Below are 72089 nucleotides of genomic sequence, written 5' to 3'. Positions count from 1 at the left end.
CATTAAGTATTTCAACATTCAGTATATATTTATATCAAAAAAATTTGGTATAACTTGGCCATCGCCAAAACTATGAGGGTCACAGATTTGAAAATTTCACCAAATATATCAATTAACAAACCAATATACCCACCGAATATCATTAAGATATCTCAATATTTACTATATATATATATATATATATATATATATATATATATATATCAAAAAAATGTTAAAAGTTTGGTATGACTTTGCCAAAACCATAACTATGAGAGCCAACAACTTAAAAAATTTCACCAAATATATCAATCAACACCTCCAATATATCCACCAAATTCGACTGAGATATCTCAATATTTACTATATATCTATATCAAAACATTGTTAAAATTTTGGTAGGCCACCGCTAAAACTATGTAGGCAACCTACTTGAATTTTTTACCAAATATAATAATCACCACCCCAAATATATCCACAAACATACATTCAGATATCTCAATATTTTCTATATATCTATATCAAAAAATTGTTAACATTTTGGTATAACTTGGCGACCGCTAAAACTATGAGGGTCACCAACTTCAAAAAATCACCAAATGTAATAATCTACACCCTCAATATATCCATAAACTTTCATTGAGATATCTCAATATTTACTATATACTTATCAAAAAAATTGTCAACATCTTGTTATAAATAGACCACCGCCAAAACTATAAGGAAAAAAAACTTGAACTTTTCACCAAATATAATCGTCAACAGCCGAAATATATCCACAAACCTTCATTGAGATATCTAAATATTTAGTATATATCTATATCAAAAAATAGTTAACATTTTGGTATCACTTGGCATCTGCTAAATCTATGAATGTCACCAACTTAAAAAGTTCACCAAATATATTATCGACACCTCCAATATACCAGCAAACTTTCATTGAGATATCTAAATATTTACTATATATCTATATCAAAAAATTGTAGAATTTTGATATAACTTGACAACCGCAACAACTATGAGGGCCACCAACTTCAAATTTTCACCAAATATACCACTAAACAATACCAATAAATCCACTAAACATCATTAAATATCTCAACATTCACTGTATATCTATATCAAAAAATTGTTAAAATTTTGGTATAACTTGGCTATCGCCACAACTATGAGGGCCACCAATTTGAAAATTTCCACCAAAATATCTATCAACACCCCCAATATATCCACCGAATGACACGAAATTTGCTTTTTAGATTTTGCACTTAAAATAATTAAAGAGCTGATTCAGTGTTTTCCTTTTTTTTCCTTAGATGCGGAGATAAAAGGCGGAAAGGAAAATCGAACTGGGTTCCAGTTGTTGAAATAAGGTGCCCATATTGCGAATGTAAAATAAATAAAGACAACTTTAAGCGTTTTTTAAATGTTTCTCTTAGACGCAAATCAAAGACAGGAAGGAAAAAGGGTAGGGCTTGCTATTGTTAAAAAAAGATTACCATATATCCAAAATCTCTTAAGATTAGAGACATGCTGAATAAAGACGTGTTTCAGCATTTTTCGGTGTTTTCCTTAGAAGGGAAGAAAAAAGGATTAGGGCTATAATTCTTATAACAAGATGGCCATATCTCGGATTCCCTTAAGATTAGAGATATACAGGGTGAGGTAAAATAAGTGTTACAAGCCAATATCTCGCGAACTATCCATCGAATAACAAAAATGTTAAGAGTCAATGTACAATACGAAGATGCCTAAAAAATGAGTCTAACACGAGGTTTCCCCGCCCAACATTTTTGGGGGAGTAACATTTGTAACATTTTCAAATGTGAACTTAGGTCGAGTGATACCTCGGTCGAAGATCTTGGAGGATTGAAAAATTTTTGTAGGAAACAATTTTTGATATGGGACACCGTTTTCAAGATGGCCCCCAAAAATGGTCCTGTATCAGATAAAATTTCCGGTATTTATAAATCCGAAACACTGAGTAGAAAAAGATGAAACAAAAAATGAAAAAGGAAAGCGCCATAGGCAACGCGGAATGGTGATGTTGCACTGTCCCCAGGGCCCTCGTCATGGGTCCCCGGGACAAACTTGAAAATTTCAAATAGAAATATATATTGAGTGATATCTTCTTTGGTAGATTGTGGAAAACCAAATAGCTTAGTACAAAATTTGTTTAGATTTTGGGCAAGTATGTTCCAAAATGGCCGCTGAAATTGGTTCCACATTGAGAAACAAAGCACAGTGTTCAAACTGAGTGTTACAAGCCAATATCCAGCGAACTATGCATCTAATCGGAAATATGTTAAAGGTCAATGTACAATATAGACAGGCCTAAAAAATGTGTCAACCACGAGGTCCTAATTTTGTACTAAGCTGTTTCGTATTTCATGATCTATCAAAGAAAGTATCACTCGCCCTATATTGAAATTTAAAAATTCTACGTACACCTCTCCCTCCATATTTTAGGCCGCCTGTATTGTACATTAACTTTAAATACTTTCCATATTTCATGCATATTTCGTGAGATATTGGCGTGTAACACTCAATTTGAACGCTGCGCTTTATATATGAATATGGAACCATTTTCGGCGGCCATTTTTAAGCAGACTTGCCCGAAATCAAAACAAATTTTGTACTAAGCTGTTTAGCTTTCCACTATCCATCAACAAATTATAATTTTCCAATTAGCTTTCGGGAACCGGAAAATTTTCTAATATTTCAAGTTTGGAAGTAAAATTTTACAAAGTGTTTCTTTCTCTCTCTTCATCTGCGAGCTCCTTCCTTGCTAAGCGGTTAGCATACGCGCATTTGGCCTGGAAGACCTCGCTTCGATTCCCAGCAGGAGCTCATGTAGTTCGGATTTCACGTTAATCAATTGGTCTCGTCTTATGTAGTCTCGCTGCTGAAACGGACGATAAACTGAAAATAAACTCAACTCCTCTCTCTCTCTCTCTTTCTCTCTCTCTCTCTCTGTGTGTGTGTGTATGCAAAGTGCAGAGAACATACATTGAGTTCGAAGAGTACAAATATCCCATTCTATTATCTAAAATTTAAATTTATTGAATGTGCCTCTTATCCACTACCCACAATGCGCAAACTGAAACACGCCGAAAGAAGAATAAGGATGTTACAAAGCCTACTGCTGTATTCGATTACAATAATACGATGGTGGGGTGTAGAGAAAGTGGATCAACACATAGCAAACAATCCTCTGTCCCGCAAGGGAGGTAAGAAGTACTACAAAAAATATTCTTCCATCTTCTGGAACTCAAAATTTGGAATGCGTTTGTCCTATACAAGAAACACTAAGGAGAGAAGAATTCACTCGAATTTGTCATGGAAAATGTTCAGAAAATGATTGAAGACCATCACAAGCGCGAATATTCTCTGAAGGCAGCTGGTCGTCCGTCCGTCCTTTTTATACATGCTTTCAGCCAATTTTATGAATACTGAGGAACTGTTACTTGAACACTTATATTTGTTAAGAACGGAAAATGACATTCAGTCAGTTCTTACATACGTATGAGAGTATACTCTACAGGCATCTCGTATGTCAACAGTACAGAAAGGAAAACCGATCATTCAGAATAGCGCTGCCAAATCTCAATGAGCGTTTGCCTTTTTCCCTGTATTATTGACGTTTTCCCCTTTTCTGCACTGTTGAGATACGAGGTAGGTGCAGAGTACCGTCACTGACGTAACATGCTTTTACAGAATACAGGATACTCTGTAGCTACCTCGTATCTCAACAGTACAAAAGAAGGGTAAAATGCTCATTTAGATTTGGCAGCGCTGGTATTGAAGTATCGTTTTTCCCTTTCATTACATAGGCAGGCCTACATGGGAAAAAGTAGTGGAATTTTCTCTTTCTGAAATTGATAATTGAAATTCACAAATGTCTCTTTTCAATTTCTTGTTACATTTTAAGTATTGGAATGGAATATTTGTTCTCTACGAACTCCATGTATGTTCCCTGCACATTACACACACACACACACACACACACACACACACACACACACACACTCACAAACACACACAGAGAGAGAGAGAACCACTGTGTATTTTTACTTCCCAACTTGAAATATTAGAAAATTTTCTGGTTTCCGAAAGCTAATTGGAAAATGATAATTTGTTGCTAACTTTCCTCAACAGGAATTGAATTTTATAGCTGAATTTGCTGGTAAATATAGTGGACAATTTTCCAAAAAACATCACTATACATAATATCCAAAATTGTCCGGATTATGAAAAAGTGTTTTCACTTGTTTCTACGTTATGATGAAAATTTTCCGATTCGTGAAAATGCCTTTCATTTGTTTCTACAGAGCAATAAAACAGTTCCCGATTCACAAAAAAGTTGTTTTACTTTTTCCTTCAAAACGAAAATCTTCCGACTCATAAAAATTCTTCAATTTTTCCATACAAGACAAAAAAAAAATTCGACTCATGAAAAATTCTTTCAATGTTCCTACATAGTACTGAAAATTGCCTCAGCCATGAAAATTTCCAGATTCTTTAAACGATCTTTCACTTTTCTTAACATTTCTATACATGATTTCAATAAATTTTATGAATACTGAGGAACTGTTACTTGACCACTGATATTTGTTAAGAACGGAATTTTTTCCGGAAAAATATAGAATTAAATTTTCCACATCACATCATGGCTAAACAACGATGTAGGAATAAGTGGAGTATGTTTCTATGAATTTTAAAATTTTTCGTTTCACAATTTTTGGAAAATTTTCATCACTGTACAGGACAGACAATTCTTTGATTCATGAAAAATTGTTTCACTTGTTTCTGCATAGTACTGAAAATTTTCTCAGCTATGAAAATTTTCAGATTCATTAAACGATCCTTCACTTTTTAACTTTTTATACATGCTTTCAACCAATTTTATGAATAATGAGGAACTGTTACTTGATCACTTATATTTGTTTAGAACGGAACATTTTCCGGCAAAATATAGAAGAAAATTTTCCACCTCACATCACGGCTAAACAACGATGTGGAGTATGTTTTTATGAATCGGAAAATTTTCATCACTGTCGATGTGTCTGTCTTGCATCTGCTCTGCAATGCGACAATTTTGTATTTCAAAGTTTTGTAAGCGTTGATAATCATTTAAGTGAAAAGTCTATACAAAATGGTATTAGTTGCCAAAATTATGAATTGTTAACTTCACTCAAGAAAAGAAAAACTTTTGGTGTTCCGAAATCCTCTGCTAATGAGATAAACATTTAATTCAACAAAGATGGTTTCTTTGTATTATTGTCGGCGCCGGTCTGTCTACAGAACACATGTGTGCAAGAAAAGAAGTAATTTCTCACCTGCTCCAGAGCGTTCAGGGCAATGCAACAAAGTAACTTTTTCGTTCACTTGAATACAATATTAATTTTGCATGATGGTATGAAGAAGCGCGAAAATATAGAGTTTGTCCAATAAATGAGTTGTTATGGCTGACCTGGTGGTAATACATGTTTAAAATATATGCCCTTCACACAACAGATAAGAAATCACTACCACTATAATGTGTGCTAACGTTATATAATTCAAAATGTTCCATACATTAGAATCGGTTATATTTCTAAGTGTGCATTATATATTTTTTTTACAGGAATGTGCAAATGTAAGTCTATTTTAATCTTATTCTAATTTGATATCCTGGCTATACTACTTAGGAAATCGTTTTCTTTAATTGTATACACGTTATAATTTTACGTTTGAAACTGGAATGTTCTCAAGTCAGTAATTAATTGTAATTTAAGTTATTATAGCAGTTATGAAAATAAGCACTCTCCCACTCGCCCGAGGAGAGTGGTTCATCGGTGAAGGCGAGTACTTGATATCATACCGAAGGTACGTAAATCATTTCTATTGTGGGATGTGGGCTAGTACTTTAGCTTTTTTTGGGGGGCGAGTAAAACTTTGTTGCTTATTTGCATCCCTGTATTATAGCAATCAATTCAAATATTACAAGACTACATTTACAGTATTTTCTAAAAGTTATTTATCCATTTTTCTTTTTAATATTAACATTTTATTGTTATTTCATTGTGTAGCTTGTCACTATATTATTATATTTAGATTTCAACGAATATACAGGTAATGGACATTTAATTTTCTGTTGTATTTTACGTGCCCTGTATAACACACCAAAAATGCGAAAGCGATTCCTGGGTGGCAGTTGCGTAGAAAAGTGGAAGTGAAGACTACTTGCACTTTTAGTACTCCCATTTTTTACGTTTCTTTTCTTTGGAACATTATGTTTGATATTTTATAAAGTGGAGTAAAAATAGTAATAACATATAGTTCAGAAATAAGGTATATATATATAACATGTTTATAAATGCACGCCACTAAGGTAAGTAATTCCTTGCTAGGAGGTAAAGTTTGTTTGTTAGACAATTAGCATTAAATCCAGCAATTTACACACATTTTGTTGTATTTTTATGATATTCTACAAAGCTTTTTCTGTTTTACACCTATTCCTATTAACAAGCAATCACTTCTAGCAAAAGGAAGTTAGGAATATGTTTCTTCGTTGCCTTGGGTTTTTTTCCGTAGTGATAATTGTTGCTTGCTGCGATATATAATTGGGTGACTCATATAAATGCTAGAAATTCAGTGCTCTTGCTTAAACTTCCGCTGTGTGCTAAGTTGTAATGGATGCACTGAAGGTATGTAGTGCAATTTCTTCATACGAACTCTCTGAGCACCAATAATTCAAACTATTCTCTCAACATCTCAATAATCATACTGTATTTAGCAATGCATTCTTGTTGATCTGAATTAATTTTCTCGTTAGTGGTTCACTGCACGACTGTGATTCCCGTAATCGAGATACATCAACCATATTTGGAGCAACAATAGCAACACTATTATCTCCGTATCTTACAATTGTTACACATAATACTACAGTTGTGACCTGATTACAGAAGTCATACAGTAGCTTGTTAATTTCTTATAGCGGTTTCAGAGTTGTCCATTTCCTGTAGTTGGCACATTAGCTCGCGCAGTTGCAGTTCCATCATGGTTGCTGGTGCGTTCTTCCAATATCTTCGCAGAAGTGACAAATATATTCATATAAACACTATAGCCTTTACGTACTGGATGTTTTCCTTGAGGTTCAGATTGAGCGAACACCCCACTTCATCGTCAGCATTTGTATTCAGTGTAGATGTCATTGATGGGCTTCTGCTGTAATATTTGAGATGTGTATACATAAACAAAATTTTAATCCAAATTTGATAAGTTTCCTTTGCAAATCTTGTTTGCTTCCGTGATGTCCGAATTAAGTGATAATGGACTATGAAAGAACACAACGTATGAACAGTACTGAATGCGTCATTGGAATGTAGATGCGAATTATCGCAAACATTAATACAGCGTATTAGATAACCAAATCTATTTTTGAAAATAGTATTAGCCACACTATAATTTTTAGTATCTGTTCCCATAACCTTAGTAGTTCTGATAGCGTGAACATTGTCAGAAGTAATATAGAAAAAGTAAAATTCAGTTATATTTAATTGTGAGTATTCTTCAAAATTTGACCATATTTTCATAGGGGTTAACGTTCAGAGAAGTTATCGAAGAAGGAAATGATATCGTCGTCAAAAAACGAATACAAAATATTAACTGGTGGTAAATGCTGTTCAATTCTTGGGTCTTTAAATTTGGTCTTTCCTTTGTGTATCGAGTTTAGGTAGGGATGTCGTTATTCTTCCAATGCCTGGACGGAATCGGAGTTCTCTTTATTTTATTTCAAGATTCCTCCGAATAATTGACAACACTTACTACTTCCTTATTTTTGAGTACTACTTCTATTCCTCTTGCCTCTTCACCAGTCCCACTCTGTGTGATAGTCTTGTTTTTAAATTCTACTGCACTTAGCTGAGATATTATTAATGTTTCCAAACTCACATTGCTCGTCCCTTCTATCTTCATCGCGTATTGAAGGTTCACAGGAGTTAAATTGAAGTAGCAACAAGAAGAATTCCTCCTGCTTAAAAAATTGCAGCGATTTCCTAAATAGTAATTCTGGAAGTAAATACTAAAAATATATGTTCATTCTTGTATAATAAAGTTTCTAGAACTATATATAGAAATCAGTTAAATTAAGTATATAAAATAACGAAATAAGTCGCCGGAAAGTAAAGTTATAAATATAAAGATCCCTGGGCATAGAGGTTTCAGATATCAAAGCTCTCTGATAATAAGAAAATACATAGTTCTGTTGTAAAATGTTAGGAAAGTTTGCTGATCGAAACACAATGCAATAAACGCAAGCAGTAATTAATTTATAACTGGGTTATCGACTGAAGGAAACTAAAATGAAAAATTTACGTTGTGTTGACTCAAATGTTGCAGCTTGAGGTCTACACAACATACAGAACAGAATAAATTATAATCCTGCATTTTTCAACTTAATTTTGTTTGACTCCTTGTACACAAAATTTATCATTGTGTTGCCATTGCCCATTTCGATCTTTATATATATTGCAATTCATTTTATACACGACTTAAGAGCTCGTTCTTTACAACACATAGGAGGTGATTCTAGACATGAATACAATGAAAAGTTTATATGTAACAAAAAGTCAAACACTATTTCTATCCGTTTTTACGGGAATCCGAAAGTGTGAAGAAAGGAACGTCCACTTGGAATTGTGGCAAAATAATGGGTCTTAGAACTTCGCTCAAACGTGGTTCAGAATGAAACAGTATGCATAAAATTCAAAGGAGCATTTATCGGTTAGCACACTGAGAAATCAAGGGATTTCCCAAAGAAAGGGAAATTCCCAGCAATTTTCTTACGCATACACGGCCAATATAGGCGAAATGTAACGCTTTGCATACGACATGCTTTAATACATGTTTGTAGGTTTTGCTGGTTGGAAACAATTACAGAACACAGAAAAGCACGGAGAGAGAACACTACATACCAAATAGGCTATGGAATATCAATGTGCATAATGATCTCAGGAAGTGGACACATAATTCAAATACTGCTAAGCAGTAAAGACTGGACACGATGACATCGTAGACGGTGTTTAAACTGTCCCTCATTTTATACATAAATTATAGCAACGAAGCATTTTTTCCGATGAAGCAGGCGGTCTGAATGCATCTGGCGAGTTTGAAATAAGCGCTGGCGTTGACACCACTCGGGCAATCAAATCCTGAGCTGTTGGGGCAGTAGTTTCTTACATAAGTTATTTCATCTCTCCCACAGAACAAACTCACGCGATATGAAGTCATGCGAGCGAGATGCCATGGCACATTTCCACCCATTCCAAACCACCGCGCGGGATACTTTCCATTTAGGGAAGGCCCTGACATAACGATCAAAATGCGCAGTGGCAGTGTCGTGTTGGAATCGCATTCGACTGCAATGACATATGTTTTAACAATTGCAGTAAGAGGACACGGAGAAACGTGAGATATGTATCACCAACAAGGTGGTTCAAGAAGACGTAAGACCCAATTAGCCGCCACACATTATTCACCATAAATGCAGACAAATATGGACTACAAATCTGTCTGATGATCTTGCACCAAAGTACATGTGAATTTTACATTTCCCACACATGACTGTTGCACACACTCGTCTTGGTAAGTATATCTTCTTACGTACAAAATGTCGCAGTTAAAAGGTGGGAATTTGAGAGGTTTGACGTAGGTATCATTAGCAAAAATCAACACGTCGGGGAAAGTATTTTGGGAATATCTTATATACTTTCTGCAACTTGAATGTGTGCTTAGCTTCCTCATGGAGGACGTGTCATACACTAATATAACTGGTGGGTAGTGTCTGGGCAATACCAAGTGTACTGGATTGTGGGTGGGCATGAATTGCCACAACAACTCCAGTTCAAAACTAACAGTTCACACATCTCGAATTCTTTCAATATAAACTTAGTGTCTCAGAGATAATGTTCATCGAATATGAAGATCTAGCAGTTGAAAAAAACAAGTGCGATAGAACTCGTCGATTAAGGAACTTATCACTAAACAACTGCCCTTGGCTCTCGGTTTTTACTCCTCGACTCCCTATATACGACATGTATGTCAGCGACCTCGGATAATGAGAAATGTGTTATCCTTGACAGAAAATGATATCACATACACACAACTACTTCCATTAACACCAGAGCACTGTCTTCTTCCTGTATTCTTTCAAACAGCACGTACAAAAAGTGGACATTTTAGTTCAGCAACGTAATTTGATGTAAGGGGAAATATACCGTACATATACTCCCTACAAAGTGAAGCAGTGCAAGGGTAACGCAAAACTAGCTTCTAAGACCTCCAGCTGATTGCTTAGAAATCTCTGTACCTATGTTGTACTTATTCAAATGAGAAACAAAACACTTCACTTTGTCTTTTTGGGTTGGTGCTTGTCTGAAGCAGACTTACTCATGAGAAATACTGGAAAACCTTGTTCATTTCGGCTGCTGTAAGATTTTGAAATCCAGTATAGCAACTGGGAAAATGGTTTTATCCAACTGATAATGTTCTTAGTACTGCTATTGCCATCATAGCAAGTGTGTCTAATTACATGCCCTTTGTACGCACGTACTTCTTCCTGCATGTGGGTAAGCAATCTAGCACAAGATGTTTCGTCTGCCTTCTTGAATCAACTTCCTCTATAAACATCCAGCAAAGTGTTAAATTTCGACTATTTTGTTCCTTGTATCCATCGAAAAATTGTTGGGGATCTTTCTTCTTTGTAGAATCCCTTGCGCTCCAAGTCTAGACAAACAATTACAGCGCTTTTGTATTGTCTGTGTACTGTTTCTTTCTGTGCAATTCCAAGTGGACGTGCATTTCTTTACACTTACGGATTTCAGTATTTCCGGATTGATGCGGTATTACACTTTGTATTAAATAGAAACTTTCATTTGTTTTCATTTCTAGGATCACCTCCCGAATATTGGAAAAAAAGAAGCTATTACACTGTGCGTATAATGAATTGGAATATATCTCAATATCGAAATAGACAACGTCAAAATAATACTGAAGTTTGTTTAGAAGAAGTCAAACTAAATGAGTTAGAATTTGAAAAAATCAGGATAATAACGGCATAAAGCACAATGGAATATATTGATAGTCATTTCTGACCGGTTTGCGTTGAAGCGACGCAAAATTCGCGTATTAGGGATTAGGGGGATTATTAATTAGAGTTCTGGGCTATCGTCATCTATAGCCAGTCACGTATACAAGGGATACGTTCCTCGTCGAGCACACTTTCCGGTGAAAGGTAAGAGAGGAAGAATGGAGAAGCAAGGAAGCGGCCTTGGGCCATTATGTTAGATGCGATTCCAGCATTTTCCTGGAGTGTATGACAGAAACCCAGGAAATGCCTCAGTCAAGATGGAGGCTTGAAAAAATGATACATTGTTTGGATTGAATGACCAAACTGGGAACCGAAACTGTGACTGCTAGTACTAAAGGTGAGATCTTTAACAACTACGCTACGCGGTTCCGATTATTTTATACTATTTTGCATTCGTACTGTAATTGTTTCTGATCACCCCTAATCACATCTAATAACACACTTCCATATCTCCTGCTATTACATATGATAAACCGGAAACGTTACTTCATAACGTTTTCATTTGTTTTTCAATACAATCTTCTGTTTTAGAATTCGAAGAAATTTTTGCTGTAAGTATCATGAAACCAGTAGTTCAATAATCCTTACATCTGTGTGGGATGAGTATTTAGCCATCGGGATCGAGATTCTCTTCAGAAGGTATTTCAGTCACTCTCTTGTTTCATATATTTCATTACGCAGTTGGAGAAATTCTTTCTTGCTTTTCTCCCCAAAATTCTTAATAATTTCGATTGTTATACTATCTATCCTGTTTGACTTTCTAAACTTAATCTCCGATACTTCTTTTACAAATCATCGCGAAGAATAATAATCCTTGTGTACTTTATTTTCTACTCAACATCTAGGACACATGTATCCTTATTCTCATATAATTTTTCTACACTTTTTCCATATTGCAAAGACATCACGTCTCTCTCTGACTATTTTAAAATTCTCATTTTCTACTCCCACCATAATGTTTCTTTTTTCTTTCGATGTTCTATAGATTACACCTTTTACATTTCCTCATATTTCCCAACTTTTTCTAATAATCTTTTGTCCTTGCATTTTCTCTTGTAGAGCTCTTCCCTTAAAGTGTATGTTTTCCTTTGTAACTCATTGTTTAACTTTTTTTTACAGAATTCTCCTCTCTTCGGTATCAATCTCTTTCTGTTTCCCTCTTCTTTTTATTCTGCAACATCTGTTCTGTAAGCCTTGGTTTCTTAGACGTTTTGTGTTTACGGTAAGTTTATACTTCTTCTTCAGGCTATTGTGTGCATTTTTTTTATTTGTATCCACCTTCTGTTACTACCCGCATTTATCTTTCCTAGTTTGAGTATTTCTCTCCGAATTTTTCAACAAAAAGGTTTCTTACTTCTAAGTTCTCTATGTTTTGAGTATTCAACATATTCTTGCATACTTTAAAATCGAATATCCATTTCTGCCAACACAAGGTTATGATCGGAGAAAATGTCAGCCCCTGGAAGGATATTCGCGGTCTTCAAGCTTTCCCGTATCTATTCTGAGTCATAACATAGTCTGTTTTGTATCTTCGTCCTTCTATACAGCATTTCCGTGTATACCTTCTTCTCATTTGCAGATTGAACCATTTGTTTCCAATTTTTAGTAAATGTTTCTACATAAATTAAACAGTCCCTTTAACTTTTCATTTCTTTCGTTTAAACCATATTTGCCTTCGATACTGTCTTCCCAATGTTTTTATACAATTGCATCAAAATTTCCCATTACAATTACGCATGCATACTTCTTCCTCCTGTCTATAATTTCTTCTACTGTTTCGTAATTTTGCCCTACTTCTTCAGTGATTGGTCTAAGTGCAGTTTGTTCGGTGCATGTGTCTATATCAGTATTGGATAATTCTTTTTAGCTTTAAGTCTTAACACCATAAACCCATCATCTCTTCCTTCTATTTTCAATACATTCTGTTTTAAGGGCTTACCAAGAATTGTTCCTATAGCATTATGACCGTCCTTTTCATTACTTGAGTAATCCATTCTGAATCCTATACGTCTCTACCCGAAGAAATGGTTAGCAGGGAATCTGATGCTACAGAGAAGAATTCGTCCCACCAATATCGTTAATTGAAAGCTAATATTCAAAATTCGTACGTGCACAACTATATTGCGAGCTGTTTAAAGTGAAGTGTCAAATTATACTCTTATTTCGAGCAACATAACGAAGTATCAACATACAAGCACTCTGATGCAACAGTACTAAAATAGTGTTTGCCTCTGTCATCTATTTTTCTATTTTATTAAATATTTTTTTGGTACAACACCCGTTCGTCATGCTCATTTATTTTAACCACATGTTATTGAGATAGGGAGGGAGTAACTAAACACTACCCCTTCATATCTACTCCGGAGGAAGTTGAAATAAATTCCACGTCCTCCCAGTCGTATCACGTGTAGTTTTGTTTCACGTGTCGTGTCATGTGTAGTAGATGCAAATAAATGCAATGAATATATGTCCATGTAGCTTCGTGTTTTCATTAGGCATTAGCAGTTGTCACTTTTTCATGTCAATCCCATCCACTTTGTTTTCTTTTCCCACCATGCTCTTTTTAGTTTAATGTACTTTTTTCTACCGGATCTCTAAACGTATTATTCGTTTGATAATTTCTTTTGATGAGTATTTCCCCCACTGTATCAGTTCATCTTTCAAATTACAGATATTTGCAACATACCTTACATAAATTACATGTTTTAGATACTCTTACTTTCTTATATTTATTTTCTATTTATGATATTCCAACTTCTTTTGCCTCCCTCCCACGTAAAATTCTGTATTCTCAATAACAAGATACTAAACTTTAGTTTACCATTTCTTCTAAATTTCCCTTGCATGGTCGCAGCAATTTTTTAAATCATAATCATTAGCGTTTCCAACATTTTTTCCCAATAAATACGGTGTCTGACATCTTGTGAATTACTTTTTTTTCATTTTTCAAACCTTAACTTAAGGGTGCATTATTCTCTCACCCATCCCAGATTTCCACTCTTACCCTGATTTCGAGCATTTTAGCCCTGCTGTCGGTTTAATGTTGATCTATTTACCGGAGCTCTTTCGTCACATGTTATTTTAAAACCGGACTTCTTTGAAGCGATGCCTTTCAGATGCGGGCGACTTTTGACTCATACATTTTGTAGTTGATTGCTTTTGACCCTACTCTTCTAATGCAGGACTCTTTTGACAAGAACCCTTTTCGTCTGTGGCGCATATGAAATGGAATCTAATGAAACAAGAGCTTCTGAAAGTATTGAAGCATTTTAACAATCAACACCAAGAAAGTTGTGTACACCAAAGAAGAAAGTGAAGTAAAATTACCACAGGGGTGGACTAGAATTAGTTTAGGAATCTTGTAACATTTCTTCACGTACATGATGATGTTTCGTCATCAGCGGAATTGTATATTCTTCTTGTTACTTGTTTGATTGGCTAGAGTTCACGAAATTCGAAACGCCATGTATTATACAAGGTTGGCCCCAACCGTATTAAGTAAGAAATGAATGTCGTTAAGTAATCAGGGTGAAATTCCCAGAGTGCGATTATGTGCTTGTGAACTCAGATTAAGGTGATTGCAAACGTTTCGTCAGTGTTGAACGAAAGAATTGAGTCAAATGTGTTGCAACAGGAACTAAAATCTGTTTATCCTAGAAATAATTCTTAATACCACTATCTTGATAATGATGTCTTGCTCGAAAATAACAAATAAAAAGGTGCCTATGAAAACAACAACGATTCTCTAAACCAACAAAAATGTTGAAATAATTAAGAAATGTTTCATGCAGGAACTTATAACAATCATAGGTTTTAACGAGCAATTATTCTATTTTAGGCGTTACTAAATTTGATCTGTTGCTTCGTTACTAATGAAATGTTCAAGTTACTTGCTACTTGCAAAATATGCTGAAAGAAAAAAGTTTCAAGATAAAATCCAGTACGTAGTAATATGTAATTAGTTATATTGATTAACTAAAAAGTAGGGAAGCATTCTGTGGTTAAGTGAGTCAATTACTTGGTTCAATTGACTTTAGTTAGTTTCTGCCTCTACAGTGCTATAGCCACGAGAAATAAAGAATAAGATCTTAAAAGCTTAAATCTCTTATTATACTTCAGGTACTGTAGAGATTTAAATTGAAGATGTATATTTCAGTTATTCTCACGCATCTGTTCAGCGGATTTCTGTTTTAGCATTTAAGGTATTTTTTCTTTCTAAGCTTCAATATGTAACACTTCATTACAGTATGTTTTAGTATAAACAAAATTTAATTTTTAGAGATCTCTTCCACACTGTAAATAAGGTTATCTTCTTAATTTTCAATTTAATAATCTACATTCCCTATTTTATTTCTAAAGATGATCCTAATAATTATTACTTGAAAACTTGGCTCAAACCAAGGTACACACCACATACAGAAAAACTGAACTTCATCTCGTTGATCACACTTTCTTGTTACATGGATAAAAGACAAAATAATTTTCAGCTTTAATTATATTATCTTTTATTAACATAAAAGGTTCAACTATTATTTTGCTTAATCATCTTTACTTGACATAAGACAAAATGGCGCAGTCAATGGAAATGTCAATGGAAAATCTCTTGACAGGTAAACTTGTAATAATAATCAGTGAAAAAAGCAATGTAAAACGATGAATCGAACACTCGTACGAATAAAACAAACAGAGCTTTGTAGCAAATAAAATGTTGCTAACAGCCGTTAATTTCAAGTTGTCATATAACTTAAATTTTCTGGTTTTAAAAAATGCTGTAGGACTTTTATAATGCAGTGAGTGAGTTGAAAAGATTAAAATAGTTTATTAATGAATTTGTTACATAATGGGTAGTGCGAAGGTATGTATGGAAATGTGATTCAAATGTCTGCGAAAACACACATTTTTATTCTGAAAGATAATAGTGTTAGACAAGAATAACGTAGCATCGATTGCATTTATTAAAAATGATTTTATTCAACAAGTGCACACTATACAAGATATATTGTCAAACCGTAAACCTATAATATTTCAACTTTATAATATATTGCTCGCAGATACGTGTGGTAAGTACATATTATTGTAATTTATTGACGGGTAACATCCTGTTATGATATATTTTAACCAGGTTAGTGTTACTGGTGATATTCAAAGTAGTTTGGTAATGCAATTCTGGAATTTCATAGTAAGTTCCAGCTGTCAATTTTGATTGTTACACAACCCTACAGAAGTAATAAGTTTTCTTATTTATGGTTCATACATATCTTTGAGAAATGAATTCAAATTTACCATTTGCATCACAAGTGTTCCAAGTCTAAAATTGAATATCTTTAAGGTAGAAATTTGAACTCTAATATCTCATGTAGATCACATAAATATATCTGATCCACAATCGAATTAGCAAAAATAAGCTTTATAATTATGTTTTGTTTTAAATGAGGAATGAATTAATCTTTTTAATGAGATTTTGAACTTCAAAGTTCTGAAGAACATGCAATTACAGAATTCGAAAAATAAAAGAACAGTATATGTTTTCTTTCTTATTTTTTTATTTATGCATCAAGGATACTGTAAGAGGCATTTGATTAAGTGCATTTATTTAGTGTACAATCTGCTAGTATTCCTATGGATATACGAGCGGGAGTCAAATAAAAACCTTAAAAGTAGAAATAAAAATCCGCATATGGCGCCAGTGAGCTGTAAGTTGGCATGCCTGTTTACGATAGTATGCCGGATGTCTCCTAGGTGGCAGCAGCCGGCAGATGCAAAAACACCGGCGCAACAACAGTTCCAAAATAGCAGCCCCACTAGCCACATGCACCAGCGAGGAGCAGCGTTCTGTGATTCGGTTTTTGCGAAGTGAAGGTGTGAAACCGATTGACATTTTTAGGCGAATGAAGGTTCAGTATGGAGATGCGTGTTTGTCACAGCCACAAATCTATGAGTGATGCCGGAAATTTGCAAATGGTATTACGTCTGTGGCTTCAACGGCAGCAATGGTCTCTGGAGTCACTACGGGCCGAGCCTGGCCGGGGCGAGGAGCATCGGCCACAGAAGTTCGGAGCATCTCCATACTGAACCTTCATTCGCCTAAAAATGTCAATCGGTTTAACACCTTCACTTCGCAAAAACCGAATCATAGAACGCTGCTCCTGCCTGGTGCATGTGGCTAGTGGGGCTGCCATTTTGGAACTATTGTTGCGGCGGTGTTTGTGCATCTGCCGGCTGCTGCCACCTAGGAGACATCCGGCATACTATCGTAAACAGGCATGCCAACTTACAGCTCACTGGCGCCATATGCGGATTTTTATTTCTACTTTTAAGGTTTTTATTTGACTCCTGCTCGTATATCCATAGGAATACTAGCAGATTGTACACTAAATAAATGCACTTAATCAGATGCCTCTTACAGTATCCTTGATGCATGATGCATATATATATATATATATATATATATAAACTTTACACATGGCTTATATTTGTAAACACTAAACCCCGAGGTTTATAGTTATAAGAGACACATATTTTCAAATTATAAATGCTACAACCAAGCTGGACCACAATTTTATATTGTTGTTAAATAATGCAACAAAAATTACTAAGGCTATTGTTTTCTAAAGTTACAAACGTACAGCTGTACCAATATTGATTTTAGTTGGTGAAGTTCTCGTTTTATCACACCTAAAGAGCTAAGAATTTTAATATAACTCAAACATTTTATAATATTTTTAAAAAAATGTTTTTCTTTTGTTTACATAGCTTATCTTGAGAGCTGTAAAAATATAATCCTTGTTTTAGTTCGCCAAGAAATTTTAGCTGCCACCACTCAGTTTACCTAAAACGTTGGGATACCTCTTGTGTTATTTTGCTTGCTTAGCTCATCTTGAGATCAGCTTTAAGTAACGTCATTATTTGGGTTGCATGGTCCGTTGAAAATTCTTAAATCACTACAATTGATTTTTCTTTGAGCTTCATAGTATATGTTGGCCTGCTATATTTCGGGGTACATATTTTCTTCAAACATTATAAAAGATGTTATAAGGGTACTTCGATGAGATAAGATTGCATTGTATGAGAAAAACAAACTGTATTCCAAATTTATGTGTTATTAATTCATCTACTATTACCTTATTAAGGTAATTTTACAAGATAAAAGAATCAAACTAAATTCAAAATGATTGTATTGAACACTCTCCTACCACATGCTTTGTTTAGTAACCAAAATACAGATAAAACTATTTAATGCATGCTATAGATTTTGCAGTTTTTTCCTTACACATCAAAACGAAATTGACTTATTGAAATTTATGCTCCACACTAAAACAAGCAAACACTTTTTAGACAATGCACCCAAGGCAAAAATCATCTTCGCTTAATTAAGGGCGACGCAAATCAATACAAAAGTACTTAAAACTGTAAAGAGAAATTTACGCGTATTAACTTCAACCTGATAAAACTCTAGCGATATCTATTAATAATTCATATACAGTTGCAGCTATCTTGTCTTTACCTATGTAGTGCGAAAAACCAAAAACTAATAATGTCTCTAATCATTCTCGAAATAAGCAAAATTTACAAGTCATACAAAATTATTAACAAACAACCTTAGAAAATGCTCCCTTACTCAACTCACCTAGAAGATGTTTCCAGAATGAAAATAACAATGTTCCCCTATGCGAATGCAATTGCCACAATGTCCATCCCAGCATACCTACTCCAAGAAATATCCGGCAAAATATGGTCTAATATTAGCCAAACTGCCAACGTAATGACTATCTGTTATATAATATCTTAACAAAATGAGAAAGGTAACTTATCAAAAGAAGCGTCCTTTTTATGGTCAACAAAAGTTTAAATAGTAAAACAGAAAATAAACACACTGCTGAACAAGATTGCACTTATTAAAAAACATGTTTACACGTGACGTTTCGATCTAGCCAAGATACTCATTAGACGTACACTGCGTGATACAAAAACTACTCAAGTATATATACACAAACCATCTCCCTATTTGCTCTCTCATTGACCCGTTCAAACAGCCAATCAGAAGCGTGGAAATCTATCTGAACTGACCAATTCGAAAACATAACATTCTACCAAAGGAAACAACAAGGAGCAAACAGTAATGCACATATAACCCTTGAATACAGTAATACACATATATTTTTCTGTATTTATCAATAATATTTCTCCATTCTTTATTAATGCTGATGCCTTTGGTTCAATTTATTAAGTTTATCTTCCCTTCTTTTTCTATCCAACATGCCTCTTTCCACATTCTCAGCCATAACCTTTTTCCCGTTCCAACACAAAAACTTATTCCCAGTTCACATCATATCCTTTTTCTTTTAAGTGTTAAAAGATTGCGTAAGTTTATATGCCATATTTCGCATCACTTTTATGTTGTTCAATTCTTTCTTTCAATAATTTTCCAATCTCCCCGATATATTTCATATCACAATTCTTACAATTTATTCAATAAATGAGCTGCATGATATATTTTTATTTTCTCTTCCATTTGATTTTGACCATGTCCAACAAAGTTCTGCTACCTTCTCTATACACCTTGAGATCTAGGAAAGGTAAAAGTAGGGAGGACAATGAGGGGGTATGGAAAGAAATTGTACGGCTAGCAGAAGATACTGAGATTTTAAAAAAAGATCTTAAGAAAGCAAGGGGTAAAGTTGTATGGACAAGGTAGCATAATAATTCATATTCATCTTTTTTTACTTATATTTAAAAAGAAAAAACTCAATCGTACTGTCTTATATTTACAAACGTTCAATTCATTTGCTAAATTCATTATCACGCTTTTCCAATACACTAAACCAATCTTCACATATTAAACTTCTTATTTGATCTATCATAATTAAATAAACCTACTTCCAAATTTTGTTTCATGACTGAAGATCGAAATATGGAACTTCAAATATGAACCACTCAAAACATCATACTTAATTATATGCTATATCGTAAGTCATAAAACATTAGCACAAATTTTACTTTGTAGCAATTTATTTGCTTCTGATAAAACATATCAAAATACTTTAGATCATTTGCTAATAAGAATAATACATCTAAAACGTAGTAAGAACAACTTTTAAATTTAATATTTGGTTTTCAAACTCTAAAAGACAATTCAAACATATACTAAAAAGATATCTATTATACAACAAAGACAACATACTTAAATTTCAAATATCCAAGAAATGTATATAAAACGTTTCAAAACACTTAATATTCACATTTAAAAATTAAAAAGGGCAAAAAATTTCCTTGAAATGGTTCCTAAATGAATTCTGATATTCACATAGTCACATTAAAATGCTTTGGAGAAGAATATTCCAAATACCTCTTACCAAAGTGTAAGGTGCAAATGTTTCTCAAAAAACAAAAATTTCTTCAAAAAGGAAAACGGAAAATACTAAATGGGCTATCACTACCTCATTTTAACAATAATATAAAATATCGTGCTCACGGTTATATACCAAAAATTAAAATCAAACAATTCCTCATAATAAAGCGCAAAATATATGATAAGTAATATATCCATCAATTAACTAAAAAAAAAGACTTATACTTACCGATATAAATACAATGCATTAATGTATGAGATAGAAAGTTTCATTATTTCTTACTAAACAAATAATCTAAACCTTGATAAGGAACAAAACTATTTACTTCTGAAAAAAACGAAAAGTGGAAAAGAGAAAAGTTGCAGAATTGTTCCAATCAATTATGACTTTAGTGTGCCACGCAAAAAATAACAGAAGAGATTCAATCGCCCCAAACAAAACTCTTTAAAAAAGATTTTTAAAAATCGCACCACTAAGGATAGTTTGCCCTAGCTGCTTAAACATTTCCTACTTCAAAGAGAAGCATCCTACACAACTAAACTACTTGGAGTAAATGAAACTAAGAACATAAATCAAGTATTTACGCTGCTTTCACTTAAATACGTTTGACCCCAAAATGCCTTACTGTACCACTCGTACCAATATTGATCATTACATATAGTATATCTTTACTTTTCAAATCTATTTACTAATAAATAATTCAAATTTATTGATAAACATTCTACAAACCTACTATTCAAATCAAGAGAAAACTTTACTCTAAAATCAAGCGACTATAAAAATATACCACTTTCTAAACTGAACATGTAGCTCAAAAAAGTAAGACTTGTATTAAATATCCTCTATTATAAATACACAAAAAATTAAACAGCAAATTATTACATTACCCAATTAATTCTATATTTTCGAGTTTAACTTTAACATTTTAAAGCCTTTTCCAGTAACAAACATACAACGAAAAAACAAAACACCATTCTCGCATTCAAATTCTTACCATGTTGTTTGTCAACAATGATATCGCGTTTTTCGTTATGGCTTTACATTTTCATTGTCACGTATAAACAACTTGTTTCTTCTTTTTTCTGTATATCAATCTCTCGTTTTACTAGCTCTGAACGAAACAACAAAAACCGATTCCACCATACTTATACTCAATCTCCACCAAAGCTGGGGGACGTCGGATGTGAATATAAGTCCGTTAAAAGTTTGAACAAGTATACAAATAAACTCGATATAATCAAGAAACTAAGAACATTACTTTGCAAGAAAATAAAATTCTACACATCAATTGTGCCTATAAATCGAGGTATATGTGACTCACGTTCATCGTATAGATAAGTAAAGCGTACTATTTTTTTATTACACGAAATAATAAAGATCCCTTTTGATGAGCTCTACCTTTTGTATATTATTAATGATCTGTACGTGGCTTTTCTTTTCTATCAATATGCTTCTCGTGCTCACAATAACCTTTGACAGGTCAAATCCCCTTGAGGGCGTCGCTGTCTTGGCGTTGAGATGGAAGCTGTTGCAAGGATCTCTGACTGGCGTTCTCACATCTGATCCTCCTGAATTTTCCTTTAGGTATCATAAACAGCACACTGGTACTGGATATATGGAGGTACGAAAGAATGTTGAAACTTGTGTAAATCCAAAAAAATGATTCACTGTTTGTTGTGCTCGACCCACCAAAACACTAGCGACAGGCTGGGGAGCACGCTTCGACACGCTGAGTTAACGCAGTTAAATATATGTAAATATAGTTTCCGCATAGATTAGTTTACTAATCTTAATGCTCAACTCACCCCTCCTTATTAATAAGGAAGGGACGCGTTTCAACACAACCATGCTGATCTGCTCGGGCTATTTAAAATTTCAGCATTCGTCTTGCCGAATCTACTAAAAGTAAAACATGCTAAACATTTCAGACAAATCTAAAATCACATGCCAACTCACAAAATATTTTTTTCAAACGTGCCATTATTTAAAGTCAATATAACAGAAGCATTTTCTTTCCTTTTCTCTTCGAATTGTTAGTTGCTACAACAATGTGAATTTATATTTTCACTAAATCATTAATATTCACTGGAATGATACGAGGTATTAACATCAGTGCACGGATTTCTACAAATTTATTGAACAAGTAATCAATTACTGAAACAAGCACTCATAACATTATCTTCAATAAGACATTTTATTGCTGTGCCAAAGTTACTTCTTATTTATGTTAGAACATTTACGGTTATAAACAGCACACGTTTATTATATGAAGGAAACACAAACCACCTGTACAAATTACCAAACATTTACAATAAACGTTATCCTTTTATCTATCATTGACAAAAGAGGTATTCGAGAAGTGGCAAGGAGTAACCACTCTAGAACGTGTGCTGCCCTTTGTGGCCTTTTGCATCATGTTAACATACACATACATAATATAGATAACACCACATAGAGATGGTGCTCCCTAATAGCCTTTTAAATTGCCCTAAGTTACTGTTTCCGCTCAACTGCCATTCAATTAAACCCAATTACATTCAGCGTAAAACTGCTCCCGATAAAATCCTTTTGTTCACTCGATGAATACTACCAATATCCACGTACCTAATTATTTTACTAACACATTCTTCATGGATGGGACAATTATTACATAATCAGATGTTAGACTTATGCATTAGGGCGTGTCATTTTTGAGGGTGAAATATAGTTTTTGCAATTTTTCATGATGGGGGGGGTCTTAAAAATACGTTTTTAAGCATGAGAAATTCAAATCCGCTATTAGTTTTGTAATTAAACAAATTCTAGCTAGGTAAATCGAGATTTGAATATGGCACAAGATCTGATTTCGGAATTTCATATCAAAATACTTTCGAAAAATGCCACGTGCTATAAAATAACTTATTTTTCCGTTTAAAGACTTTATTAGCCACCAAACATGTTGATAGAAGCTACAAGTACAATAAGAAGGAATATATAATTAATACTTAAAAAACATTCGATGAAGTTTCTGCACATTCTTATGTACTAAAATACTGTATTTAGACGTTACATTATTGCATTACATTTACTACGAACAGTAAGAGAGTATTATTTTGATTTGTAACGATCTCGTTACGATGGGTATGGAGAGAGGATAAAATGAAGAAAACAAAAGAAAATAATCAATTGTTAATGTAAAGTATACTCTCCTCATGAAAAGAGAATGTTTAAAATTATGTATCAGTTTTCCTTACTTTCTCATTGCTTTTTTTAAGAAAAAAAGAAAGAAGAAAGAGTGAATGAATGTAAGAAGTTTCGATCAGCTGAGTTTGTACATAAGGAGAGAGAGGGGAGGAGGTGTCTCACCTGACGCGATGGTAGCGCCGATTGGTTTCCTCGGTTCGCTCGTCCCTCGTGGCAGCGAACTGATCGTTGAGTGTTAGGGGAAGGAGGATGTCTTGGACTTGTTGTTCGGAGGAGGAGAATGACTATGTCTTTTTCGCGTGCTATATGGTCGAAAGAGAACTTTACTTAATGGGACGTTTTGGATTCTATTTCGTTTCATTCCAAAGTTTTTGTGAAGCTTCATTACGGTGTGGACTAATAATAGAAATGAGAATAAGAAGTTTTCGCTGTGCATTTGTTCTGTGAAGTTTTCTAAAAAGAAGTGCTGTGGAAATAAGAGTGTTACTTCATGGGGAAAGTAATAGTGCATTGTAGATTGAGTCCAATTGTGAGTGGGGTTTATTTCCATTTGCCACTCTTTATGTTTGATTTAATTTTTCTGAGTCTCGTTATTCTACCGTGCTTGTGCCTTGCATACAAGAAAAAGTCGTATGTGACACCTTTGCCTAAGTCTGGCACGATCATAGAGTTTCCTGTTTCAAGGAATATCCTAGTTGACATTGCTAAATTACAGTTCTCAGTTTGGTGGAATGAGAACGGGCGAAATTCGTGAATGCACTGGTAGAAATTTCCCACTTCAGACGGTGCTAGCATTCCAAAGTATTGGTGGTTGTATGCCCAATTACGTAGTACTTGTTTTTATGTGCTACTTTGGGAATTCAACTAAATGGTGGAATGGGGATGTAGAAGGCGCAAGTGCGAGTGGAATATAACTTTTGTTTTTGATCAAAAAGGCTTGTTTCCACCTCTTTGTTGATGTTCCTTTTCCCTATATTTCTGAAGACTGCCTTTTGGTCAAACAGTGGAATGCGAATATGGGATATCACAAGGCAGAATATAGTTCAAACTGGTAAAGAGAGAAATATCAAACCTGGTTACATTTTCATTGGGTTGATTTGCAGAAATAATTCAGAATTCGGTTGCAACAGATGCAAGGGAGAGTTGTGTGGTGTAGTGGTTGGATGTTGACTAGAAAGAGGAGTTTTTCCCATCTGTACAAATTGATTAAGGTTGGTCAGAGCTTCAACACAGCTTAACTTAGCAGCACAGCAATAACCAATTATTCTCGTTTCCTTTTTCAATTTGACAAAGTCGAATGCAGTCCCAGGACAATCAAAGGAGGAGGTAACTATAGAATTGAAAGCAACGTGAGGTGTGTGTCAAATTATTTAATTATTAGTTGGTTGTCCATTGTGTGTGTTAATTGTTTGTGGGTTGTGTATTCGTTTCCATTATAGCTTTATTGAGGTCTAATACGTTTTCGATTTTCCGTTAGTGATTTGACCGCGTGATAATTCAGCATTTAGTGTTCCGGCTGTGATCCATTATTATCAATTTTCATTCAATATATATATATTTATTGATTTTTGGTTTAACCTTAACTTGATATCATATCATGAATATTTAATATTGAACATTAGGAGTTTTGGAATATTGGAAGATTTAGTACGATCTTTGGATGCTTTAGACGTACGGGGTGAGACACTACTAAGGCGTTGTCATTATTGAATTCTAATTAAAGTAATTCTTCACTTTAATATTTGATATTAAATTTTCTCTTTGTCTAAATTGAATTTTGAATTCAATTACCCCCCCAGAATTTTTGACTCCTTTGTATTATTAGTACATGAATGATTATTATTACTCCAGATACAGAGGCATTACAAAGAATTGTTCTCTCTCCTTATTAGAATAATAAATGTCACTAAATATTGAAAACTTTAGGTAATTTTAAAACTATACGTTTAAACGCATTAATGATTATTGCCATTTCACTGAATATTGAAGAATTGAATTTGAGATTGGAAGCTACTACGTATTACTTATTAATCGACGGAGAATACTTTATTGCCATTAGATATCTGATAGATCAGATATCATTTGTAAATATATTGTGAATAAAATTGTTAAACTGAATTGTATTTGTTCTCAATTATTTGACATAAGTATATTTGCTTATTTGTGTGGTATTTATTGGATTATTTGATAAATGCCCTTTCACTGTCAGAATCCTGTTCTGAATATAGTCTGGTAACGTCCATTCTGGTAGATCCCTCTGTAGTTGGTTGAGGGTGTTGCTGACGGATCAACATATCTTGCGACCTCTTTATCCATGTAGGTTGGCCACTTGGCAACTACTCTGGCTTTTACGGCGGATGGGAAAGCTACAGATTACGTACTTTTATATTTTATTCTACATGCTTGACACATGTAACTTCTGTTACGAATCTTGAATTCGCATTTATCATTGATTTTTAGAATACCTCACTCAACCACATTTACAAGCCACTAATTTTTAATTGTAATGAATTATGTTGTAAGTGCAGCATCATACAGTTCATGCAGTTGTTATTGCAACTATACTATATATATATATATATGCTATATATGTGTTACATTTTGTGATAACGCTGACCTTGTTTTACCTAATACTAATGTATTCAAGAAACAGTATTAAGTAAGCAACGATATTAAGGCACAAGTTATTCAAAAAAAAAAAAAAAAACAAGTTTCATTAAGTCCTGTTTTGATTAATTTTTGACATCGTCTTTCAACTTGCTTTTTGAACTTCGATTTACCCCTCACGTTTTTCATGTGTGTATACTTTTCTGTAAATTCTGTAAGCTGCCTCTGTAAATTGTTTCACACGCTTTTCTATTGATTGAACGTGGCATGGCCACTGTGGTGCTTTCATCGGAACGTCTACAAGCTTCTTTACGTCTGCTGTTGAAAGTTTGCATGTAAAGAAAGGTTCATAACCACTTTCGGACCAGATGATCATATGTAGCAGGGAAGATGAATTGGTATTGATAGCAGATGTTTTCCTGGGACGTACAGAGAGATTTCCGTGTGTTCCGTCACCTCTAAAAATTTCTTTTCAACATCAGCTTTTCTTTCCTCAATATCATCCGAGCACAGAAGTGTCTGGATTGCCATTTCGCTGAATGCATACCATGCTGAGTGCCTTATCGTTAGATGTACAACATCCACAACAATCTTCTGCATTTTAATTCGCTGCAGTTGAAACAAGATGTGGCGTGGCCCTTTCACCCAGCAGTGTTTGACTTTGATGTTGAACCAGCATGGGTAATAGATACCAACAATGTATTCCACTAGCCGCCTAAGATTTATGAGATCTTTCCGTTAAGTCCATGTTTAGAAACCCATACACGACTCAGTCTATTTGCTGTGGTCAAGTATCTTGGATGATTGACTGGACCAATTTCAAGAAGCGCCATATCCCGTGGAAGTTTACCACTGTGAATGGCCGTTGTAATCCGATATCCTTATGCTTGATCTGTCGATAAATATATTACGACATTTTCACTCAGCGCTATAAGAGGCTCCCCAATTGGGAGTTTCTGGAATAAAAATGGATTTCAACTTCAGTAACTGCGGTAGCATGGTACCAATAGTGCCTTTACACTGATTGCTCGACAAAGTTCTCTCATCCAGTGTTGTGATTAAGTGTCTCAGAGGGTAAAAATCCCTGTGAAAAGCACACACTAACCAATTTAGCTTACGATCGAGTTTGACTTCTACCCAATGCATAGTACCATCTTCCCAACCAGCGTTTACATTAGTAGAATAAACTGCAATTGCTTGTAAGTTTTATTAATGTCCTTTGTTTTATAAAATCTTCAAGATTATCAGCAATGATTCCAGCTCCTATTATTGTTACAATCTTTCTGGTAACGGAAATGATATAGGATGCGTCTATGCAAACGTAATGTTGTTCTCTTATAATCCTGGGAAACTGGTGGATTAAATTTTCTGCTACCAGCATAACGTTTGTAGCATCTTCACGGCAGCTAAGGAGGATGCAGTCGACTTTACCTTGCTGATAAAACTCATCAAATTCCTGGTCTACGGATTTCATTATTTTTTTGTGCTCTCTTCACTTTTTATGATCAATCACAAGCCTTTGGTCTTTGTCAGTGACCAAGCTACAATCAGTAAGGGCGACAATAGATATGACAGCTTTATCATGCAAACCGACACCATACTTAATGCTCTGCATGACATCGTTGGGTATTTGAAACATACTATATTTTGTTTTCTTCGTAGTGGAAGTTTGCAATTTGTATTTTTAAAGAAGCACCAAGAAGCCACGATGTTAACATTAAGACTACCTGAAAAAGTTTAAATACTCAAGCCACAATCACAAACACGAAATAGATATCTAATTATTTTTGGTACGGGAATAGGGTTAACTTTATAAATCATTTTATTTTATAGGAGCAAAGAGTTCTCTACTCCCAGCCATTAGAGGGTTACGCCCTCTCTTTGGCAATATATCTAAATGTTGTCTAAAAACTCTTATGTTGAAGGTTCTTACTTTATACCCTAGGAGTTATTATATAATAGCTGTGAGAAGTTTGGCACCCGTTTAAAAAATTGAAAACATGATGGTATAGTATACATTATTAAAGCTGTAACTTAGAAAGGCGTAAATAGATAAAACTAATCTTAACGAGCATGTTTTTTTGCTCAATAAATGAGACACCATGCTGGCGCCATCTATGAACAACCAAAGTAAATTTGAAAAGAAAAGCACTAAAATGACAAAAACTCTGGCATGATTTTTACCTAGCAAAACAACACTATATCTAATTTCTATATACAGGCTTCGAAATACAATGCCAGGTCTCAACTTTTTAGCACCCCTCATTTTAAGACTTTGAAAATTGAAAAAATCGACACGCTCTACTCATGCATCATACATTGTTTAACTCATCAAATGAAATCGAAATATTTTCCTCTCCTTTTCTTATTTTAGTACGAACATTCTTAAACTCAATGTACCGATTTAAATTAATTTTTGTTATCGTTTTATTTTATTGGCACGCTTTTTTTTGATCCATCCAAGTTAACAATAAAGCGTTTATTTAAGTCATAAGTCTTTTAAGACCACATTTTCCACCAACACACTTTTTAATTTGTCTTGGATCTTCTGATGTTCAGACAAATTTCTTATTGACTGATTTGAGTTCGCTGAGACCAGCCATCAATTCTTGCATTTCAGGAGCAAATTTAGAGTAATAGCTAAAAAGCCCTACAATTTTGATAAGGCCTCTTCGGTTTCTTGGTGGAGGAATATTTTTAATTGCAGATATTCTGTGCGAATCAATTTCCATTTGATTCCCTGACACAATATGTTCAATATAGTTAATATTAGTGTAAAAAACATAAACTTGTCAGTAAACACTGTAAGATTATGTTGCTTGAACCTATCTAACACTTTACGAATAGTTCTCTTATGTTCTTCAATCGTATCGTAAAATTAAGATACCGTCAAAATAAAATTTAACTCTCTCCATTCCCAAATCTCCTAGCATTTTCTGCATGACACGATTTAAAATATTACTTCCTGATTTAATTCCAATAAGGACTCGTGTATATTGATAAAGACCCTTAAGTGCTACAATAGTAGTTATTTCTCTCGAGCTATCATCTAAAATGATCTGATTATATGCACCGGCTAAATCGATTTTTGAATAAGGTTTCTTTCCTGATAACCCTGTGAGACATTCCTCAATGTTAGGAGCAGAATAAGGATCATTTACAATAAGTTCTTAGGCTTTTACCTAATTACAAACTATCCTATATGTTATTTTTATTCTTGACTAAAGCTGCGTAGTTCGAGTGATCTACTTCCCTTAATATTCCATGGTTAATCAGATCATGAATTTGTTTATCATTTTTTTTATTCTTTGGTATTGGGAAGGGATTCGGCTTCAACGATTTATTCTCAGGTAAATAAATACGCCCCAACGAAATTTTTTATACATCCCACTCTTTCTCACATAATTTCGGAATATTCGTTATAAATTGAATCGATGAATTAGTTTATATTCTGATCTCGATAACACGACGATTCGTGTATATTTGGTTTTTTCCCCTGAATGAACGACTGATCTTTCACCTGTTGAGATTGAACTTGTATTGTTTCTCCCTAAGGAGTATCCTCGACAGTATACTTTTTATTCCGACTCAATAGATTATAGAAGTATTCAGCTTGCTCTATATGCACATCGGATACCTCAGATGAACTACACTTAACCACCTCTGGAACAGTTTTATGATCATTAACAGTCTTATCCACAAATGATTCTCTACCATTATGATTTTTATTGTTCTTCCCTAAATGTTTATTCTTCTTCCTTTTCTTCTTTTAACGGACTCTTAAACTGAACTATTAGTTACAGTGGCATCGACGCTTTATCCATCATTGGTGAAGAAGTTCCATTCTGAACAATTTCATTCTTAGATGCCTGAAGATATTGAGAATCATCCATGGTACCTGGATCATTATTAGTAGAAACTTCGCCATGTCAAAGCAATTTGTTCTTCTCATTTTTTTCTTCTAATCTAGAAGTTGAATAACCGCCAACACCATCATCTTCATTCTCAAAATCAGGATGGCTTCTCTGATCCAATGTTTCCAGAACTGGGATATCCATCACATCATAGTTCTTAGATAGACTACATTTAACCAGATTTATTGACACTTCAATTGTTAATAACTCTTTATGTAATCGTTGAAGTTCGTGTACACACCTTATTTTCTTTTCAATAGAAGCAAAAAATACCGTCCGCTCGGATGAAGTATAAAGTGAATCCCGAAGAATCCTTATTAATTGATTTTTTATTTGAATGTTCACGAACAAATTGCTGTTGGCCATCAGAATCTCCCGATTTAAATACTCTAGTGAATTGGTTCATCTAATCTCTTTGGAAATTCAAGCGTAATCTTTTCCCTCCCTCACGCAGAATTAAACACTTGTTCTTATAGTCTATCACTGCTGAAGTTGAACTAAGTAAAGGCATTCCTAAGAGACACTCGCAAGTTGTTCCACAATTATAAAATTCACGTTGTGGAAATACCCCGACAAATAAATATTGAGAGTTAGTTCCTCTCCAGTAGCAAAATTTAAGCTAAATGAGCATTGACAGTTCTTCCGTCCACAGGACGAATATATCTATCGACATCACATCGACTCACTAAGTTTCTTGTAACAAGATTAAAACTGGAACCACTATTCACACATACACTGGTTAAAATATTATTAATCTTGCCTATCACAAAGGTTGCTACTAAGCCGTCCTCCTGAGATGGTATTCTCTCCTTTAATTTCACAGAAGAATTTTCCGCTCGATCACTTTATTATAATTACGAAGTCTTGGATTAATCGCGATCTCAGATTCCCTCTTCAATTGATTCAAATTTACATCAAATGCTGACGTACAATTCCGATCTGTTGACCTACTCTCAGCCAAAGTTGAAGCACAATTAGATAAAACCATATGGGTTTTTCCTATAACTCCCATTAACTTATTATATTCAATTTCTTCACGAGTATTATTTACATACTGTTCGGAAATATCTAACAACTCTAACCTATGGTTTGGATATGAACCAAGCATACGAAAGCGTTGATTTGGATTCAACCATTTATGATGATTCTTTCTCCATATTTAAACTAAGAATATTCATAGCAATTATAAACGATTTTACATAATCATTCATTAATTTCCAAAGCCTTTGGTTTCTGTAAATCCTATCACTAATCAATGAGTAAATTAGAAACAAACCTAGGATAGGAGAAACAAACCTAGTCAACAAATTAATCTTTCAAAATCCCAATTAAGATGTTCATGTAACGCAGTAATTACCAATTTCAAAATAATTGAATCGCATTTTGGAATTAATACTGATAAACTCCTGCAGAGATGGAAACAATGAGTCCCAGGTTTCTCAAAGAGTCCCCCACTGTTTTTTGGACTCTCCTAGATCCCCAAATGAAAAAAATGATTCGTGTACCTCAGGGTGCCAGAAACCCTCAAAATTGTCTTTCCAGGAGCTCCCAATGTGCCTTATTGGCATTTTATTTCCTATGGAAAGTCAGATTAGAAACTAAGTTTTGTAGGAATGAAATAAGAATGGGAATGGAACCCAGGAACTTCCACAATAAAGTAGTGCACAATAAGTGCTTATCCACGCGGAGATTGAAAATTCTTTCATGTTGTTTATAATAACACTCGTTGTAAAAAAAAATCGTAGGAATAAAAGAGAATTTAAATCGCACCCGGTACTACCAGGTTAATTTGTGCACAATAAGTGTTTAGTATGGAGGATAAAGTGTGGAGAAACATATTGTGAATTCTCTTCTGAAAGACGTCGCGAACTTTGTGAGGTGTAAAATCTTTGTTCACTTATTTTATTGTTCATGAGCATACGCGTTGTTTAAAATGTGTGATGCTGGTACATATACGTATACAGAGCATGGTTTTCATACATCCATCTCTCACAACTCTCACATCTGAGTGAAACCTATCAGGAAACTTGCTGTTCTGTGAAGTTAAAGTGTTCCTGTGCGCGTGACGTCAGAGGTTTACATCATCTGTCCTCATATGTTACACTGCCATTGACCGGGTTACATTGCCATTAGAGGAAAATACGTATAAGGCATCAGAAGTTCTCAATGACCTATTTATTTTACCCCCTCCCTCATTTCCTTTGCATACTGCGTGTGAGTGACCTACCAGTATGATTCGAGCTGAGACATAAGGGCGCAGTGGGATGAAGCAAGTCTGTGTTGTGCATGTAAGCACGTAGTGTTGCTCGCAAAAGTATACAGCCAACCTTCCCGCTCCCTGGTTTTGCATACTTGATGATACGTACAGGCAGAAAACCTTCTCCGTCTTCCTCTTGTATTTGTAACACTGTTTGATTTTTGTTATTGACCTCAGCCCCAAATAGTTTGATTTCTTGTTTCAACCAACTTTCATCTTTGTACACAGAGATAATTGATATTGGTTACTTGGAAATTTTTGTAAAAAGTAGATGAAAAATGATTAGAGACCCCAGTACTTGTAAGAAAATTGATCAATGATATGATCAAGTGAGGGGCTACACTATACTTTGCCTCTTTATCCAGTGTAAAGCTGGATTGAAGCTCATTTTATTTGGTGTATACCTGAACGTTAAGGTTGATATAGTCCCTATAGCCTTTCCCTTGGATCCTCGCCTATATATAAACAAGCAGTGTTACCAACGCAAAATAAAGTTATATTTTCTCAAATTGCACCATACAAGGTATTACCTATTTCTAATTTAGATATTAAATAAAACCTCAATACCACATATATTGTTCAGTGTAACAAAGGACAATACAGTATCACTAACATCAACATTTTGGAGATCTCTAATAACTCAAATAGCATACACGGTGCAATTTGCATCATTTAGCGTCAAATATTATGATTACGGTATAATGTATTTCGAATGAATGAAGGAACAAAGTTACAAGAACTGAAAAAATTAACTTTTCCTAAAGACTTTACTTCGAAAACGTGCTGACATATCACGTCTCATCATGTAGATTCTTCCGAAAGACTTAAGTGATCATAATGTCATTTACAAGAATTTTTATTTCAAACTGTTTCAGAGATACCAAATACATGGATAATGATTGTATTGCTTAAAATAACGCATGTGTGTTAAGTTTTTATAATGATTGTTGTTTTAGTTTGCTTCTATAACATTACAACAATAGTTTTTGGTTGTTTTAATTAAAACAAGTTGAAGTTCCATTATTTTAAATAATGTTGCCAACTGTAGAATAATAAATTGCTAAACATTATTATAAATATAGTGCAAACAACGTAACTAAGCTGCAAAATATTTTAATAACACGTATTTTGTTTTATGGTGCAAGAATGGTTTCAAAAGACGACGTTCTTCATAGTCTTTGGGCTATTTATAATGTTAATGTCAAAATTTTCGTTCCAGCAATACATGTAAATGCAAATTGTAACTAAAATTAAATGTAACTGATAAGTTTTCAGTAACACTAGTTGTTCTCCTAAGCCGTAGACCTGATGTACACAAAACCATGCTTAATTAAAAGTTCTAAATACACCTTAGTTACATTTCACTTCTTTTAGTTTGACCACCGGCCACCTCAAACTCGATCCATACCATATAACTATATGCAATTATTCAAGGACTTACAGTTAGTAATACACATTGTGTTGATTTTTGGTTTGGTTTGTTTTAGTTTAACGCCCATGATTATGCTAGGGAGTCTAAAGGAGAGGTGGAGCTAATGATTATAATGGAATCCGAACCACTTCGGTCGTTCAACTTTATCCCCACCAGAAATCGATTTCGGGACGACGCGAACCGAAGTAAAGCGTGCTAGCCGCTAGACCAAATGGAGATCCTCACATTGTGTTGATTTAAATCATTGAGTCAGTGTTGCCAGATTCGAAGATCAAAAAGTAGCGTGTCTGTGATCCAAAAGTAGCGGATTTGAACTATTTGTAGGCCAAATATATACAGTAGAAATGAATTATTTGGCAACTAATGACTGGTACTAATTGGATAATTTTTAACATGGGCTAAAAATGTGCTGCAGATATTGCAAGAAATTATGATCGATGAACAAAAACAATTCTAGACAGGATACCACGAGATGAAAACAGCCTAGGAAACGTCCTTACACAAGAAGGTTTTACAAAATCAAGAACAACTGGGCAGTAACCTGAAAAAGCATTGCTCAAGATAGATAGTTGTGGAGAAGACTTGGAAAGACCTTCATCCAGCAGTGGATTGGCAATGGTTGATTATGATTATGGCTATGATTTTATTACGTCTGGACCTCAGAGATAAACTAAACGAAGTAATAAGTTCTTAATTTTACAGGAGAAGCGAAAAACCGGTTCCTTAAGTAAGACCTATAGTACTGTTTTTCAAACTATATTAAGTAGTTACAAAGTAATCGGATGCTTTTAGACTTACATTATTACACCACAAGAAAGAACATAGTCTATTAAAAAAGTATTCTTAACTGGATGTCGACCAAAAAATGACTTAGCATGGTCTACCTCTAAAGTTCATATTTATATATACGTTTACTAGGTAAGGTAGGGTAAAAATAGATCCAAAATTTAACGAAATTCGTACAGCGAAAAACAAATTTGATCCTTCATATTGCTGCAAAACTACGAAATTTAATACTAAAGAAAACTAGAAAGTTAGAATCACTTGTTTTGCCGGGACAGAGAAAATAGATACATATAGCTCGAATTACCTATATACTTACATAATATGTATGTACATGTTTCGCAAATTTCAGCGTAATGAACAGATGATTAGTTTTCTCGAATGAAGATCACATGCACCGCTGAGAAAATGAAATGAAATCTTTGAGTTTTACGTCCCACGTTTATGCTAAAGGAGACGGTAATTATGAGTAATGAATGAAATGGTGGAATGAAGAAAGTGGGAGGAAACTTGAGAACCCCGAGCAAACCCACGCACACGGCGTTTGTCCACCACAAAGTTCACTTGGCGGGGATTGGGATTGAACCCAGGAATCCAAGCATCAAAGGTGAACGCTCTACCACTGAGCCACCGCGGCCCTATGCACCGCTGAGAACTCAGGAATAAGCTTAATCTATGTTACGGCACTGGGTATATGCTTATATAATACATTACGACCTTATAAACTTGTATAAGAAACAGAATGTACTTAAAGTACATCAGAAAATAAATATATTCCGTGGAATTATCGAGACGATACCGAGACTAGTCTCGGTCTCGGTATCATCCCTAAACCAGAGACCACAGATAGCTAAGATGAGAGCCGTAGCTCGCACTATAAGGTTAAGGAAGTGCCTGTTTTAAAGTGTCAATTAAACACTGAGATGTGAAACGGTAATAAAGCAATTGATCAATTTGAAACAAAATATATGGTAGTAATGATTTATTCTATTTGTTAAGATAATGAACGTTGTTTTTAAAATGACGATCAAAGCAGAGTGTTTTGGATAATAACTCAGAAATTGTAAAATTTCAATTTCGGTACGATTAAATACATTCGTGCTGCAATGTGTTGCGTTATCCGTTAGGAGGTATTGAACAATTCTGATTCAGAGGAAGTAAATAAACCATTGTATAGTACTGGAGTTAATTTAATAGAGTTTAATTGTATAGGAAGTATTGAGGCTATTTGAGACAAAGTCTTTTGCTGAAAGTGAAATATGGGTTACTATTAGTGTTTTATCCCAGTATGTTATACCCACTGATGATTGAACCCGGAACACTCGCATGGAAAGCATTAGCGCTAGCAAATTAGCTACGAAGAAGTACATCATATCATAATTCTGCCAAAAATGAAGGCAAAAAGTAAGAACCGAGAACGACAGACTGTACGATAATTATACTTTCACAATTTTAATTTCATACTATTTATTTCGAGACTTTCCAGACGAGACCCGAGACGAGACCGAGACTTGGCCTTCGAGACCGAGACCGAGATCGGGACAAGCATGTGTTGACCGAGACGGCGATTTTTGACTCGAGACGAGATCGAGACCGAGACCGCTACTTTTCAACCGAGACGAGTCCGAGACTGCACAAAGTCTCGTCTCGTCTAGTCTCGATACCATCTCTAGAAGTTACAGTTGAGAAGCCCATTTTAGACATGGCGTCAGGAGGCGATAACCAACCGTGGCCTATTTTTAATACCATAGTACGAACAGCACCTTTTTACGCTTGGTTAGGGGAAGACGTGGAACGTTTTATGCGAGAATATGAATCTATAACCGACATTAATGGTTGGGATGGAATGAGACGCAAGCTAGTACTTGGGAATTCGCTTAGGGTTCCAGCCGAATCATGCTTTAGATCTATGGAGATAAAGCCGGATTTTGCTCAGATGACTTATGAGCATTTTAAGCAGGCATTAATAACAGCGTTTAAGGATAATTTGGTTCCTCAGTTGACAGAGGCCCAAATGCGAGGACGGGAACAGGGTGACGATGAGTCAGTTTTTGATTATGTATAGCAAAACAGGTTCTCATTCTGAGAGCAGATCCTAAGGCGTCTGAAAAAAAAGCGGAAACAACTTACTATAGAAGGGTTATTACCCGACTTTTTCAAGGTCGTCATTCGCAAAGAATATAATACGGTAGCTGCGTTATTGGGTGATTTAGTAGTGGAAGAAGAGATTCGGCTATTACTCAAGAGAAAAATGTTGGAAAAGGTCTTTAAAAAGAATTCTCCGGTCTTGCATTCGTCAGTGGTTTCGCCAAGCCAACCTGATATGGATGAGTGCGGAGTCAGCAGTTCAAAGCCCATTTTACAGGCCAGAGAATTTTGTGCAGTCAGCTACAGCACAGAACGAACAGACTAATAAAATTAGCGATCAATTAAAGGACTTACAACAGCATTTACTAAAAATGTCTCTTCAAATATCCGCGTTAACCTCAAATGATGAAAATCAAGGTAGCGATCATGCACAAAATAGGAAAAGTCAGCAAAGGAATGTAGGTCAGGGTAATAACGAGAGAAGTGATACTCGTCAAAACCGGAGAAGCAATAACAACAACAATAATAAAACAATTCAGGTTCTTCCATGCAATCTTCTTCACAGACCCAGGGTTCGACTCCTAGTAAGGGTCCTATTGTCTGTTATAAATGCAACATTTTTAACCATATTGCACGGTACTGTAGGGCGTCTTTAAACTCAAAAACGTAGTACATCGCAGATTCGTCATAGTCCCCATTGTATCTTCTAACGACTTACCACATGTTTCGGTTATTGTAGATTGTCAACAAGTTAAGATCATGATAGATTCCGGTAGCCAAATAAGTTGTCTCGGGGAGAATTTAGTTCCGAAGAACGAAAGACGTTTTCGTCTTTATACCAGATTAAAGGGAGTTGCGGGAAAAAGCATTCAAGTATTGGAAATTGCCTTGCTGAAATTTTACCTCCTGGAACACATGTGTTACTCACGTTTTTAAATAATCTCGAATTTTGATTTTAGTCCTTTGGTTGGTGCGGATTACTTAGAAAAACATAGAGCTATCATAAATTATGATTAGCAGAATTTGACTTTGTATCGTTTTGGACGTCCTCCGTCCAGGAAGTTACCACCTAGGAATTTAGAAGTCAATTTATCGGAAGTGTTATAATCGAGAATCGGTCGTGAATCTAGAGCCATGTTTAGAGTCCATCGAGAGGCGTTTTACCACCTCGCCGCACACTTTAGTTAAGTTACGTTCCTGTTGGGACATTAGGGGGGAAAAGGCGTCACTGTTATCGTTTCATTGTATAGACGAAATGTTGGGAATTTTTATCTCAAGTGTAATAGTAGATTGTGACTCCCCAGTGGTGTTTGTAGCGAATCCCACCGTCAACACCGTGAAGTTACGCCAAGGAACGAAGATAGGTGATGCGGAGGAGTTCGAGTAAGTACCTGATGTATCACAAAAGACATTGACAGCATCAGCAGTATCTTTACCATCTCCAGTGAAGTTGGAACTGTTTAGAAAGATGTGTGACCCGAAAAGAGTTGATGTCAACCCAGATTTCTCTCCAAAAGACCGGGAGCGTCTTTACGGTCTAATTTACCAGTTTGCCAATGTCTGGAGTTGGTCGGATGACGATGTGGGACTCGCCCGTGGTTTTGAGCATGAGGTATGACTTTCCAACCCCACGCCAGTCAACAAAATAACCTTATTTAGTACGTTACCACCTACGTGAAGACCTCAAACAAAAGCTGAATACCATGTTCAGACAAGGGACAATTCGTGAGCAGACGTCTCCATGGAGACACCCAATTCTTTTAGTGAAAAAACGCAGTGGACAGTTCATATTTGTATCATATTTGCGTCACGTCGATGCCCAATCTCTTCCCTCGAACTTTGCGGCGCCATCGATTGACGACTTGCTTGCTCGCATGGCTGGACGTCTTCTTTACACCTCTAGTGACATGTAGCAGGTATTCTTTCAAATTTCAATCACAAAAGAGAGTCAGGAGTGTACAGGATTCTCCGTATCAGGAGCTTCGAGTTATGTTTACCAAGTTCTGTCTATGCAGAGGACATGTATCCTCTGCAGCAGCCTTGAATAGATTAGTGAAATTGCCTGTCTCAAGCGTCCCGAGTACCAATATAATGTATTACATCGACGATTTTTACCTAGTGGCCTCTACTGTGGACAAGACGATACACTGGTGCACCATCCTCTTCCAAAAATTTCGAGAACGTCCGTTGATATTGTCACCCGAGAAGACGAAAATAACACATCACTCTATGGTGGTTTTAGGCCATAAACTTTAGAAATATGGTTTACAGATTTCTGAAAGAATGCTGGACACGATTAAGAACTACGAACGTTTAGGACAAAGATGAACTTGAAGAGTTTTCTCGGCGTTTGTTCTTTTCTGAGGAGGAATGTCAAGGACTTTGCCCAGATGGCGCACCCGCTACAGAAATTGATAAGGCGTGACGAAGAATTTACTTGGGGTTCTGAAAAGGAGCAATCCTTCACGGCACTAAAACAAACGATTTTGGAAAGTCCAATTTTAATGGCCTACATGCCTGAAAGAGAGTTGCACATCTGTACAGAGGCTAGAAAAAAAGGGTTGGCTTGTGTAGCCAAACAACCAGCTACTGATGAGCCGGGTGCTGAATTGATGCCAATTCCGTATGTGAGCAGAAAGGTTGCATAATCGCAAAAGTATTTGTCCATCATTTGGAACGTTTAGACCTTCTCTACGCTCCTTTCGACTCTCCTACTTTTAGACCTTTATCCTCGGACGTGATTTTCACATTTCTTCACCATAGTAAGAATTTGACAGGGAAACTGGCTCGTTGGTTTTCAGAGATTGATACTCATGATTTTACGATTTCTCATGTTGCTGGTTCCGAGAATTTAGAAGCAGACGCAATCAGCCGTTTTGTGAAACATCGAAGAAACGAGGAGGAAGAAGGAGCGAGTGCCTCAGATCCAAGGATCTTCATGATCGACGAATTGGAAAGAATTGCCCTTAAGAAGGAGCAGAGGAATGACGGATTTCTGAGTAAAATCATTGCGTATTTGGAGGATAGACCCGACAAAGACCCGGAGTATGATTGGAAAGCATCGTAGTTTGCCCTGCGTAACAACATCCTGTATAAAATTAACAATGAGAAAAGGTTTTCTTTTAGCAGTGCCCACCATGTTGAGGGATGTAGTATTTGAGAAGGCCCATACAGAGTAATTAGATGCCAATCAGGATGGTTTCTGTAAGACGTATAACCTCGTAGTGAAATCTGTTTATTTTGTAAACATGAAGAATGCAAACAATGTTATGAAAAATGCAAACAATGCATTAGCTGTCAAGTATTGTAAAAGCGTAGTGGCAAACCTTACGGAAGTCTCCAGACGCATCTTTGCGTTCCACCCTTCTATAGAGTATATGTTGATTTAGGAGGTGTGTACCTTTGTAATAATATCTTACGACACAAGTATCTCATCGTCGTCGTGGATGAAGGGACACGATAGTGTATCACTGGATCTTTACCAGATGCTTCGGCGGTTTCCGTTAGTTCCATCCTATACGAAAACGTTATTCTGAAATATGGATTAGTATCAGATCGCGTGTGACCGTGGAGCATGTTTCACTAAAGCTGTGTTTAAAGAGCTTTGTCACATCCAAGGAACACAGATACAATTTGCAGATGTACAAGGGCATTACAGTATCGGAACAGTCGAAGTCGCAATCCGGCATATAGAACAGCAATTGAAATTAGCTTTGGACAAATATGATGAGTCAAATTTTATAGAATTACTTCCACAGGTTACGTTCTCGTACAATGTAACTTGTAACCTGAGTATGGGTTTAAGTCGCTTCGAAGCCCTTGATGGATATTCCCCACGGCTATTACACTCTGCTATATTAGCCACGCAATGTCAGTTCTCTGAGAATCAAGACGGGAATCAGCAACTTCAGTACATAAGGGACAAGGCCCAGAAAAACTTGTACAATAGACATCTGACTTCTGTAAAGTCACATGATAAGAAGAGGGAGCAGTTGACATTTAACAAGTGTCTACGATGCGACAAAACGGAAAGGTGACTGTAATGCGTTCTCTGGAAAATATTTTGGACCAGGACAAATAGTATCCCGTAAATATGACAATAGTTATTATGTAAAATACCGAACTCCTCGAGGTCAAATAAAAATTAGGTTAAGGTTTTAAGGAGCCCCTACTTTCGCCAGGATCGATTTACGGCATGACGGTGCTTTCACCCTTGATTCGAACTTAAGTTTTTAACGTCAAAGTCGCGATGGATACAAGCTTTTGCCGAGGCACCGAATTTGGGGTGCGAGTTGGGAGGATTTTGCCGCAATAGATGTGTAATTAAGCACTTTTTTGTTTTCTTTCGTATCTCTTGTTCACTCGTATTATTATTTAATTGGGTCGTTTTCCCTGGAATCTCGTTAAATTCGAGTGTAAGCATACTAATTATTCAGGCCTGCTTGGATATGTAGCATTTGAATTTTAATAATTTAGTTCTGAAAGAACTTTGCTTGTAAAAATTAGTATGAACATACTAAACGTTGTTGTGTACCCGTAATTTCCGAGAGGAAATGAATACATTCTTTTTAGGAATGGGGTCCAACCATATTTATTGCTTACTTGGTACTAGGACCAAGTACCACCCAATATTTCCGAAAATACTGAAAGCTCATAATAAGTTACTCCAACACTCAGTGTGAGCAAACTAATTACTTAGTATTTCGCTTCGATACGAAGCTTAGCACATTTCTTTTATCAGAAAACTTTATAAGTGTAATCCTGTGGAAAGTGAAAATACTAATTATTTACGAATCGATTTCAATTTTCTGGAATCTCCTTTTATATAAAAAGTAAAAAAAAATGTTATATCACTGTTATTGATGGTTAATAAATACTAGAAAAATTATTTTTCGACTTGGACTTTTCTATGCAATTAGAGGTGGGAAGCACCGGGAGTGGGGTTAAGGAACTCAAGCCCCTTTGATTATTAAATCTGCATTATGGTTTTAAATGCTGATTTATTTAAACTAATTTTAAAAATGGTCATTATGTATAGAAGTAGTTTATTAACGTTAATATGGAGATTATGCACACGAGCATCCGAGCTTAACGGCACTTTACTGAAGACAGATTAATAATTTAAAAATGTAACACAATATATCGCTACTAGCAGCCGTGTCTTCATACATGATAGATTTGTTTATTCATTATTATTGTTGTTATTATTGATAAAGTATAATAATACTGGTAATTTCGTAGAAAACAAAAATACAAACTAATTAATGTGGGGGGTATACAAAGAAAAAGTACGAAATGTAGTCTTGTTGGTAAACGAAAGTAAAACTATCCCAAGTAAGTTTCTTGCAACATATTAACCAAACTAAAATAGATGCTTGATAACTACAAATACAAATTGATTTATAGAAATTGAAAAAAAAATTATTGGAAGCTTAGATCTAACTAAGAAACTCAATCATACGAAGTGAATGCTGTAGCAATTCAGCACTTCTTATTAGGTAATTTTTATTAAAGCGTGTTATGAAGATATTAGCTTCCGCTGGAAATTAAATTTTGTGTCTCTTATACTATCAATACTTTGTCGGAAAAAATCCGAATTATACGAGTTTTATACTAGGATTGAAAAATATACGAGTTTTTACACCCCCGAAAATTGTTTGTCGGTACTAAGTTAAGTAGCGATTGAGTGTAACGTAATGTGCAACACCGAGGATATATGAAACATGGTTCCATAGGGAATACAAGTTTTAAATTAAAGAAATTTTTGTTGTCGTTGGGACCAACTCAAGATGATTTTGAGTTTAATGTCGCATTTAGCAGCGAAACTATACCTTGTAGATCCTTATAATCATTGTGACCATACATTCAGTTTTTTCACAAAAGTGAAACTTTTTTAATGCAGGGTTTATTTTTAAAAAATAAACAACGTTTTTCCACTTTAAAGATATGTATGCAGATTATAAAGAAAACAAAAAGAAAATTTTGATAATCAAGAATTGTTATTTCTACTATATGCTTTTTAAAAATGACAAGGGTTTATGGAAGATTAATGTTAGGAATTCTTACTATGGTAATTTTATTAGTATTAGGTCTATTGTGTACACATTAAAATAGCAAATATATTGTAGAAAAATATGTCGTTCTAACAACACTTCTATTATTTTTTATTTTTGAAAGATTATCTCGCATTCAAAAACTTCTAAAGCATTTAACAACGAGGGGTTACGAAGACGATTAAGAAGCTGTATTTGAAAAAGAAAGAAACCAGTTATCTATGGAAGTCCGATGACTTCCTCTGAATATTGTGCAGATAAAATAAAAACCAAAGGGGATAGACATTCGTACTTTCTTTCGAGGGCATGCCCTCTAAATGAAAGAAAGCAAAACTGGCACAAATGTGGACAATGCATAAATATACATATTCTAGAAGTGTACACAGAAGGAAAAAGAGCGTGATGTGGGGAAATTTGGACATGCTGTGGGAGTTAGAGGGGAAGGAGAGTAATGTCTGGGAGAAGAAGAAAGGAGAGGAGCAAGGGGTGATGGAGGGTGATGCGGATAAATGGGTGGCGATGCAATAATTGTGTTTTCTTAAAAACTTTCTAAATAGTTGTAAATAATTTGTGTATTGGTGTGGGCAAGAGAAAATTTGTGTTTTTTTCTTATCTGAATGTCTACCTTCTTTGGAAATCTAACGTAATACCATTATCCTGCTTTATTGTTTTGATTGAGTTACTTAACAGTTCTGAGATATTCTGATAGTAGTATGAAATAATGTGTAATGAAATATCATTCTATGCATGAGACAGACTATTTTTTCATATACTGCAAAGTGTAGTCTTACTTCAAATCATAGTAAGTATTTTTGATAGATGGTTGAAATTTGAGTTTATTATTCCGTTGAATAATGCGACTACACGTGACAGGTTCCTACATGTGAATGTTGGATCCGAAACATACGAGCTATCACCGGGAATTGAGTTTGTCGCTCCCATCAACACCATGGATATATTTTTTCGCATATCATCAGAAGACTATTTGTAGTGATTTTAGCAACGAGTCTACATGAGACATTGATCTACAGCTCAATGTGATCCACACGAGCTTCCACTGGACAATTTAACCAGGTTATCCAACGCCAACCACATAGCCATAAAGAAGCTCGGAAAATATTTTTTTGAAACTGGAATCTTCTTTCTTTTTTATTTTGTTGTTTTAAAGATTTAAAATGAGCTTTTTATATGTACGCTGAATGGAAAAGACGGAAATCGGATCCACATATTACTTCAATAAGAATTAAAACAGCGTATTCGAATGCTAACTCATTCTCTTTCTCTTGTAGTAGGAGTAGTAGTAGTAGTAGTAAACTGTTCACAGTTTTCATCTATTGATAAGAATTAAACTTAATACTGGTTCTTTAGTATACCGACTGTTTGGTATATGTAAATAACTGGTTTTCAAATATAATATAACATAGTTTAAGGAAAGAAAGAAATATTTCAGTTGAACGTCCCCAGTTTAGGCGAAGGATGACGATGATTAGGAAAGCAGCGTGTGAAGGAAAGCAGAATAAAATGTGAAATGAGAAAAGTCAGAGGAAACGGGGGTGATCTGAGGAAACCCAGGGGAACAATATTGTTTACCACTAGCTTACCTTTACGAAGGATCGAACCAATACCTTTACACCCCATAGTATTATTACTATGTTTATCGAATAGAAATAATGTTTTTGGACTGTTAACGTTTAAAAGAATTAGTTGGAGAGACCGGGAAGAAACCCACGATACCATACACCATGGGTATACTATTCTTAAGCAACTAGTTTGAAATATATACAAGAACGGTCTTGGAAATGATAGTTTTGGTGTAAAAGAAAGGAAGTAGACAAGCTATAGCTTGTACGACTTCTAAGACTTTTGAACCTTCAGATTGCAAGCAAGAAAGGCAGAAAACAATCTTATTAATTTATTTATTTATCATGAAGGATATCTAATATCGACGAAAAAATGGGAAGGTATTGCTTAGAACTTGTTTTAGTACCATTCTGACATTTACTTGATAGAACTGAAAAAAACTTCATATAAGATGTCTTGTAACAAAAGAAGAAATTGGAACCATATGCGTTGTGAGACTAGTACCATACAACTTTGTTCGATTTTACCGTTGAATATATTGTTTAAGCTAAAAGAGAGAGAAAGAGAGAGAGGGAGAGGGATGATACTGACAAAATACCATTCAAAACAGATGCAGAAAAGGTGCAACAGATGCACTCCGCAAAAAGTTTGAATTCAGTAAGCACTATGGTATTGCAAACTGATTCATATGTTTAAAATACTTTATTCTATTTCAACAACACTTTAATAGCTCACACTGTGTTTTTAATATTTAGGAATATTTTTTTACATCGAGTATGCCTTGGCATACGAAGCAGTATACAAGCTGAGATTCCTATGGAGTTTAATTATGATCACAGCATGGCTGTTATAAACTTCAAAACAGTATGATCCATATTTAAAATAAAAAGATACAATGTAATATATAATCCAACTTTTCTTTAATAGAAACGAAATATTTAATGGTTGACACTGTATACTTTTACTGGACCCCAGCAAAGTTGGTAAAAGTTCCGGTAAGAAACAAAAATATACATAAGATGAGCTTCCGATCGAATAAATAAAAAGAAATAAATTCATTAACCCTTTGAAATTATGATGGCACAACACCTCTTCCAGTGCGTTGACCTTCGGAATTTCCTTTATAAATCTCTAGTAAAGCTCTTTAGACCGTTTTCTTTGCATTCATCCAAATATGGAAGCATCACAAAAATATTTGGTGGGCATTTTGCAGCCTCGCGTGCTCTGTCTGAGGACTGTAACTCCACAAACGTGAACGATGGGTTTAAAAAATGGTATATTGGAGAACTTTCTTCAAAAAAATCTCTGACGCATTACTATTAACCATAGAATCATGGTTTGTACCTCGTTGGCTATGAGACAGGCTTTTGAAATGTACCACTCCAATTTCCAGACCGTGTACCAGCATGTAGAAAATTTCGCCCAAAATGGGAAAGAGATTTTTTAAGAAAATAACCCCTTTTTCCCATTTTTATCTTCAAAGGTACGCAATAGCCAAATTTGAGTTCCACCATTTGAAAGGCTGCCTTACGCTGAACAAAACGAACTGTGACTCATGTTGCTAAAGTCAACAGACATGTGTCAAAAAGATCTGGATTTTTCATTTTTTTTACCATTTTAGTCAAATACTTTAGTAAAGTATCTACAATATTATCAATATTTATTCTAAAGTCATGATACGTACCTCGTTTTCTTTGGCATGAACAAGTCTTTCAAACGAAGGCACTTGCATGTCTCTAGCATGTACCATAGTGGAAAAAATTGCGAAAAGCGAAATTTTTGTCAAAAATTCATTTTTCCCCGATTTTTGGCCCGTCTGGCCGGCCCCTGTGTCAACCCACAGAGCCCCAAATATCTCAAGCATACTACACACTATGTGTAATAACTGTACGAGGTCCCAATGTTATATCTTGAAAAATAAGGGAGGGAAAAATATTGTCCCATGTGCAACCACTGCCAGCTTTCCCCTATGAGAGCAATGGATAACCTATTTTGCCCATGGGGCAATATTTTTTCTCTCTTATTTTTCAAGATATAAAATTGAAACTTCAAACAGTTATTACACATAGTGTGTAGTATGTTTGAGATTTTTGGGGCTCTGTGGGTTGACACAGGGGCCAGCCAGTGGGTTCCTAATTAGGGGAAAAAGAGATTTTTTGCCAAAAGTTCACTTTTCGCAAATTGTTTCAACTACGGTACATGCTAGAGACATGCAAGTGGTACCGTTTAAAACTATGGCTTTGGCCAAACAAAACGGTGTATTAATCACGTCTCTACAATAATTAGGGATGAGTCTGGAAATGTTTATATAAAAATGGGTTATCCATTGCTCACATAGCTGAACTGTTTGCACATGGGGAAATATTTTTTCCTCTCTTATTTTCCAAGATATAACATTGGGACCTCGTACTCTTATTACACATGGTATGTAGTATGTTTGAAATATTTGGGGCTCTGTGGGTTGACACAGGGGTCGGCCAGAGGGCACAAAATCGAGGAAAAGGGATTTTTCACAAAACTTATACTTTTAGCGAATTTGCCCCACTAGGGTACATGCTAGAGATATACGAGTGGTATCGTTTGGAAGATTTGTTCATAGCAAAGACAACGTTGTACAATTCATGTTCCCACAATGAACAGTTTTGATGATGATGATAGTATAGAAATTCACTAAAAATGTATTATCAACGGAAAATATGTAAATTGGCAGTAGCATCAAAACTATTCATCCCAGGGCCACTCTTTGTATCCCATTCTCTTCACCATAAAGCAAAGTTTTTTAAGTAGCATTCGCATGATCGTATCCTTTTCCAAATGGGAGATATTCGCGATAAAAATGTAATTTAAAAAAAGAAAATCCCTTTTTACAACTTTGAGTGGGACTTCCCCACATTTGGTACACATTAGGGAAATTTTACGGACGCAGTTAAAAACAATGCTTTACTAGAAACAAAACGGGGTGTGAACAATGATCCTACGATAAATAGTCTTTACGCAATAGATGATTGAGTGAAAGCAATACAAAATACCTCAAAAAAGCCATCATTTAAAAGGGTTAAAGTAATACTGACCAATATCTAACATACGGATAGAGTTTTTGAACAATTCTTTGGATAACAGTTAAGAACAATTTCAAAATTTGTGTAGCTTCTCATTTTTTAACGTTCATTTTTTAACAGTTTGTTGCAGATAAAAAAGTACATCGTTCTTGGGTATGCACTACAAAAGTTATGATTAATGCATACTGTATGTAATATAGCTAAGCTATCGCGTGTCGGCAAGAAAAAGGTTTGAAAAACTTGCACTGAAATCTTTGACTTTTTTTAAATAGTATAGACAATAAATAAATGAAACGAGGGAATATATGAGTGTTTGTTTGTTAGGATCGAGCCAAAAACCTTTACATTGGATATGTACAACCTATTACATATGCACATACATATGCATTTCAATAAGCAAATAGTCTTTAAATATTCAGAAAACAAAATGTATCTGTAAAAATAAATAAATATTAATACATGCAAGGAAAGAGGAGGGGTAGGTGGTAAACTTGGAGACTATAACTTACACACTTTTATTATATATTATTAGGAATTAGAGTTTTTTCTTTGAGCCAATTTATCATTTAAGATTACTTAGGATTTAGAATTATTGAACGTTTGCCATGTTTGAACCGTGACGCATGAAGAATAACGTCGCTTGGCGAGTATACAATCCAGGGAAAAGGACAAGGAAGTTTAGGGGAAGAAGGAAAGAAGGAAGGAAGGAACCTGTTTGGAACCTATAGGTTAGGTACCACACCAGCATTTATGTGATGCAACAGTCGGAAACCAGGAATGATTGGTCTGAAATTGCGTTTTACACTGCTTGACAGTGTCCCTACTAGGAATCAAACTCGCTATTGCACCATACAAGAATATACTAGCAATGCTTAGGTCATACTAGGTATTGGAAATGTTATGAATAAAGGTTGGACAATATTAAGAAATTTAATAAATGTAACGTATTTGAACCTGAAAAATGGTTTTAGCAAAGGCTTAAACATTCTGTAAACCTGGGATTGATATCGCCATATAAAGTAAAGGCATGAAGCGGAACTATGACATACCAGTAAACATTATTATTATTATTATTATTATTATTATTATTATTATTATTATTATTATTATTATTATTATTATTATTATTACTATTATATTTCTTAAAATGTGTGATATTCAAAACTAGGAAAATGATCAGTAGGAAAGAGTTAGCTATGCTCAATTTAAGAAAATGACTGTTAGGAAGACTTAAGAATGGTTCATGGTAAAATTAGATGTCGACTAAAAGCATTTAATTCCTGTTATTATTCAGTTTAAAATTTGTTCTTGTAAATTTTCACAAAAATTAAAGCTTAAAATATATAAAACGATAATTATACCTTTTATTCTATATGCTCGTGAAACATGGTCGTTTACTCTGAAAGAAGAACTTATACTCAAAGTATTTGAGAAGAATATCTTGAGACGAATATTTAGACACAACAGGAAAGGCGGAAACTTCATAATGAGGAACTACATAATTTATACGGTTTGTCAAACATTCTTAGAGTCATGAAGTGTAGGAGGCTTAGGTGAACAAGTCATATAGTAGGATTAAAAAAAGTAGAAACGCTATCAAAGTCTTGACTGGAAAACGACCATTAGGATGACCTAGATGTAGATCGGAACACAATAATAAGATTGATCTCGCAGAAATAGGAATACAAAGAAGAAACCGCATCCAGTTGTCTAAGGATAGAAAATAGTGGAGAGCTTTTGTGAACGCGGCCTTGAACCTATGGGTTCCATAAGCCATAGAGTTAGTTAGTTAGTTAAAATATAGCAAACAAAAACTAGAAAAGAGAAAAGTACAAAGCGGTTGATCATTATTTTTAACAGAACACTTAATAAGTGTGATCGTGTTAATTATTTCTTTTTTCGCTTCGAAAACGAACCTGAGATTATGAAGAAAATGGGCGTACTCATAACATATAATTTACTTAAAATAAAAATCTATCTTGAACTTTATATAGTAACTATTTTCTTTGTCAACGATTTTATCCTATGTGGTTAAATAATCTGGTATGACATTGTTGTAGTGCTGGAATGCATACCATCAAGGAACTGAATTGCATTTAACAAAATGGTGAATAGCCAAAATAATGTAATTTTTGCGATTAAACCATGCATAAAAAATAAATCCTCTTTTACAGGGATAATTGTTACCTGTTGAAAAACCTCTTTCTAAGTGGGTTGTTATGGAATGTAAAGAATAAAGGATCCGCTGAAACTTGTTCTATGCTATAATGACGTCAATAAAAAATACATAAATACCGAAATTAAAAGGAAGAAATCAGTGTGTTCTAGTCCTTGAAGTTTATTTCCTCTTTCCTCTTTACTAGTAGTTGAAAAATAATTACGTAGTTCTAGTCGCTGATTTCTTCTTCTTCGTATTCATCTATATACGTGTAAATCAAAAATAAAAAGAAAAGAACAAAATTCATCATTAAAATATTACATTATTTTGAAAAAAAACTGTTTCAGCTTTTGCTCTTTTGTATATATTATTAATTAGAAGAAAAATGCCTGATGGAAATGTGAGTGTTTGTCATTGTGATGAAAATAATAGAAATATTCAATGTCTAATGAACGATTCATTTGTGGCAGCCTAAACGAAAAAGTTTATTACTGTGAAATGGATGTTCAAAAGGATATAAACAAGCTATCAATCTCGAATGTATGATTATTAATAGAGACATTTTGAAAACAACAGGATGAAGTTGATATACAGGATAAAGTTCTCCGAGAATTTCAGAAGACTCACGGATAAACATTTAAAAAGCTACAACAATTTTTCAATATTTATGAACAAGCGATTAATAATGACGCATTTATTAAGCAATTGATAAAAATATTCTTGGAAAAAGATTTTAAAAAGTTTTTACTTGAGAACATTGTTTGTGATTAGAAACCAAAGTGATTAAACTATAAAGTGTGTTTACAATTGAAAAATCCACCATTGATAGAACTATGTTTTAATGGTTGATTACAGTGTTTTGCGATTTTAAAACTGTTAGCAAGTGATTCATGGTGTTATAACTGTCTAAAATTATTAGTCTACAGTACAATAATAATACACAGCTCTGAATAGAGAAGGGGAGAAAGAGGTTTAAATGTATGAAAATTGTAACGTGGTACATATGTAAGCTAGTGTTATTATTATTATTATAGTGAGCAAGAAATAAGCGTTTATATATTTTAAAAAGGTGGGATGAGAATCAATAAATATATTAAAGATCATATCTTCAAATACGAATAAAAGATTTTTTTTTACTTTCTATTACGAAAATGAAATTACAAAATTGTGATTATCTTGTTAACCCTACTCCACGTATGTTGGTGGGCGATACATTCTTAGAAGTTAAATTTCACAGACACATATATGGGAAATTCTAACTCAGAATCCTAAATTAGGTATGTTTGCCCATAAGAGCTCTGATACACGTAATTAATTTGTAGTAACCATTCTCATACAAAATAAGGATTTGTTTTTTACTCCTGCATAAATTACTTGGTATTTTCAGTTCATGGTGTTTCTTTCATATACGATGATTTGATAATTGGGTGCCAAGTATTGCTGAAATTTTTTTCTGATATTCTTGAATATTAACATTTGCGTCAGTGGTTACTTTATGACTTGTTTCAATAATCGTCCTGTGTGATTGTAATTCATATACCTGTCTATACTTATGATCTTTTTTACCCATTCCCAGGATAATGCTCTTTGCGATGTAGTATACATCTCCGTTTAGCGGGATCGTACTGTGTTCTTAATGAATAGATCATCGTACTTAGTTAGTATTAGTACCACATGTTTAGCCTTTTTCTCACTGCAAGGATGTACAGTATGATCCCCAAAAAGAAACAATGTTTCGTACTATAAGCCTATTTTCTACTGTTCTGAAGAAGGTCTTCAGTTCGATTCTTACCTTTTCATTTGTAAAGGTTATCATAACGTATCACATTACATTAAAATAAAGTATTTTTATTTATATTCAGGTTGTTCTCTTTCACAAGAAGAAGGCCTATGCGATCAATTCAGGTTTTTCACCGTTACAGGTAAATTGGCTTATTTAGCTTCAATGCAGTGCTCTCCATAGGTATTCCTACAAAGGTGTTTTTTTCAACACACTTTACTATATGGGCCATTATGAAATTAAATAATGCCCGGATATGGGTTTCAGCGGTCCACATGATATACATATTCTCATTATTTTGCATCTACTATTTCAAATTAATTTTCAAATCATTGTCTTAGGTACTTCTACAAAACTCTGAAAACTTGGTTATGTTAAGTTCATAGTTTACCTAGTACTATCGGTGCGTCCTCATCATATAAATCAATTGACTTAACTGAAGACTTCAAGTGTTAAATTTTTCATAAGTCCATTTCTTTTTGTTTTAAGCTGTCGGTGTGTCTTTGTCTTTGGTCGTGAAAGAATGATATTTAACCTTTTGCTTTCAATTCTTTTAGTTACTAAATAAAACAAAGTTGATAAGTAATTTCTTTTCGCGTTCTAGTGTCCAAAGTGATACCCCTGATTTTTATACATAAACAAATTTGTCCTTCCCCAATTTTTTTTCATCCGATAGCTTTAATTTTTGCTGCTAAGGCTTCATATATGAAACATATTCTTCACCTCATAATAACAAAAGGAAGGGTGAGAATCAACCAATCTTTCCTTTTCGCAAACAAAACGTGTAAATTCTAAGTATATTTCATCGCGTGAAAAACGTTTTGAACTTGAAAAACCAAAGAAAAATATTTTGTACATCCAAATGATCCTTCTATTCATGAACAAGAAGAAAAGGTGACTCATTTAATATTGTCTACTCTACGCAGAATATAATACGAGATGGTATGTATAGACGAAATATCAGATACGCATATGAAATACCTCTGAAGAGGAAGTAGTAGATCAAAATAAAAATTTCTAATGATATTCTAATATTCAATGAACTGAAGTGTGAATATACCACTAATTTAGTGAGTGAAATTTGTGCAAAATAGATTTTAGAAAACTATAAACTTTCTGAGCCTCTACTTTGTGAAAGTTGTGCTATTCGTAGTGAAAACGAAAGTGTTCACAAATGTTTAACAAAAACTGATGAAGAAATAAATACTAGTGTGGAATTTCCTAATTAGAAAATGAACACAGGACCAAATATTAAAACAGTATCTGAAAACGCATGTAAATATATAGATGTATATATTATACCATAACTTAAAAACAAATTTAACTATACATATCAAGAGGTTACCTTAAGTGATTATCATATTTCTGATTTAAGAGAATCGTATCCAAGATAAACATGTGTTTCAAGAATCGTCAATTTAAGCATCAAATGTATTCCTTAATACATATGATGATTGTGAATATAAGTGCACTTGTTTTTCTGTAGACGAACACTATGTGTTATTGTGTATTGCAAGAGGGAAGCCACAGCGTAAACTTTTATGTTATGGCTGTTTTGCAAATTGCAGTATTTTAGATGAACATAAACCCATTACTATATACTATCACGTGTCATGCCATAATGCCTGTGTGCTTTGGTTACTATGCAAACTTTTGACGACTTATATGATGAATTTGAAACAGTACATAGTGATGTTGAAATTGAGAATTGGACTTTTAAATATGCATTATATAATATATTGTTAAGCATTGAAAACGTTCAACTAATTACGTAGTTATTCTTAGAAAAGTATTTACAATATAATATGAATTTTGAAAACCTGTAAATAATAATAATAATAATAATAATAATAATGAGAATAATAATAATAATAATAATAATAATAATAATAATAATAATAATAATAATAATAATAATAATAATAATAATGGAAAATAAATGGAAGTATATCATTCGCCTCATTGTTATCATTTCAGAATTGAAACTAATTACGCTGAACGTGAATATGTTTCGCTGCCGTAAAGGAAGGGCCTTAACAAATGTAAATAAGCATATTATAATTAAATAAAACATAGAAGTATTTATTCCGTGTATAGCATAATATAATACAGTAACTAAGCAACATAATAGTCACTAACGCCAGGAGGAATTTTTTATACGGGGTGGTGGGCAAAATACCATAATAGATGTATATTAAAAGTCATAAAATTTAACATTTACAGAGTATATAACCTTATTTTTTAAAAACTCTACTGTAGCCTATCAGTCAGAACGTTCATCTGAAGCCAAGATGCAAAGACAAGAGAAAGGGGGAGATAAACTAATTTTAATGGTTTAACTAATTTTGGTGCGTCCTGGATCGACGATTTACTTATACTGGCCCCCTGTCCCACGCATTTCAGCTATTGTGTTATATATATATATATATATATATATATATATATATATATATATATATATATATATATATATATATATATATATATATATATATGGTTTCATGTCACAAGGGACCGACAAAAGGGCGAGGATAAAAAGGTCCTAGTCAAAACGGCCCGGGACAAAAGTTCCCGATTCGGAAGTGCACCGCGTCAAATGGGCCCCTCGTCATAAGAGCCCGGGTGAAAATATCGTCGGGAGAAAAATACCCGAGTCAAAGGGCGCTATGTCAAAAAACTGGGGTCAAATTGCACCCCATCTCAAAACGCCATGGGTCAAAAAGTCTTCGCGAGTAAAGCGCCCTATGTCAAAAAAGTGTCAGGTGAAAAACGGACCCTGTCTCAAAAGGGCATGGGTCAAACTGCCCGAGTAAAAGGGCCGAGATCAAAAGGGTCCTACGTTAAAAGGGGACAAATAGCTCCGGTACAAAAGGGCCCGGCACATACAATTCCACGGCCAAAAAGCATGAAATCAGGGTGAAAGTCAGGTGAAAGAAAGAGATATGACCAGTGGTGTAACTAATTTTGCTGCGGCTTGATCGTTGATCATCTATTTACTCATACCTTGCTCCTGCCCCCACACTTTAGCTGTTAAATTTATACATGCATCATTTAGTTCGTTTTCAGTAGAACCCGGACAAAAGGGCGAAGACACAAATGACCGATTAAGAAGGACTCCGGTCAAAAGAACCGGTGACAAAAGTGCCCGAGTCAAAAACAGCCCCGTGTCTAAAGAACTAGTGCCTAAAAGAGTCTAAGTAAAAACGGCACAGGGTAAAAGGAGCCCCGGTATAAAGGGGTTGGCGATAGAAGTGCCTGCATCAAAATTGCGCTGTCAAAATGGCTCTGGTCAAAAAGGCTGGAGTCAAAACAGCTCCGCGTTAATAGGGTCAAGTCGAAAGTACCCGCGTAAAATGGGTCCAGTAAATACAGTTCCACGGATAAAAAGCCTGATATCAAAGCAAGAGTGGAAATCAGGCATGCACACGGTGATATTGCCCCCTTGGTAAGTTGAAGTGAGTGTGCAAAAGAAAGTGTGGTATAAGTTTTGTTTGGTTGTTGATTGTTCTGCAACAATTCCTATTGATTAAGTCATTCTCCACGAAAGTTTAGTTGTAGTCCTGTCTTTCTAAATTTTTATCGTCGTGACATAGCCCATTCAAACTTTGTCTATTATTGACTTTCCTCTTACTTCTGAAATCCCAATTCTACCGCTTGATCCAATTATAGTATGCATAATATTCTGTGAAAAAGATTAGTTTAATCTTGCTATGAGAAGACACAAGTGGAAGTGTATACAAATTTAGTCAAAACTATTTTTACAGAACCATATTAACGACATGCGTGTACGAAGGCGAAAAAAATGTCAGAATTGGTATTATTGCATTGATTTCTAGTGTGGTCACCTTCGAAGCCATCTTCCATTCCGCCACATCGCATATCACACCATATTTTTTAAATGTAAAATGTTATGATTTTGGACAATAACCTAGACTTGAATATTCCCGCAAATGAGCATGTGAACTTGTTTTTGACACATCATCTCTTTGACACAGAGTATGCTCTGTTTGACAGGGTGCTCAATGTTTAAAAGTAAAGTATAGACATTCAGTCAAGTGGCTACAGCTTCATACCTGTTTATCGTAAAATCCTGGTTCAAACCTTGTTTTTTCACAATCGAGAAACCTTTCAAATGGTACCATTTATACTCCCATATTGTGAACCTGAATGGAGAAATTTTGAGAGAACTCAGAATTTTTCTCTGTTTTTTTTGTTAGCCTCTTTAGACCCCGTGTAAACGCAGACACTTGGAAATCAACTGAAAAATACTAAATGTGTGTACAAAATTTCAAGTTTCTATCTTGAATAGTATTGTCAGGAAAAATATTTAGTTCATCAAGAATCCCCACAATGCCGCAGACTACCGGAAAAGACCCTGATCTCAAATAAAAAAATCCTTACACATCCTTGCTTATTCTAGGATCACGATTCGCCGATCATGTTCTTCACAATAGAACTATTTTTCAAACGGTACTATTCACATGTCTCCATCGTGTATTTAAGGCGGGAAAATCGCAAAGAAAGGGATTTTTTCATTAAAATATCATTTGCCCTTCTGGAATCCACTGTTTTAACGCAGAGATTTAAAAAATCTCATAAATGCTATTCGGTAGAGTAAATGCTATTGTCCATCCATGTCATGTATGTAAAGCTTAAAAATCGCGGAAAAGGGGATTTTCTGGTTGAGAATATTTTTTACCTTTTTGCTCCTATGTACACCCTACTATAATGAAGAGGTTTAAAAAAACTATAAATACTACTTGGTAGACTAAATGTTTGTGCAAAATTTCAATCTTCTAGGTGCAAAAGTAAGCCCGCCAAAAATAATAAATAAAGGCCTAATAAAATATTTTAATGACGTCATTACAAATAATTTTATGACGTCATTACCTCCTATGTCTCGACGCAGAAAGCCGTGCAACCATACTTAACGTGTTCTACAATAGCTCTAGATATGAGACAAATCAAAGTAAAAAGCTTTATTGATTAAAGACATTACTTTAGTACATAAAAATATGTACCAGAAATCCAAAGGGTTAACAAACCACAAGAACCGTCACGTGTTGAAACCCTCATATCGAATTATGAGTGCATTTCAGGTGATGCTTTCAAGAAACAAAAGTCAAGCCTGATATGTAAGAACCCAGCTAACAAACACGTGTATTTGTCTGAAATTCCTTTTACTGATCACACAAAAATAATCGACGTCACTTGGCTACGTCGCATAACAGACACCTTGACTACAACTTCCATGCCACAACATGCACTTTGGTTGTCCTTATTCATCAAAGTAATCCCCGTTATGCAAGTCTTGCAGGCCAAGTATACAATTTCTATTTTTTTATATTCAGTCGTCTTTGGTTCCTTACAGAAATATTTTACTTGCCAAGCAAATATCTCAGTATCATTCGGAAACACACAGTGTTGCAGCTGTGGCATACTCACTCAATAAGAGTGAGTCACGAGATAGTGTACTTATCTAAATGTGAAGGTGGCCTTGGTCTTGAAAACATTCAACTTCAGAGCTGATCGCTGTTCATACATATCGTGTGCCAGACTGCTTATACTCGGAGTTACCCTTTCCAGCACAGTAAAAGTGCGCAAGGACGAAAAAAGAAAAGCAAAAAGGAAGAAAGAAAGAATACGGGAAACTGTTCCTTATCCAAAGAGCGTTTGAAAACATTTCAAAAGGTATGCTATGACTATTATCGGTTAATTTGGAACAATCGATATCGGGGACAGATCCATTACTTTGTGAGGGGGAGGGCGCTGGTCTGAACAATAAATTTGAGACGTTTTTCGATATGTGGTTCGCTAACGAAAAATGTAAAGTGGAGTGCTTCATAATATGTAATTATCACCCTTGTGGAGGTTGTAAGGAAACCATCCTGCGGTCGTTGATGTAACTCCCATTCCAGGATGCTTCTTCACAAATTAGAGATATAAAAATAAAAAAATAAATAAAATAAAATAAAATGTAATAAGATTGTCAATAATTGAAAAATATGTAAATCAAAGGTCTGTTGAAAGAGTTTTTTAGTCTTTCTGTTAAAAAAAATAATAATGGTTAATTTTCCTCGTTTTAAAATAGGTGTTAAAAATAATAGAAAGTGAAGAGTGCCAATGTATGAGACGATTCGGTAGTTCGCGTGAGTCGTTGTAGGTGCGGTTCCTTCCTCCTCGACTTAACGTGTTGTTCCTGACGTGAAGAAGGTTTTCCGCTCTCTCTGTTCCTGTTGGAGTTGTTGTCTCCAGCCTTTTTCTTCGTCGTAGGGAATGACTGTATAGTGGAGCAAGTGAGTATCGAGCAAAAATAGTTTGAATGCCGAAACTTATGTTATTATATTTTTCTCTTTTTGATAACATGGTTAATGAATTTTTGCATTTAAGGCGTGAATTTTGTAACCTTCTTCCAAAGAATAAACTAAGCAAGGCTCTAAGAGGTTATGCCTCAAATGGAAAAAATAACTTGTTATATTAGTCAAGTTATTGGTAACTGGCTTTTAAATTATAGCCAGTATTTTATTGTACATGAATGTAAGACTAGTGAATTGATGGTTGAATACTTAGTTCTTAAAAGCTTAATAGAACAGAGTTATAGTGCCTTTTAATATGTGTAGTTGGCCAGTTATACTAGGTGTTGCTGGTATTTTTCTTTAAAGGTGACACATGCAAATAAGGCTAGTGCAGTAGTAGCATGCTAGTTCCTGTTTTGTTCAGAGTAACAGTCATAAGATTTATTTATGACAATGAGATTTGAACTTAATGAGGCAGTAGATATTTTGGCTGCTATCCTGTGAATAGTATAGCTCACGTTTCCGAATCAGTAGTGGTTTGGTGGCAACCTCCTTGGTTTAATAAGGAAAGTAAACTGAGCCTAAATCTATGATTAAGTTATCTATGGACAGTATTAGAATTGTGAATAACATCGGCAAAAATAATTTCCGTTAAAGAACAAAATTTCTTGTTCACCTAGCTTTTGATGGTGGCATGCCAATGTGGGAGAAAGGAGCATACATTACAAAAGACGTGTGCTACGTACCCTTTAAAACTTGTTCTGAGGCCGATTGGACTACATTAGATAACGTTAAATTTTGTTATTTTAAGGTTCGCACCGTAGCTCAGTGCTTGCATGCTTTAGCGTTTTATTGAAAGCCAATTATGGTTATTATAACTTGCAATATAAAACGTTGGTCCTTTATGAATTTGTGGTTCCTTTGGCCAACTAAATTTCCAGGATTTTTTGAGCAAATCCTTTTCGGGCTTTTGAGCTACTTGTGCAGCCCCCCCAAAATAGATCACAGTTGTTATAAGGCATTCAAACTGAATTTTCTCGATTGACGTGAGTGTTGAATGAAGTCAGACAACAACTTACGGATATGGCTAAGCAGCAAAGTGGAGATAAAGGGTAGAAATAAGTAATTTTTCATAAGGTGAGTGAACATTTTTGTTCTAGTTAATAGTGACTGTTGCGTCAAACTTCGTTTGTCTGAAAGGTTGTCGGATAGGATCGTTGTTCTGCTCTGCTTTGCATTCAAAGATTTTGCTTTACCAATTTACTTTTTGTTGACTTGTTTTCCTCCCATTTTCTCATTCTATAGATTTTTTTTTAAATTCGGAATTCTTCTTTGGAATTTTTTTTTGGTTCATGATACTCATTATTTTTTCGAGTTCCGTTCTTGCAGAATCGAGAATTATATTTGCTTTCCTCCTACTTTATCACTACAATATTTTTTGGATAATCCGATTGGATTAATTTTTGAAATAATTCTACGACCCTAGTCCAATACTTCTCTTTGATGTATCCCTCATTAATTTTTTATATTATTTATATTATTAAGCGTAAATATTACGACTGGATTAAGTTCGTCAGCTTTAATTAAAACATACATTGGCAATCTCATTATTTTCTGAATTTAGAGTATAAAATTGAGAATTGATTAAATTATACAAATATTGTGAGTTACTATACAATGAGTAGTTGAGAATTACTATATATATAGGGTGTCCGAATGAAATAAACCGATTATTGTCTGGCTTGAGAATTGTTAGATTGGAGAAGATTTTGAAAGGTAAAAAATTTCAGAATTAGTCGTGATAGCTTATTAGCATTGAAACTAATTGTTTAATAAACTAAATTTGATTAATTTATTTCGAGATTGAAGAAATTTAGAATTGTATTAGAATTTGAATCAGAGCATAGACTTTGATAATTTTACAATTTTGAATACGACTTAATAAATTTGAAAAGAGGATTGGATCGTTCTTTCTTTTAATTATTAAATTCATTATTCAGATTTTTACAGAATATATATATATATATATATATATATATATATATATATTATAGTCATATTTCGGCTTTAGTTGCTTTAATAATCGCAGATATATTCATATATATATATATATATATATATATATATATATATATATATATATATATATATATATATTTCATTAGTTATTTATTGTTGTTGGTCTATAAAGTGTATATGGATCATTCAAACGCTTTGGTACATATACACTACCCTGAATTTGTAATAAAATTTGTTATTCAAGATTGAAATTTGTCTTGTTATTATATATATATATTTGAATTATATATATTTGAATTTGTTATTATATATATATATATTGTTTTTTCTTAAGAGAAGTATTGGATGGTTTCATACGACTGTTAACCAACTTGAATAGATAGAAGCGTTGAGATCCTTCATCACTACTTCCGACTTCTAGGGAATTACTGGGCGGAGCTCAGGATTAATTTATTTATATTTTATTTTTATTCTGAATTCTCTCCGGTTCTAGCCCAGGGGGACAGGAGCGTTACAAGGTAGCATTGAGTAAAGCCATGTTGTATTATTGTATTGTAATACATGCAGAGCATTTATGCTTTTCTAGTGCGTCTTCGAATCTCTTTTGTACGATTCAATTTATATAGGCTAGAGTTCGCAATTTTCCAAAACAATAGAACTATCTATCTGTCTGTCTATATATATATATATATATATATATATATATATATATATATATTGTTACCATCTAAAGTCTCCGATAACCCTGATGGCCGGGTTTCGATTCTGTGGTTTGGAGTGGGAGCTAGTGGCGGTGACATAGTGACAGGAGACAGGGGAGAAAAATATTCTTCCGGGAATGATTTATTTAAATCTCTGCCTGGCTAAGCTGTGTTCCTGGCCCCTGTTGGCTGTAAGACCGCAGAGCAGCGAACAGAAATATAAAAGACAAAGCAAAGAAGGTCTTGTGCCATTCATGATGGCAGAACGAAATCCAGTTGTAAAGAAAGGAAACAAGGACCCTAAACAAGGAAACCCTAAATATATTGGTAGTAAAATAATAAATCTCAACAGAAATATAGTTTCGCCGCGAGGTGTATAGCCTAGCATGGGTTAGTACCATAGTTGGCCGCTAGGGCAACGGCAATGTTAGTTGTACTCTGCTTCCTGCCACGTGTCGACTCCTGCCCACGCGCTCCTCGAAAGGTGCTGGATTGACCTTGGCTATCGGCCCACACACTCCTTCAAGGTGAGATAGAGGTTGTAAAGACAATAGAAAGAAGCTAGATTGGCCTTGACTATCCGCCCACATGTGGTGCAATATGGTGCAATAAGGTGAAATACGGGAAGTGGTGCAATCGGATGAAACACGGTGAAATCTGATGCAATAGCCACCGCCCCGAGAGTATAAAAGAGGTGAGTTCGACCTTGCCGAGATCCTGTTTTAGGCCGGCACTCAACCTGGGCTGGTCTCGTCTCCAATTTGCAGCAGTTGCGCTACTACTTCAGACTCAGGTATGCTGCCGAACCTAGAAATAATTTCTAAGTTCGCCATCAATATGATTTAACTTGAAATTTCTTAAGAAGCGATAACATACCAAGAAAAGCTAAAGGGTTACGCGAGTATTAACACCTTACTTGCTGCTCGAGTCCAGGTATTTCTTAAATCTCTTTTCTTTTTTCTTCTCTTCACATTTTTACAATATGTGGACATTTCGCGAACCGAGGAGCAGTCTATAGGCTAGTAACATATATGTAAGATGGAGTAATGTCAGTTAAACTATAAATAGTCTGGTCACGCTGTATGTAACTCGATTGTACTTCTTTTCTTTTTGATTTCTTTTGTAATAAATACTTTATTTTGGAATTCTTATTTATTTATTTATTGGACTCATTTAATGATTTAGGTGGAAGCCAAGAATCCTCACATTTGTACTGGGCGATTCAGGTACAGTCTTAAAATTAAGCCTCTGAGCTACGAACTTTGATGCTACTTCTCTTCCATTAAGGTACCAGTTAGTTGATTCCAGACTAGCGACCGAAGAAAACGCTCAGTTCGAGGTTAATCGCGGGTTAATACAGAATCCGTCAGCTAGGAGGAAGAATACGAGAGAGAGAAGTATAAGTTCATTCCATCGAACCTGTCCTGTGCGTATGTTGCACAGGTGGTGGAGCCCCCAAACCATACTCACACACCAACTTACTAGCAATAAATGTAACAGATTTTGGTGGAGGCGCCGGGTACAATATTTTTGGTTTGTATAGTCCTTACATTTACCTTGGCTTGCTTGGTTATGTTATCGCAGGAAATGTAGTTTATCTTTCTTTTCGTAAATTACTTAGTGCTAATATTATAAGTTGTGCTTCGGAAACTATAGAAATAGACAGTGTTGTTGCGCTAGTTAAAAAAAAACGAATAGTGAACCAACTTAGTAGCATGTAATCCCTTCAGCCTACTAGCCTTATAGCGAATTAATATCGGCGTAATTTGAGATACTTATCAGAAATTAAAATTTGATAAAAAGTAAAAGAAGATAAAATAAAACAGAGCATTAAATTTGGTTTTAAAAATAACAGGAATATCAATATACTACGTAAATTCTACATTTTTTAAAGGAATAAAAATATACAGGAAGAAGGAAGTATGTCTATTATGATAAATTCAATCTAGAATTATATTTTTTTTATTTTCGTACGATTGAAGGAAATAACGCAATTAACCACAAGGTTTTTGTCTTCTTCCTGTCATTGCTAAAATAAGAAGTAGGTTAACAAGGGCATTGTCACGGACGAGTACTCGCTGAAGAACTTACAACTAATGCATCAAAATACCTACCTAAACAGAAGAAGTTTCATGGACATAGCAATAACCAGCAGCCCGATACTTCCAGTGCTCATGAACCGGAAAGTAGTAGTCCGTCTCTCTTAAGGGAAGATAACCCTTTTTCTTCTACAACAAAGGAAAAGAGACATCTTCACCAGCAGTTAACCCCACAGTTTCTAATAAAACGGAGCTTAAAATTAAGACGGAAGCTATGTCAAAATCTCTGCTTAAAAAGAATGGAACAGAAAATGATCTTATACACCCCCCCATCATAACTGTTATGAATTCGTCAGTAGGAGCTTTTCCTGGTAATCATCAGGTACCCCACGAACCTGAAAAGGATAGTTCGTGCGAGACGCAGTCTGAAGTAGGGAAGTTACCTTCGTGTTTGGTGCAACCAATACAAAACTCACAGAGGTCTCATCGGTAGAACTTCCATCCGAGGACGTTTCTAGACAGAATCTACGAGGAGACCCTCTTGGTTTAGGTGAAGATGTGTCCGAACTTTACCCTGAAAACGTTTTTAAAGTACACCTTCCATCCAACTTGCATGTATCCAACATGGCCAGATTGGTCCATAGTGAATCTGGTTGAATGTTTTGATGATTCGAGTGAGTGACAAGTGGTGCTACACAGTGAGCATATAAGAAATATTTGTGATGTGTGTTTAACGAAAACGCAAACATAAGAGTATACTAAGAAATGTTTATTTTTGACCCTTATATTCTTCGCTAAACTCAATGCCAAATATAGCTTAGAAGGCCACACTAAGTACATGGAGCGGAAGAATTATAGACGAAACTTTTATTTTACGGGATAAAATTATTCCTAATGGAAAGTTCAAGTGAGTGAAATCTTTATAGGAAGTAGAAGTAAAATATTTAAGGGCCATATGTGAATGTTAGACTGTTTAGAGAAGAAAAGCTGCGGCAAATATAATAAGGCGTAGAAAGATTCACCGCAGACTTGAATCATGGAAGTTTGCGCAGTCCAGAGGTGTACCTTTGTTACCGAAGGGGAAGGGACAACCACCTTTGGTGGACATAGGTGTGATGTATGAGGGGAAAGAAAGAATTATGTCAGATTCAGAAGTAGTCCTGTATACTCCAGGGGGACGGGCAGCTAATGTCAACAATTCTGGAGCTAAAGCATTCATAACATATCGGCGAGCTCTGGAAACGATGCCTTGTAATGAATTAGTGGTCACAGATATTTGTGTTATTCTAGCAAATAAAGGAGAGACGCACCCTCATGCATTTTGCCGAATCAACAAGAATTTAAATAAAGGAATGGTTGGTTCAGATGTATTTTTGTGCTACAAGAAATCGATGAACAGGGCGAATTTGCTCTCATACAAACCAGGAATTCTTGCACGATATCCTCGGATAGACCATCCAAATTTTCCCTTTCCGGAATCCGTGCCTATGTTTTGCTTACCGATGGGTTCGACGATAGAGTGTTGGCCTGCGCAAGCGTCTCAGCCGAGACCAGTGTTTTCAACGTTTGTACTAACAGTATCAGACGCTGCACAGAAGGTTTACGGGTCTGCAATCACATTCTACGAACGATTTCCAGAAGAGAAGCTTTCGGCAGATCAACGAGATAAACTTCAGTCGGAAGAACCTGGAAGCAAGACACCAAAAACAATCAATACAAACAAATGCATATGCCTTCTGTCCCATTGGCCGTTTTTTGATACTTTTGAATTGTTCCTTAAGTTTCTTTACCGTCTGGCAATTAGTGGTCCTCAGCCAATTCCTATAGAAAGGTATATCTCTTATTTTTTGGAAGAGGTTCCATTTCCCTCTCCTCAAAGGCCAAGAATAATGATTTAACTATCCGCGTTACCAACAGATGTTGTGGATCTGACGCCGCCGGAAGATATTCCTCTTCCTCGCAGTGGGGCTGCGTTTCGGCAGCTTTTAACAAACCTGGGTCCAGATGACTGTTTGACAGTTTTGTTGCTTGCTCTAACTGAACAGAAGTTGTTGGTACATTCCCTGAGGCCTGATGTTCTGACAGCAGTTGCGGAAGCGATCTCGATGATTATATTCCCTTTCAAATGGCAGTGTCCTTACATACCCTTGTGCCCTCTTGGATTAGGCGATGTCCTACATGCACCGTTGCCTTTTCTCATTGGGGTCGATTCTAGATTTTTCGATATGTATGATCCTCCTCCAGACGTAAACTGCGTAGATCTTGATACAACTACGATCACAGTATGTGAAGAGAAACGTAATCTCACTTGGAAACTACTTCCGAAAAAGCCAGCGAGGACTCTCCGAAATAATTTGCAAAATCTACACGATAAGTTACGACAACTGGTTCGAACCAGGCAGAATTTAAAAAGTGATCGTAATCGAGACAACAGTATCGATAAGGATTTTCAGTTGAGGAGAAAAGAGCAATGTCTTGAACTAGAAATACAAGAAGCATTCTTGAGATTCATGGGAACGATATTAAAAGGCTACAGAGCATATCTTCTTCCTATTACGAAAGCTCCAACAGTTGGCACAACAGATGCGAGTTCTTTATTTGACCTTCAAGGATTTCTGCGTTCCAGAGAAAGAACACACCATAATTTTTTTAATTTAGTAATGAAGACTCAAATGTTCATCCGATTCATCGAAGAGAGATCGTTTGTTTCTGATATGGATGCTAGTTTAGCATTTTTTGACGAATGTACTGAAAAGGTTGATTTGGATGATAGTGACATTCGCCTCATGGAATTGGACGAATCTCATCAAAGTGAGAGAACAGTTTTTATAATGCCACCTGAATATGCAAGTCAGGAAGGTGTAACACAATTATAACAAGGGTTTCACACTAAATAACAAATTGTTTAGTAGAGGAGAACCCAAGGATTTGTTAAACGTTGGACCACGATTGAGAGGTCCAATTCCTGGTAGTCCGATGGCTAGAAGAACAAAACATGAAATAAAATCTGCTCAAAAATTGGCGCGAAAGCACGCAGAAACACCAATGTTGTGGGCTAAATGTTTACTGGGAACTTGCTACAGTTTGTGGTTCATTCATCTTCCGAGTTACGTAATTGTGTCTCCTTCGAAGGCTGCATGTTTACGAACCGCATATGAAACTCTAGTCAGAATTCAAAATATCAAACTTCAGCCGACGGATGAGGTTTGTTATCGTGTCATGATGCAGCTTTGTGGAGTTTACAGCCAACCAGTGTTAGCTGTGAAACTGTTGTTTAAAATGAAGAGTATGGGTATTCAACCAAATGCCATTACGTATGGGTACTACAACAAGGCAGTATTAGAAGCTACGTGGCCATCAGATATGACTAATTCAAGCCAACTTCTATGGAACAAATTAAGAAATGTGATAATTGGCGTAGCTTTGTTTCGCCACGCGGGACGCAAGGGTGCTCGACGACGACTTTCTCTATCAACCGATGCTGTTGATCAGTTGTGCATGGAGATTGATGGTTTGTCCAGAACTTCTCTTGAAAGCGGAAATTCCCAGGATTCAACGCATACATTACCCAGAGATTTGCCAGAAATGGGAAAGCTGGAGGAACGAACGCGAACTAGTACAGGAAGTCAGTCCGATATGGGTTATAGTTCAATGAATGAAAATACAAAAACAGGTTCGTTGCAATAACTTAATATAGAAAAAAAGTTGAAAGGGAGAACCAAAGAGGACCGCTTCGCAAAACAATGTCAGCAGCCACTCTAAGAATCCCTTCTAATATTGTTTTTACAGAAAATAAGCCTGATGCTGCAGCCGTAAACAAATCAAATACAGTAGACTTCACTGCATCTGACCAGTTCAGATCTCGTGTTGGTATCATAGTAAGAAGTTCAGCGAAAACACTTACTTCAGCGTCATTGCAGAATCAAACATTTGATAGCAGTGCCGGCTTGTTGATGACTGGTCTTTATGATGGTCCTGTACGGATCACAGATTGTGCTAAGGATAGTGGAAGTACCACAAGATGCAATAGGGAGGCTCTGAAGCGGCGACATCGTAGTGGTAGTGCTGTTCAAGCAGATTTTTCATTTTGTGGGAGGCAAGCGCCAAAATTATTGCATTCACGCTCTACTCAAGAAAGGGGAATCCAACATTTAGCGTGCCAGAATAATTCAACGGTATCTCCTGAAAGATGTGGGGATCATTTCAAGCTTCTAAGGTCTGAGAGTTTTGCCAACGATGCTCAAATATTCGAAAAGCTAAATCAATTAAGTCGTGAAATGGGTAATAGAAAAGAAGATCATTCATCAAGTGCGACATCTGATGACGGTGTAGTGATAGATAGAGACTCATTGCTGCTGGAATCGGACGAAGTTATCAGGTCCAATCGTGATTCTCAAACATGCAAAATAACACATGAGCAGGCTATCATAGTTACAAATTCTGATACGGATACTATCTTAACCAACTATGACGTAACGTCTTGTTTAAACCGTCCTGATGGACTTTGCAAGATTCCTGAAATCATACTTACTCCCTTTCAAGCTCCAAACTGTATCTATCATTTGTGGCGAACGTCTTCTGTTGCAGAAATAAACCAATTCTGTGCGTTCGAATGTCTTCCGCATAAGCATACAATTGTGACACCATTACATCAAGACAACTTTCTCATTACTAATCCGCCACCACAGATGACTCTAAGATGTCCCGAAAAAACTGAAGTTATCAGGCAGAATCCACTAAACCCCGGATCGCTCAAGATCAATCTTAACTGTAAATGTGCATTGGAAATATCACCACAGTTACGTATCCCTGAAAGGTTTCCCTGCTCTCAAGATTCAATATCCAACCCCTCAGTGAAACGACTATTACCCTTGACGTGGTTACCCTTCGAAACTCTTAAACAACCCAAGAACCTGTTTGATGAATTGGAATTTACGGACTTAAACACAACGTTGAATCAGAATTGGACGGTGAGGGTAAACTATTACAGTCCCCCAATAAAATCCGAAAATGAAATCCCAGTAACATTCTCTCACGACCTTCATGTATCAAATATTACAGGAAGGCCGTATCTAACTATTTTGTTTGTTTGGAATACTGTTATAACTCTTTGCCTGATATACGTAGCCTTCCAGCTAGGAACAAATCTATGGCCTTTTATATTCACAATCCCAACACCGGTTAAAGCTCAAGGCATCATCCATGAATGGACCGAACTCATAGTGTATGTCGTGATAGGACTCACATTGTTGGGCCTAATATTAGTTTGTTGTTACAAGGTAGTATGGGTGAAGTTAATGTCACTTATAGGTAATAACGTTAATACGCCTCACTCAACTTCTGAACAACTTCAGAATTCAAGAAGTCATCCAACTCCCTCAGTTCGCCACACCCCTTTATGACTACCTATGATTTCATTTCTTATGATGACCCATTTTACTAGCGCACACACCTTCAACTCTCAACACTTGCTCATTGCGGTATTATTACTGAACATGATCCACATGTCTTACTATATGATTCATCATTGCCTTTAATCCTGGAATTCCAATATGAATCTTTCATTCCACCCTCTACTAACATTTGGAATGAATTACCACAAAATGACCTGGAAATTTTGATGAAAGATCATAGTCAACAAGGTTATCCTTTTGTTTTTGTTACCAAAGTTCATGTCAAACAAAGTTGGATTACTGATGCGCAATTAACAATTTTTCTTAGTCACTTGCGGCAAGCACAACACTCATCAATGATCTCTTGGAAATCTTTGCGAACAGTTCATGATATTCCTACCTGGAATCAGCTATTATCAGCCTGTGTGACCAACAATATCACTCCAGTAATGCTTACCCCGAGTTTATTATATAACCTCACATTAGAACTCGAAAAGCAGCTACAATCAACAACTTATGAACTAGTTATTCCCGCCTCATATATTTCAATTGTATACTCGTATAAATTCAGTGAGTGCATAATAGCCCCAACAAAAGTGGTCATGGCTATTAAGTTACCCTTGCGGCAACGTGGATCTACATTACAGCTGCTACATCTCCGACTTATTCCCTTCCAAAGGGAAGAACAAGTCTGTCATGTCAACTTACCGATACGGCAAGTAGTTTTACGATCACCGGGGAAGGAACTTTTAACAGCTGATTGTCATTTGTCACAAGAATCCATCTGTCTTGCTCGCGAATTTCAACCACACGAATTCGGCACACTACCATGCCTCACGGCTCTTATTCATTCGAATTCTTCTGCAATTCATGAAAATTGTCCTACGACTTGCCAATACTTACCAGAAATAGGGTTATTTCATAGGTTAAACTTCACTACCGTAACTATCTTGGCACGTCGTGAATTATCAATTCATATACTATGTCCAGAAGCCGATATTCCAAACATGTTTTCACCAGACAACTATGGCAGTTTCTTAATCAATCTTGGGTGCAGATGTTCCGTAAAACTACAAGGCATAACTCAAAAACCAATATATCCTTGTATAACAGATAAACTACAAAAGTCCCGCGTAGTGAAGCTAATTCCGGTACAATGGTTGAAGCATATTACTCATTCGTTAGTACCGTTCTTTTGTCATCCTTGTACTTTGAAATCACATACATCATATCAATCACTCATGCCTAATGATTATTATACTATATTATTAATATCATCCTGGTATTCATTTCCTTTATTATTGGTGTATCAGCTAGTATTATGAAAGTAATTATATTGCGCAGAAATATACTACTTCGACGTCGTCGACGAAGACAACCCTATTGCCACAGAACCTCACCCCCTAGCCCTCCGCACTATTTAAGTGTCACGGGATAGTTATATATCAGTATCAATTACGTACGAAATAAGCTAGCTAGCACAAAATTTCGTTGTCTCTATCTTTCCAGATCATGGATGTCGACCCAAGCACAAACACGCCCTTTCCATCAACGCACGATCTACGGGAAGAACGAGTTCGCTTGTCCACCTTTACTAACTGGTCGGTACCTTTCATCACGCCAGCTTCCTTGGCTCGTAGTGGCTTCTATTTCTTACGTGCACCTGACCACTTAAAATGTATCTTCTGTAACATCGAGATTGGCTCATTTGAACCAGGGGATACTGCACACAAAGCACACACGCGATGGGCGCCATATTGTCCATTCCTCCGCGGGTTCCAGGTCGGGGAAGTACCCTTGATCCCTCGATCCACCCCTCATAGAACAGGTCATGACGTGTGTGGAAGCCTATGTCTCGAACTGAGACCACATTCACGTTCTGAGCGGGACCCCCTACCAACTCGTTCATCGCCCGAAAACGATGAAGTACCTGTGAAGGGCCCTGTACATCGTCAGTATGTTACCGAACAGTCACGTTTAGATTCTTTTAAGTCTTGGCCTGTGAGCCTTAAACAAACACCGGAAGCATTAAGTACTGCAGGTTTCTTTTACACTGAGAAAGGCGACGCAGTTATCTGCTACTATTGCGGCCTAGGCCTCCATAAATGGTTCCCAGAGGACGACCCGTGGATTGAGCACACTCGTTATGCTCCCAAGTGTGCCTACGTTTCTCTTAAAAAGGGATCTGAATTTATTAATCAAATACTGAAGTCGTCTTCCACCTCCTTACCCAACAATGCGGCAAATCAGCCGTCTCACTCCCTGACGATTAAAGATGAGGGCATTCCTGTCACGTGTCATGAAACTATCTCTTCAATTCATGGCCCCCCAGACCGTTTGCCTGAATGCAACTTCCACCCACAGTGTAAGATTTGCTTCACTCAAGAAATACAGGTTATATTTCGTCCATGTAATCACGCCACTACATGTACCTCCTGTGCCTTAGCTGTACAAACATGTGTTGCTTGTCGTACTCCGATTGAATCTATCATGCGGATCTACATTCCTTATTTCTACACTTTCTTATTGCTGCTTCGTGCTTGCCTAGTCACATTTTATATTATTTTCTTATTCCTATTGTATATACTGAATATCCAACATTATATGGTGTCGTAGTTTAAAAAAAAGTTACATATATTTTATTCAGAAGAGATATGTCCAAGTTATCTGGCCTCCTTGTATTCCACTCCTAGCTCATGTAAATAAGCTTCTAAAGTGTTACTTTTCTAATTATTATTTTATTGTTAATTTAGAATAAGCTAAGGAGCCAGAAATCAATCTTCTGAGACTTCCTGTATACGTAAATTAAAATGTCATTGAATATTTCATATTTTCTTTGAACCAATAGAACTTGTAACTTCCTACGTACTCAGTATATTATTCTTCATGCATTTATTATATTATCTTTGTACATAAGACAAAGTTTACTGTATGGTATTAGTTCTTAGTCTATTTTTTATACTCATAACATATTCGTACATATTCATATGGCGTTTGTATTATTCTTTTGCTCTATATTCAATATCCCGATATATTAGTTAGCATTTACTATATTATATTAGTTCGTAAGATAAGTTTACTATATTGTATTAGTTCTTAGTCTATTTCATATATTCGTAATATATTCATACATGTTCATTTGACGTTTTGTGTTATTACTATCTTATCTATACACTATACCAATATATTAGTATCCCTATATATTTATATTATCTCATATTTTGTCTTGCTATAATCGGAACACAGTGAACAGATGTTTTTATTTTTCCTTCAATTTTTCTTTTTTCTTATTATTATTTTTATTTTCCACGAGGTGAGGCAGGCGTATGCACACTTAGTAATTGCCTTGTAACTAATAAATAAATAAATAAATAAATAAATAAACAAATAATAATAATAATAATAATAATAATAATAATAATAATAATAATAATAATAATAATGCCTTGTACTTAGTAATTGCCTTGTAACTAATAAATAAATAAATAAATAAATAAAAATAATAATAATAATAATGCAAATAATACCGAACACAGGAAATTCATGTTACAATTATCATTGTTGTATTAATTATGTCACATACTACCTGATAGACATTAGTTCCACATGCCAGGTGTGTTGTATAGCGGTAATGCATATCCAATAAATGCATATAGATTAGACTAGACCATATGTAACGATTATGAGTACAAATATGAAAGAAGAGTGGATACTGAATGAGAAATTTGGTATAATAAGTGATACTTAAGCTTTGAATTATTTGTATATGTGGGGGACACGAAATACACTAATGTGTTGTTTAACTGTTTGTGATTGAACAAGAGGTTGAAATTAAAACCAAAAAGGAGCATCCGCCCACTTCTGTCCCTTTGGAGTTGCGCAGTCACCCTGGAATATATCCAGAGTCCAATATGAAAATAGAATTTGGCAACCTAAGTAGTAGAATAACAAATGTAAGGTTTAACATATTTTCACGACGTGGAGTAACTCAAAGTAACAAGAACTAATTACAACTAATCAAGGACGTAGTCTATAGTACCGAGGTCAATAGTCATTACTACAAAAGGTATTAAACTTTCAAACTTCAATAAGCTAATAGAGGGGATGTCTACCTTCCCCCCCCCATCAGATACTGTACCAACCGAACTAGTAATTCATAGCACGTTTTAAAAAAAACAATAGAGGGCCCACAAGTGCGGCCCCGGCCCTGTACGGATTATTATTTTTTTTTCATGACATTCCTATCGCCATTGTTTCTAAGTTCATGTAAAATTATTCTACCCAAAATT

At 35.2% G+C, this 72089-nt stretch overlaps 2 protein-coding genes across 2 annotated transcripts; both read left to right on the top strand.

The window, feature by feature from the left end:
- Positions 1–37976: 37976 nt before the first annotated feature.
- LOC145682842 (C-myc promoter-binding protein-like) lies at positions 37977–66094 on the top strand. The gene is given in 6 exon segments (XM_081754207.1): positions 37977–38104; positions 39485–39720; positions 51435–51494; positions 63420–63494; positions 63497–65273; positions 65275–66094. Coding segments are annotated over 6 exon segments (3096 nt in total).
- A 3218-nt stretch (positions 66095–69312) lies between these two features.
- Positions 69313–70416, top strand: LOC145682841 (death-associated inhibitor of apoptosis 1-like). The gene has a single exon (XM_081754206.1). The coding sequence runs from the start codon at positions 69313–69315 to the stop codon at positions 70414–70416; it is 1104 nt and encodes a 367-aa protein (XP_081610332.1).
- The last annotated feature ends 1673 nt before the right edge of the window (positions 70417–72089 follow it).

Source organism: Thermobia domestica, chromosome 4 (genome assembly GCF_964235325.1).
Source record: "Thermobia domestica chromosome 4, izTheDome1.hap1.1, whole genome shotgun sequence".
NCBI classification, from domain to species: Eukaryota; Metazoa; Arthropoda; class Insecta; order Zygentoma; family Lepismatidae; genus Thermobia; species Thermobia domestica.
The sequence above is the reverse complement of the archived record's forward strand: the minus strand, read 5'-3'. Positions and strand labels throughout refer to the sequence as shown.

Excerpts from the sequence above, each read along its gene's own strand:
- LOC145682841 (XM_081754206.1), top strand. The coding sequence starts at position 69,313 with ATGGATGTCGACCCAAGCACAAACACGCCCTTTCCATCAACGCACGAT.